The following is a 72,089-nucleotide window of genomic DNA, read 5'->3' as shown; positions in this document are numbered from 1 at the left end:
TGTTAATTTTGGCGTCACCTATACGTTGGCCTCTATACACGCTTCACAACGTAACATGTAATATTGCAGTAATGCGTGGTACAAACATACGTTGCTATTTGGTGTCAGAACATGCTTTTAAACCGTTGAACTTTTAAAGGCGAAGATTGGGGATTCCCCAACAGTTCTATATTCTAAGTGTTTACAGGTTTGTTAAACTGGCAGCTGCTGTCAGTACAGTGGACTTGCACATCTTTACTTCATCAACATATTCATCAGTGGACGGACGTACAAAAGCACGAATGCACGAACGTACAGACGGAAGCACGGGCAAACGGACAGACGGACGCACGGACGGTTGGACTCAAGGTTAAACGGACGGACGCTTCACCCGAGTCATCATTCACTCCGTGGATATGCAGTGAGAACCTCTAACACCCTATAGTTATAATATTCCCAAGGACATATACACACAACGGCGTCTATTGACCAAGTCATGAACTAGAGGTGGCTACATACTACATAAAAGAAAAGAAACGACCCCCGACCTAAGGAGCCTCGCCCCTCAAAGGAAAATATGCCACTTCGGGTGAGCTGTGCACAATGAAGACCAACGACAGAGACACCCCCCTTGCAGCGACCCGGCTGTTCTAATCTGATTTCATCGTTCTCCCTTCGCGCGAACTGCCCGCGTGCTGTCGCTTTTCGTCATCACACTCGCCCATGAGGACTCATGTGGGAAGTTCTGGTGGGCTGACGCTTCGGGTGGGCTGCACACAATGAAGACCACTTTATATAGTGGTCTTCATTGTGCGCACCTCATCCTAAGCGGCGTATTTTCGTTTTAGAGGCGAAGCTCCTTAGGTCGTGAAGATCGCAGTTTCGAATTCTACCAGCGTAGGTGGAAGCCCACACCACAGCGACAATTCTGGAATATATCCGTCCTCCATCATAAGAAGATACTTGTGCCAGTCACGTGTGCAAGTGGTGCTGTGATCGCTGAAAACGTAGTGCTGTGGACAGCATTTCGGTGCTCTCGGCTATAGGTAGAAAGGGGAAGGGAGGTGGCTATTCAACTATTCTCGTCCAAAAGTTTTCGATTTTCCATCAGTCGAAGAGAAAAGTAGAAGCCAGAAAAAGAATTGGCAGATCCCCCATACTGCGGTAATCTGTGATATGCGAAGCACGAATGAGGAAGGTTCATATGTCATTTTAAAATGAGCTCAATGTTACGAGGTGGAAGTAAATTATGCGCTACTTGACTTACGTGCCATGATCATAATGTTTGGATGCGTCAGTTACCTTCATCGTCTATTCACGTCATGTGATACCAAATTTGGCAAATGTGGAGCTAGCAAAACGCCTGCAAACACGCTATAATCTTAGCTTGTGGTCCTGTTTTACATGAGATGCCTATCAAAATTATCATGTTTGGACGTATTATTTACCTTCGTCATCTATTCACGTCCTGTGATACCAAATTTGATATAAGTGGAGCTAGCGAAATGCCTGCGAGCACGCTATGAGCGTAGCATTCAGTCATGTTTTACATAACACGCATATCGAGTGTCATCTTTGGACGTGTCATTTACCTTCATCGTCCATTCACGTCACGAAATACCAAAATTCGAATATGTGGAGCTAGCAAAATGGCCGCCAGCATGCTATAATCTTAGCCTGTAGTCCTGTTTTACATGAGCCGTCTATCAAGAGTATCATGTTATGACTTGTCATTTACCTTTTTGTGAATTCACATCATGTGATACCAAATTTTGTATATGTGGAGCTCGCAAAACGACCGCGAGCACGCCCTCAACTTAGCATTTTATCATATTTAACATGTCACGCATATCATGATTATTATGCTTATAAGTGTCATTTATCTTCGTAGTACATTCACGTCATATGATACCAAATGTGGTATATGTGGAGCTGGCGAAATGGTTGCGAGCGCGCTATGAGCGTAGCATGTAGTCATGTTTTACATGACAGGCATGTCATGATTCTCATGTTTGAACGTGTCATTTAACTTCGTCGTCCATTCACGTCTCGTAATACCAAATTTGCTATATATGAAGCTAGCGAAAGGGCCTCGAGCACATCATGAGCGTGGTATGTTTTCATGTTCTTACATGACACTCATGTCATTATTACCCTGTCTGCACCAGTCACGTACCTTCTTCATCCATTCACGTCCCGTAATACCAAATTCTGTATAAGTGAAGCTACAAAAACGACCGCGAGCGTACCATGAGCATGGCGTTTGTGAAAACCATGACATGCATGCCATGACTTCCACGTTAGGGTCTGTCACTTATGTTCACCATGCAGTCATGTCATACCATGCCACTTTTACAAAATACCGTGAGAACAAAACCACCGCAAGAGAAGCAAGACCATGAAATGTGAATCATGACATCCTTGAAATACATGTCATGATTTTCTTGTTATGACCAGTCAATTATGCTCGTCATACAGTCATGTTATGCCACACCAAGTTTGGTATTGATACCATTATCAAAACGGCCAAGAGAGCTAAAGTCGTGGGCGGATAGATAGATAGATAGATAGATAGATAGATAGATAGATAGATAGATAGATAGATAGATAGATAGATAGATAGATAGATAGATAGATAGATAGATAGATACCCTCAAGGTCGCCGAAGTTCGCTATGATGATACCATCGTGCTATGCCAGAAGAATATTCTTCAATACAGGTGTGGCGCGTGAGCTCAACGCAAACGTCAATGTTCTGTACATATGTTCCATTGTGTTCGACCGCTCTTGACTGAAAGTACAGCAACAGCGAATGTTCAAACCTGGAGACGCTGGTAACCACGGTGTCCTAAAAATGGACGAACACATGCTCTTTTATACCTTTCCTCACCATTCTTACGAGGTTTTCTTGTCGCATGAAATAAACTAGGTCTTTGATATCTTCTGAGAAGGCCTGCACCAACGAGGGAATATACCTGACCAGAAAATATGAGATCTCATTAGACCTGCGATTGATTAGCGGCTCTTTAGCATCAAGATACTTCATAGAGTTCTGTTGAATTGAGAGCTTTTTAAGGATATTTTTTCATGAAGCAGCCTCACAGGCAATTAGCCCCAATGGGTACCATGTTTGTTTAGAGAGGAGAAGAAAGCCTTCAGAGAGAAAGCTTTGGGGATTCCGAATTGATGCTTGGGTTTTTGTAAACCGGATACTTGGCTTCATTAACAGCCTTCTTCATAGTTGTGATGTGCGAAACCCCTCTGCAACTTTCAGTTCTGACTGAGGGCTCAGGCGGCCAGTTGTCGGTATTGGTGCGGGTGGACCGCAAGAAGGAAGTTTCTTCTTGCATTTTTATGGAATCTGTCAAAGATAGTGGAACGGACCATGGCTTGTAGCTCTTTGAGAAATAAACTAGTTAAATCCTGGGTCATTCGTTGCCAACTGTCCCAGACATTTTTGCTGCCATTGTCGTCGATCGAAAGACGATAGTCTTCCGTCCGGAGAGAGTGAGTAGGATAAAGCGTTTATTTGATGTCTCATGCGAGAAAATCGAGTACTGCAATTCTGGAGACATGAACGCTGTCTATCGGTAATCTGAGAAAACAAAACTTGGAGTCCATATTTTGTAGCTTTCAAAGTAGGTGGCAGCAACGTATCATTTTGGGAAAGCATGAGAAACTCCCTATTTCCTGCATAGCGGCGCATTGTAAGCGCAGCGTAATAAACGCTACTGTTTTTAACATTACTTATGTATTCATTTTTTAGTATAAAGAAACACACTGCAGAATATTGGTGCGTTGACAATGTGCCTCAAAGGGGCGCAATGTTTTCTTTTGAATAAAAAATTACACAAGTTTGAACTCAGAAACTTGGCCAACGTTAGTGGATGCTTTGCATGTGTTCGTACTTGAGCTGTTTCACTTGACAAACACAGACAGACAAAATTTTTTGTGTAGAAGCAAATCACGGGACGGCTTTTTGCTCTCCCATAGTAGAGGGCCAAGTGCTCTACATTGTTAAAACTTATCAACAACACGCTCTTGAAGTGTGAAGTCTATGGGAAGGCGTTAAGCTCTCCCGTGGTGGAGTACCTAGTACTCTAAATCGTTACCCACTTTTTCTAAACAGAAGCCTCCTAAAAAAGACTATCGTCATAGAGTAACAGAGTAAACAAGTTACTCTATGTTATCGTATTTAAAACCTCTTGCTCAGTTCTTCATCGAAATAACCTGATTATTCTGACGAAGGCCGGCGCATTATGGCTTAAACGAGAAAAAACCGTTTGATTTTTCGACGTGTGTGTTCTTTTTATTCGTTTTGTTTGCCGACGTCTAATATGTTCCCATCAAGCGGCTAAGCGTATTCACGCCTTCAAAAGTTCTGTTCGCGGCGAGGTCGAGCTATAGGTGGCAGCACCGTCCCGCGAAAGTGTTGATAGGTGGTCGGCGGCGCGTATACAATAACACGCAGCGGCGCTTCGTTGCGTGCGGTCTGAGCCGATTGTCGGCAAATAAAATGCGTCGACTAAGTTTACTGTTAATATCTACGCTCTTCTCTACGAAATCGGTGCACGATGCCTAAGCAACGTTAACACTACCCGAGATTAAAGCACATTCTGCCTTTTATATGGATGCGGATGACTCTCTTCACGCTTTCGCACTAAATTACGCCTTTGCTGTGTTGTTTGTACGTGGTTAGCTTGTGTTCCCCCTACTACGCTCTGCTGTATAGCGTGACTCAACTACTTATTTGCAACTTTGTCATCTGAACACTACAAAATAGAAAGAAAAAATATCGTAGAAAGCCGGCATATATGTGCGGTTCCTTCAGTACCAGGCACTGCGCCGTGCTCCCTACCGGGTTGCAGAAATTATGTGTCTTTCTCATCTTCTGGCCACTACCACCACCGCCTTCAGTGCCACCGTTCGCACCTTATACGCATATATTTTCCCTCATTCTGTTCAACATGAAATGTGGGACAGCCCATAGGTCTAGTCAGGAAGGCTTAGTGGTGGACGACGCTTTGCGCTATACTGCCTTTACTACGGATACGCACAGGTTCTTGCACCAGTAAAAATATGAAAATCTTATAGAAGAGTTCAGCAGAAAGCTTCCATCGATATATTACGTGCATGACAGTGCTACAACATGATATGTGGGGTTGAACGTTCCAAAAGTATGATGTGATTATGATAGAAGCCGTAGTGGAGGGCTCCGGAAATTTCGACCACCTGGTGTTCTTTAACGTGCACCCAAATTTGAGCACAAAGGCCTCACCCTTTTCACCTTCATAGAAATTGCAGCCGCCGCAGCCGCGATTTGATGCCGCGACTTGCGGAGGGTGCTACCATAGAGAAACATACTTACATAAAGAGCGGACACTCTCGCAGGGCCCGGCGGCCCAGCTACCGCGCTGCTTTCAGTGCCACGAGTGGTTGGTCAGACCCGTAATGTCTTCATCATAAATAAAACAAGAAAGTTTTCTTCTTTCCGACGATGGGATTTGAACACGCACTCTCATGCCCCGAAAGCGAGTGTCTTTTCTACAAGGCTACACACCCACGCTTCCGCGACGGGAATACATGTACAGTAGATCTAAACCACATGAATGTGCCACTTTGTGCAAAACAAATGCAAAAAGACAACACTTTCTAGTCATACTTTACAGTTTTCTGTTGTAAGGCATTGAAAGTCCTCAGCGAGACATGATGTAGAGTAGATAGGGGAACAAGGCACACACAAGAAATTTTTTCCTTTGCAAAATATTGATGCCAAACTAGGGTATTCATTGTACGCCTGATAAGGCTAATACATGTGATAATTAAGAAACAAAAGCGAGTATGGGTAAGCCATCTAGCGGTACGTCAATTCTGCTAAGGCCGGACCGCGAAAAGGCTCCAGTGGCCACTCTTTACATACTGTATGTCTCATGTTGCTACAGCAAAGGGCTCGTTAATAAGACAAGCATGTGTTTTAGGGGCGAAGCTCCTTAAAGCGGCACCCGTTCGTCTCCGCAGTAGTCGTAGTCGTAGTGTGTAACCAGTTTGACGTTTTGACCTGCAATTTGGTGCCGGTGGGAGATTTCTCCTGTGCGTTGTTGAACATTGAAAAATTTGCAGCGTGCGCGTTAACTAAAAGTCGAATTCTCCTGTCTCTCATTCCCCATTATCAGCCATTGGCATGTACATTGAGCCCTATCTGACAAGAAAGGGTTGCTACGTTTACTCACCGGGCGTAACCTCCTTGGTTTTAGAGAGGTTTAGCGAGCGTCGAGCCGTAGTGCCATGAATACAGTGAACTAGTATATACCATGAATTCGAGGTGGTTAAAGGGGGGAAGTAGATACGAAGCGCAAGCCGTAAGAAAGTAAAAAGCCGAATTCTCCTGTCTCTCACTTCCCTTAAGAAGCCATAGGCTTGCACATTGAGCACTATCTGACAAGAAAGGGTTGCTAAGTTATACTCGCTGGGCGTAACCTCCTTGGTTTTAGAAAGGTTTAGCGAGCTTTGGGCCACAGTGCCATGGACACAGTAAACTTGTATGTGCCATGAACTCGAGGTGGTTAAAGGTGGGAAGTAGACACGAAGCCCAAGCCGTAAGAAAGTGTGCGTGTGCCACCTCTCGTTTCATCCTTGGAATGTCCGCTGGATGGTGGTGCTTCTATACGGAGAATATATGATGAAAAGATGCCAGATGGTGGTACTTAGAGTGTTCAATAGAAGATGGACGAACGGACACACAGACAGATGCATGGACAGACGCACGAATGGTTGCATGGACGAATGGACGCATGAACGGAGGAACGCATGAACGGAGGAACGCGACAACGAGTGGATGGACGGATGCTTCGCCCCACTTTCCATCACTCACTCTGTGAATATGCTGCCTTTTTTTTCAGACAAAAATGATCACAGTCTTCCATCGATCACGTAAGTGCCACACAAAAGCTGAATACAATGTAAAAAAAGGTGAAATTTTCAGTGAAAATATACATTATATATTAGGCATGCTGTCTGAAGTAAATTTTCAGCGTATGGGCTATTTAAGGCGTTTTTGAATCTAATCACACGGTTGCACACAGCAACTCTTTTTAAATACAGTTTAAGTGCAATGTGCCACAGTTTATGTGATAGTATTATTTCTATGGAGTGATAACAAGGCCACATAAAAATATTGGCAGATCCCAAGTACAGGGGTAATCGATGATATGCGAAGCACAATCGAGAAATGTTGATATGTCACTCTAAAATCAGCACACCGTTACGAGGTGGAAGTAAATGATGCCGTACATGACTTCTGTGTCATGTTTATCATGTTTAGATTTATTGTTTACCTTTTGTCATCTATTCACGTCCCGTGGTACCAAATATAGTATATGTGGAGCTAGCGAAACGACCGCGAGCACGCTATGAGCGTAGTATGTTGTCATGTTCTTACAAGACTGGTGTGTCAGGATTATCATGTTTGCGCCAGTCATATATTTTGTCTTCTATTCACGTCACGTCACACCAATTTTGGTTATATGTAGAGCGAGCAAAACGGCCGCGAGCGCATCATGAAGGGCCCAACGTACTGCAATGTAGCATTGACGCGCACGCACGCTGGGCACAGCATCGCTACGTTAGCAAAACGCGAGCACTCTATTGTCTGACGCTATAGGCGCGACCAGCGTGCGTCGGTGCAGCCCGACGGCAACTGGCGCGAAATGCGACATGCTGCATTTCACGCCGGTGCGTTACCCAGACAATAATGCGTCTCCCTCTTTTCGTGATGAAGGGACGCCGGACGCGCTGTAACGCGCATGCGTCAAAGCAACGCAGCGCGGTGCTTGCCTGTGAGTATATGGCAGGACCGGCGCCTGGTGTGGCAACGACGGCGTGACGCGACGAAATGAACGCCAGCGAGCACGCGCACCGCGTCACGTCGAAATGTATTGGCGCCTTGACTGTGGCATGTAGTCATGTTCTCGCATGACACGCATCTCATGATTATCATGTTTGCACCAGTTCACATACCTTCGCCATCCATTGGCGTCGCGTAATATCAACTTTGGCACACGTGAAGCTAGCAAAATGGCCGCGAGCGCATCATGAGCGTAGCATGTAGTCATGTTGTTATAAGACACGCATCTCATTTTTATCGTGTTTGCACCAGTATCATACCTTCGTCATCCATTCACGTAATGTAATACCGAATTTCGTATATGTGATGCTTGCGAAACGGCCGTGAGCACATCATGAGCGTGGCATGTAGTCATGTTGTTACATGATAGGCATATAATAATTTTCATGTTAAGGTCTGTCGCTTGTGTTCGCAGTGGAATCATGCCATACCACACCTGTTTTGCAACATGCTATGTGAACGAATTCTTCTACAGAGCTGCAGGATTATGAAATATAATTCATTACATACATAACATACAAGTTATGATTTTCATGCTATGACTAGTCAAATATGTACTTCATGCAGTAATGTTATGCCATATCAAATTTCCCATTGATATTATTATCGAAAGGGCCAGGAGAGCTAAAAGTCATAGGCGGCTAGATAGATAGATAGATAGATAGATAGATAGATAGATAGATAGATAGATAGATAGATAGATAGATAGATAGATAGATAGATAGATAGATAGATAGATAGATAGATAGATAGATAGATAGATAGATAGATAGATACGCTCAAAGTCGCCGAAGTTCGCTAAGAAATGCTCCACTTGAACCTACACGGGTGATGCTTCGTAACTATAATTCGAACAATCTTGAACATAATATTTACAACTTTTCTTTTTATACTTTATATTATGCTACGCGGCATACCAAAGAGTTAAGGTTGGGAAGATGGATGTAATCCCGATGGTTCAGATTATCACGACGACCCGTTGAAGGACTGGACTGCTTGCTCACCTCCTGGCCACTTCTGTTTATTTACACAGTGACATTTATTTACAAACAAAGGCCGGTGTGGCCACTAAACCAACCGCACAGTAAGCACTGGGCTGTATTTATATTAACGTCGGCGTTACTTGTCCAGCCTTTCGTATACTCCACACTTCGACACCAACCTCTCAATGTAGTGTCAATTTTGGATCAGAGTCTGCGCTAAGCACGATCTCTGTCCCCGCTTCCACATCTCGTCCTTGAGCACCAAGCTCCCCTTCTCTCCATTTCCCGTCATTAAATACCTCCTGCCTCACCTGAGACCGCCACGTGGGACAAACCCCTACTGCGAATGCAGTAAACAACTCCCCTTTCCTCAGAGACGGGTCTCCGCCTCAGTGTTCCCACACTTTGCTATCCTCTGAGCATCGGCTCAGAAAAACTCTGTCATTTCAACGACGTACAGATTAAATTATACTTTCATGCGACAACTAGCCTGTCTAGACGGCCGGTCAGCTTTCTAGCGTTAGTAGACATGATTCTGCCTTATATCCGCACGTATTGTTACCGCATCGCGCCACTTTATCTTGTCGGGAGCTATGTCGCGACAACGCCCACTTATTTTTCGGTCTGGCCCATCGTGTGAGCGCTACCGCCGTGCGAGTGACTTCCCAGCACAAGGTGCGGTGAGCAAAGGCTCACGGGGTTCGACGACGAAGACGCGTTCCGAGGAGAACGGCATAGTCCGCGTCTGGACAGCCTCTTTTCATTAACTTCCCTTTTAATCGGGCACCGTGTACCGACAGGCCATTTTTCGCGTGCCCCAAACACAACTCGAAACAAAGTAAGCGTTCGTGGACTACATGCAAAAGCGTAGTAAGAAAGGGCGTGCTTAGGCTTCATAGCTTTGGCTGTGCTGCTACAGAAAGTGTTCGCCGAGTATAGTACACTCTACCTCAACAACAAAGAGACGCTCGTGCTAGCGCAAGCGTGAGGGTCTTTCATTTCACCTCAGTCAGAACCAGCGGTAAAGAAGTGTCCTGAACTCAGACCCTGACGAAGAAGAACAAGTAGCAACCACATTCCCAATGGCAAACGCCACCACCAATAAAATTTACCCAAATTCCCGAACCGCAGTCTATGCCTTCTATGTGGGTTTGGTCTGTACAGAAGTAGTACACGTGCTCTTGCGGGCCGCGTGGACTGCCACCAAGCATTCAATTTGGTTCCCGGATCATACGGGCTCTGAGGTCAACACCCTCATAGCAAACGCTAACGAGCTTGTCCACTCCGAGGCACAAGACCTTACACGCCACGTCAGGAGCGACGGTAGCCCACGGCCTGAGGGCGAGAAATGGTTCCGGAAACAGCTGCAGACTTATAACGAAATCTGTCATCACTATCGTCTCGAACGGCGAAAGTTTGCGTTACCACACCCTCGACTCAAACGACCACAAGCACTATCCATCCGTCTCTTACAGACAGGAGCATATCCCTCACCGGCTGTTTATGAGAGATTCATCAGTGAACTAAAGCCAGGACTCCCCCGATACGGCATCTTGCGATGCAACTTACAACATATGCTGTAGCATTGCTCTGAGTTGCACGTGGACGACGGGTCTGCAATCACAGAAAAGGACTAGAATACACTGCTCACAAGTCCCTACGACTGCGACCAACTTCAGGCCGTTCTGAAAGCTCATGATCTGGCCGTCAAGTTTTGAATACCAGTTCCATCTTAGACACGGCCTGCAGACGAGGCCCTTTAGGGGGGTGATCGCCTCCTCAGGACCAAATAATGTTAATCTCTCAGTCATCTTGTCAGGGGTATCCGTTCTTCACATCAAGGACTAGCGGGGATACACAATGAAACTAAAGTTCCTGAAAAAATATTGACCCCGCATCGCCTTGTTACACTGCAAACGTCGGCGAAAGACGATAGTGTTGCGTTTAGAGAGAGTGAACAAAACGTTTATTTTATGTTCTGCCCAAGAAAATTGGTATATTCTGCAGGCGCTGCGTTAGAGTGCCTCGAGCGTGCGGTAGAGGTAAACGAGCAAAAGTAACGTCACACGTGAGACATGAGCGCTATCTGGCAGTTATCTTTGAAAACGTAGTGCACGCGCCCTGCGCGCCCGTCTCGGAGGTGATAAGCTGTACAACGCAAGGCTACGGGTAGCAAAGCGTTGGAAACGCTTGCCTTTTCGTGCAAGCGTTGCATGGTCAGCGCCCCGTGATAAACGCTACGGTCCTTAGAATTACTTATGTATGCGTTTTCTAGTAAGAGGCACACATACAGAATTTGACGTGTTGTTATGGTGTCTCACATATGCGCAATTAATGCTTTTAATTGACAATCGCACAAGTATGAACGCTGAAACTGGAGCAATATTGATGGGTGCTGCGGATGAGGTCGGCTGTTAGGAATATCGTTTGGCCACTTTGGTGCCATTTAAGGTACCGTTAAGGGCGGACGAGCAGACACGTGTACAGACAGACAGGCAAAAATTTTTGCTTCGAAGGTGGGCGTCCCCAAGACATGGCAAAAGCTCACCGAAGCGCACAAGAACAGCCAGCTGTAGAGGCTCAAGCTGACGCCCACGGGGAAGTTGGTGCTCCGGTACCTCAACTACAGCGACACGTTCATTGCCAATGCAGAACGGAAAAAAGCTCATCCCGCTGCACATTAGAGAGTCGCTGTCCATCGCACCTATTCCACGCACCATGCGTCCTACTTTCCACAAAAGTAGAGAGAGAGAGAATAAACATTTATTAATAACAAATGGAAACTGAGCCTTCTTTGGGTGGGGCCCTCAGTCCAGAACTCCATTGCCTTGCGCGACCCTGCGAGCCCGCTGGACCAGCTGCTGCTGTTCCTGCCGGCGTAAGCTGAGCAGTGCAGACTGCCAAGAGGAAGGGGTGGGATTGGGAATGGGAGGCACGCCTTGTGGGGCAGAGCATTCCCACGTGTAGTGGTACACCGCCGGTACGGATCCACAGAAGGGGCAGTAGGAGGGGTAGAGAGTCGGATGAAAGCGATTTAGCATACAAAGGCAAGGAAATGAATTGGTGTGTAGTTGCCGCTAAGCGACAGCATCTGCTCTGTTAAGTGAAGGATGAGGGGGAGGATACGTATAACAGCTCTGTCGATAGTACTGCAGCGTAGCGTTGTAGTTTAGTGGTTCTGTCGATGCGTCGTCTGGATTGGACAGCTCTTCCAATGGAGCCCGGCCGGTCAGCTCTCGGGCAACCGCATGGACGCGTTCATTACCATGGAGAGAGGCGTGTCCAGGAGTCCAGACGATACGCACAGGACGTAATGCGGACGGTGAGACAGAAGAGAGGATATTGTGTGTATGTGCAGCCACAAGTCCTTGAGCGAAAGCACGGCAAGCAGCTTGTGAATCTGTTACAATAGTGACAAGGGAGTCATGTGACAGTGTCGTAGCGTAAACAATTGCCAGAGCGAGAGCTCCCTCCTCTGCCAGACCACTGTCTGTAGTGCGAAGTGTGGCAGACGCCACAAGGGCGTCTGTGTCATCTGTCACGGCTAAACACATGGCTGACTTCTCTGGGTAGCGTGCTGCATCAGTGTAAAGTACTTGTAAGTCTGATGTACCATCACCAAAGACGCGTGTCATAGCCTAAACTCGGGCACGTCGACGACCGGCGTGGCGGGAGGGATTCATATTGCGTGGAATCGGAGGCACTTTGATGAGTGCGCGGACAGTAGAAGCAAGTTTATATCGCGGTACTTGTGCGGGTTTTTGAGGAATCGGGTAGCCAAGGCGAGACAGGATGGCGCAGCCCTGACGGGTCTGCCTGAGCCATTGGAACTGACTATTGTGCTGGGCCTCAATGAGTTCGGTCACGGTGTTGTGGACTCCTAATTGAAGGAGGCGTTGTGTAGATGCGTGTGGAGGCAAGCCGATAGCCACCTTCACAGCTGTCCGTAGAAGGATGTCCATCTTTTTTATTTGAGCTAGAGTGAGATTGTGAAATGGAAGATAATAGGTGAGCCGACTAACTATGAGTGCTTGTACTAAGCGGAGGACATCCTTCTCACAGAGGCCTCTCCTGCGATTGGTGATGCGTTGGATCATGTGTGTAATTTGAGTTATCTGCTGAGCCAGAAGGTGTGTAGTGTACGAGGCCTTGCCGTCGGACCTAAGGTAGAGGCCTAAAATGCGAATTCGTGGTACCAGAGGGATAGGATGGCCATCTAGAAACAGTGAAATGTCAGGAGAATCAGCGGTTTTGCGGCGCCGCTTGTATACTAATAACAACTCCGACTTATCCACTGAGCACGTAAGGCTGCCGGCAGCAGCATAGTCTTGTACCACAGACACAGCTTCCTGTAGGGCGTCCTGAATGGTTCCGTCTGATTCTTTGGTCGCCCAAATTGTAATGTCATCTGCATAGATGGCATGCTGGATGTTGGGAACCTGTTGTAATAGGGAAGGGAGTTTAGCCATAGCCACGTTGAACAAAGTGGGTGAGAGAACCGAGCCCTGTGGTGTTCCTCTGCCTGCGAGACGAATGACGTCCGAACGGAGGTCTCCAATTCCAATAGTGGCCGTGCGGTCAGAAAGAAAGGACCTGACGTAATTGTAGATACGTGAGCCACACTGAGATGAAGCGAGATTGTCAAGAATAAGGTCGTGGGAGACGTTGCCAAAAGCACCCTTCAGATCCAGGGCCAGAATAGCTCGGACCTGGTTTGAAGTGGGGCTATCCAACACGTCCTGCTTAAGCTGTAATAATACGTCCTGTGTAGAGATACCAGGACGGTAGCCGAATAGTGTATCAGGAAAAAAGTGATTGTCTTCGAGAAATGGTTGTAGTCGAGAGAGAACAACGCGTTCAAAGAGTTTAGCGACACATGAAGTTAAGGATATAGGGCGAAGATTCTGGAGGGATAGCGGCTTGCCAGGCTTTGGAATAAGTATGATTTCTGCGTGTCGCCACTCCTGTGGTAGCGTGCCGTTTTTCCAATGTTCGTAAAAAGCGGTTAAATATTCGATGGACTGGTCATCTAAATTACGCAGAAGTGTGTACGTAATCCCGTCTGTACCGGATGCTGTGTTGCGCCTAATGCTTTGCAAAGCTGCCCTAACCTCTGCTTCTGTAATGTCCTCATCTAGAGGCGTATCGTGTACGTGTGGATAATCACGGTAGGCGGGACGGGGGCCCGTGGACTGCTGCCCCATGTGTTGATCAAGTGGCCGTGCCTCGGATAAGCTCAAAAGGTATGCCGGTGGCGTCTGTTCGTGGAGCGCGTTCTCACTAAACTGGACACTTATTATGGCGTTTGCGATACCTTCCCAAAAGCGAGTGGGTCATGCTACGCATAGCACCGCCGAGTTTACAAAGGCAGCAGTAGCGCTGCCATCGAGAGCGTCACCACTGAGCACGTCAGCACGCAAACGGTAGGCTATCACGTCGAGTATTGCGTGCTTGCGGTGATGTTTTTTGCCACTGCATGCCACTTGCTTATATACACGTCACATCATCGTATTTAACGTTACTTTTTATATTGTTTTCTTTCTCATTCACTCTATTGGTGCATCGCCTAGAGCTGCAGCGCCCAAACGAGCTCTAACGGAAAGATGAGCACACGCCCATCTTTGCGGCAACGAGCCATACAGCCCCTCAGATAGCGTCGTTTACTATCTGCTATGCACGTGAGGAAAAAGGAGCCTGCACATTGACACGAATGGCGCTACCTAATTTTTTTTTCAGGGACTTTTAAGGAAACTAGTTCGACTTTGCCAGTAAAGCTTCCGCTTTAAATTAAATTGAATGCCTTCCATAAAATGCACGATAAAAACCAACCATGTTCTCTTTTTTTTCGCATTGTAGTCATGGCAGCCGATATTATCTAGGAGCACAAGAGACGTGTCCACAGCCATTGGTCTCCTACAGTTTATTCGTTCTGGCTACAACCAAAAAACTACATGCAAGATCCCCAGACATTCTCAACGGGATCGAATTGCCACCGATCCGGATGCCCGATGTGACTGTCGTTGAAACCACTCGTGCTCCACTCGAACGCTGGCACTTGGAACCCAGTAGGTCCGCTAATTGCGATGAACTGCAGCCTTTTAAACTTGTCGTACGTGGTTAACTGAAACATAAACAGAGTAATGGGTTAAGTACATATTGCAAGCACCTATTCAACATTTCTTGCGGTGAAGTGAATGATCGCCAACGCAAGTGTAACGGTGTTTGAATGAAAAAAAAATAATCTTGCAATAGTGTTCTTGTGTGCCTAGCAAGTGCGCCTTCACTTAGTGCAAAAAAGGCTGATAGGGTGCGAATAGATCATTTTATCATTAGCATTCTCGCGTCGGGAAACTAAGTTTTAATCGCGTACCACATGATACTTGTTCCCAGCCATGGACTGACCAAATTGGAGTGCTTTTTCAGCACATCTACTCCGTATTACGTCTTATTTAGGAAGATATTTTTATTGAGTCCGTTGGCATGGCAGCGAACAGGCACAGCCAGGCCCACAGTGTGAACAGGCATTGATTATCATAGCCAATGACTTCAACTAGAAGAGGTAGGTTAGACTGTTGGGCTAGTTGGCTATTCATAAACAACTGGAAGAGTAAGCGCTAAACTGGGGACCACAAGGGAAAGAGTGGACACAAGGCTGGCGCTACCAACTAATTATCATAGTCATCACACCCGCTGAATTTAAAAAGACTTATTTATAGCGATGTGCATGCGTGATATCGCACTCTAGAGTGAAAAGCAAGTGTGACAAACAATGCAAATATGCGATGCACCTGCAAAATAACAACGTACGGGTCACAACTTCACATGTCAATAGTAGCCCTGCAGAAATTTGTATTCGGAAGCGTGCTAAGTAACGAAGGCCTAGGTCATACATGAATGAAAGTCATTTTTTTTAAATGAAATCCGCCTCTAAAGTGCACCGAAACGAAATGTGTCGGTTTATGCACGGAATCGTAGTGCTTTGCCGAATCAGTTGAGACCCAAATACAGGAATGTGTGCGCCAAGATGCGCATACTTGTTTCTTTCTTTTTGGCACTTAGTGCCCGCTTCCTAAGTCGGTAATTGGCACATCTTTCGGACTGTCTAAAGCACAGTTTCCCAAATAACATGCGATTAGAGTAAATAATCTGAACAGAACATTAAAGGAAAAGGTTCGCATGCCTACTGCGTCATCCTTGTATGCTTTCAATACACATTCCGAGGCAAGCTATTTGCAGCTTGTTGTAGGCAGGAAAAGACCAGGGGCACTTGAAGTCTCTTTGCAACTTTCTTGAGAACGTGCGACAGGGTGTTCACGTATGGCATGATCATTCGTGTCCCAGGCGAACCCTGATACCGAGCGCGTACCGTGTTTGACTCCTTGCAGGAGCGACTCGCCAACTGCTGCGATGACCTTCCTTCGAAGGGTAGCCTGCCACCAAAAGGCAGGTCTCTTGCCAATAAAAGTTTTATTATGTTCGGTTTGCATTCTGTTTCCAAAGATACGTTACGCATGAGCAACACACACACACACACACACGCACACACACATCTTGGCACACTTGCGCCACAGGACACCTGAGCAGGATATTTGGATATTTTCGAAAGAGAGTTTAAAGCAGCTGTGGTGCTAAAATGCTTCGCAGACGTCCTGGTTTCAATTAGAATTTTGATCGGGATATTTTTTACCACAAATGTGTTTTTGCCGGAGTCCATGTAGACTTAACAGACGTGCTTCCGTCACAGATATAACGTCATTAAAACCTACATGAGCAGAATGCAAAGACATGAACTAGAACAAAAAAATATTTGTAATTTCGGAGAAGCGGGATTCGAGCTCATGACCTAGGGAGGAGCGATTGAAGGAAAGCGCGCGCTCAGCTGACAGAGCTATCGTTTTTTTTTCTTCTTTTTGGCCAACTGAGCTATTGTGCCCATGCCCGACAGTGTTCAGACGCGCATCATATATCTGACATTCCTTCGCTGTGACATTGCTTTGTGCTATGTCAACTGAAGCAAATAGATAATTCAGGTAGGCGACAAGTGATCTAATATTTCCGATACGCAGCACGTTAATAGGACCATTCAATTCCTTTCAAATTCTACGATAACAAAGAGAATACAACAACGTATCAGCAACACCTACATAGTCCGTGGGACATCTTTATTGGGACGAAAACTTTGCGATGGTGTTCAGTCAGAACCATTAAAATAATTAAAATACAAAGTGAGACTTGATTAATTGCTATGTATGTGGAAAAGAGCCGTGATTACCTTCATATCGATGCCACCGACAGGTCGCCGGTACATTCTGGGAACGTCGTACTCTCCTTTCGGGTCAAGCAGGTCGTAGCGCGATGATATGGCGTAGACAGGGTTGTACGGCGGAGTGCAGTTGCACCGTGACAGGGGGTCGTTGGTGTAATCATTGTACCTTGATGAGGAGAAGAACGCATAAGCAAGTCTTCATACACTTTCGTGGATCAAATTCTGACGAAATCTTTCCGCACTAGATCATCTTCTCAATTCACAATTAAAAATGTTGAACCGCAAAAAAAATTCCTTTAAAATTTTTTAAAGTCACTCAATAGTGAGAAAATTATTCTCTTTATTACAATCGATGAATGAGTTAGTTCGTTGTGGTTGTTGCACATACTGAACATAGCTCAAGTGTGTCACAGATACCGGAATGTGTGTGCTTCTTGTAGCAGAGGAGCTATTTATGCTCGTGGAAACCACATTAGTCGCGTACAAATCTCATAGTGTCATCCACTGGCAGATGCGGAGCACTTCTGCGTCATAGGTGTGATCTGCACTCCCAATGCGCATGCTCTCTCTTCGCGTCTCGTGCCGCATGCTCGCGTATCATTCCAACTGCCGCTTCCCTCCCCCCCCCTTCTCGACTTCCAAGGCTGAAACAGTCAGCGTCTGCTAGTAAAAACCAAAGTGGTTAAATAACCTCCTTGTAAAAAAATCACAGCATATCCATGGGGTGAATGATGATGAGTGGGCGAAGCTCCTGAGGGGAAATCATCGGTAAAACTATGACTCTTCAGTGAAAGTTCGCAAACTACATCACCAAGAAAGACGCGAGAAACACTGTTAGTATATATATACTCGTGCTGCAGCACGGCGATGGCATTGGCGTGAGCCTGGTTGTTCTTGATGGAAGATATTGTGACTAGACTGTTTGAGAACCACAATCTGTCGCACACCCTGCAAGTGCGTCCGAACGTAACGTCTAGAAAGACTCGCTTAAACCGCGCGTCGGCACCTTGGGGCTGAGCTCGCCTGATGCGTTTTGCAGACACCTCACGAACTCTCACTGCATCGGGGTCTGCTTGCCGATACGCACGCTTTCTCGCCGCTTCCCGTTCTCTGACGTTTTGGAGATCCTCTTCGCGCCGTAGCCGTGCCGCTTCGCGTACGGCAGCGTCCTCGCGCCGTTGCCGTGACGCTTGGGCCTCTCGTTCTCGAACGCTGGGATCTTGGAGGCGGACCATGAAACCATGAAACAACTAACCAACTAACCATGACTACTAACTACAAACTAACCATGAAACAGTTCTCTCAGCACTAACAAACCCAATCTCAGCGCTAGAAACAGTCCAAATCGAACCCTCATCGGGCGCCGTACCCGATGACGCCGCCAAAATCAAACATGAAATTGAAACGCTAAAAGCTGCTAACACCGACGCTAGTAATCGACTGCGCCGCAATAACCTTCTCTTTTTAGGTATTGAGGACTCTGTTAAAGAAACTTGGGAAGAATCAGAGCTTAACGTCATAAACTTTTGTTCCGCCCAACTAGATATTACGCTCGAACCAAGAGCCATAGAACGTGCTCATCGGATCGGAAAATTTGCCCCAGACAAGAATAGGCCAATCATGATAAAGCTCGCTCACTTTAAAACAAAAGAAAAGATTTTGAGCTGCGGAATTAAGCTCAAAGATACGACCTTCGCCGTAAGAGAAGACTTTGCAGCAGCCACTCGCCTTGCACGCTCTAAATTACTCAAATTCATTCGGCCACAAAAGTGTGCATTTAAGCTGAGGGTTGACAAACTTATTGTTGGAAATAAACCATACTTCTATGACGCGAAAACTGATAAAGTCACAGAACTTCGGAACTCACCCGTCATTACATTTGAAAACAGCGCATCATCGGAAGCCACCTCTGTTGGCAGAACATGACGGGTTTGCAATCATTCCGCCTCGTGTAACACGTGTATCCGTCCTATGGCATTTCTAAACATAAACATTGCATTTACTAACATACGAAGCATAATTCCTAAACGCGACGAACTTTGCAGTTTCATAAATGATATCAGTGCTGACATGGTGATACTAACTGAAACATGGTTGCATGATGACGTCACAGATACGGAAGTGTTTCCATCCAATTTAAATTTTACAATTTTTCGCCGGGATCGCAAAAGTAAGAAAGGAGGTGGCGTGCTCATAGCTATTAAAAACACTCTAGCATCCTCACTTATTTTCCATGACGATAAAATAGAATTAATCTGGGTTCTTGTCTCCAACGGAGCCTCGAAATTTGTTTTTGGCGTCTGCTATAGGCCGCCAGACAGCCACCCCGACTTCTGCGACCTACTTCATCAATCCCTCCACACCATTACAAATAAACATTCTAATGCACCTATATTTTTGTTTGGGGACTTCAATTATCCTTCAATCAGTTGGTCGTTGCTTTCAGCGTCGAATGGGACATCATCTAAAGAGCAACAATTTTTAAACACTGCCCTTGATTTTAACCTTCACCAGGCTATTACGTGCCCTACCAGGGGCAATAACATACTAGACCTCCTGCTAACTTCGAGCCCTGACGACATAAAAACCATTAATACGCTCCCTGGTCTTAGTGACCACAACCTAATCCATATTTGCATCGCCTCCCCGCTTAAAAAGAAATCACCCACACGGAAGGTAATCACGGATTACAAGAGAGCAAATTTTGATGCGATTAATCACGAACTCGCCAACTTCTTAGAAAACTTTAGGAATACGCACCTAAAACGAAGTGTCAACTGTAACTGGGAACTTTTTAAGACTACAATGCTTAACCTCAAAAACAAATACATTCCTTCTACCCTCATTAAATCAGATTCAAACTGCCAATGGTTTAACAAACAGCTAAAATTACTCTGTAACCGAAAAAAACGCTTGTACAGAACGGCCCGCCTAAGCCAAAGTTCAACTGCGTGGGAGCGCTACCGCGCGTGCGCTAATCAGTACTTAACCGAACTAAAAGCTGCAAAAATCAAATTCTTTTCCCATGACCTACTATCAATTCTTCAATCAAATCCCAGCAAATTTTGGCGCATGCTGTCCCCCAAGTCACAATCTAATCGAATAAGCCTCACTAACGCTGACGGAGAACCAATACACGCTGACCAGTGCGCTTCTGCTTTAAATGACCACTTTACGTCTGTGTTTTCCTCTGCCAACACCACTGATACCGTAACACTGCCCGAATCTGCAGCTGTAGCGATGCCAGAAATTGAAATTACCCCAGAAGGAATATTCCTACTCATTAACAATCTTAAAGTTTCATCCTCGGCGGGCTGCGACAGTATTAACAGTAAATTACTAAAAAATACCGTTTCTGTCTCAAGCCAAATACTTTGCCTAATCTTCACACAATCATTACAAACAGGAAACGTCCCAGACGATTGGAAGAAAGCTCAGGTTATTCCCATCTTTAAATCAGGCAACCGCGCAATCCCAGCTAACTACCGACCTATTTCCTTAACCAGCATCCCATCTAAAATGCTCGAACATATTATAGCTTCAAACCTAATGACATATCTGGAATCCATCAAATTTTTCTTCGATCACCAACATGGTTTCCGGAAACAACTATCATGCGAAACACAACTGGCCGAATTCACACATGATATTCTTCACTTCATGGATGAAAATCTTCAAACTGACGCCATATTTTTAGATTTCTCTAAAGCATTCGACCGTGTTCCTCATAACCTCTTACTCTCTAAACTATGCAACCTTGGAATCCCTCCCAACATAATTTTCTGGATAGAAAATTTTCTAAAAAACCGTAAGCAGTTCACCAGCGCTAATGACCACGACTCACCTCTTTCCGACGTAACGTCCGGCGTCCCCCAAGGTGCCTGTCTCTCCCCGCTCCTTTTTCTAATATACATAAATGACTTACCCACCAATGTGCTAACCAAATTAGGACTTTTTGCCGATGACTGCGTTTTATACTCTCCAATCTGTACACCAGACGACAGCATTAAACTTCAACATGATTTAAATTTAATTGTAACTTGGTGTGATAAGTCACTAATGCCGTTAAACCTAACTAAGTGTAAAATTATGTCATTCACCCGCAAAAAGAGCCCAGAAAAATTTACCTATAGCATAAAGTCTGTTCCCATTAGCCCTACCCTATCATACAAATACCTCGGAGTGCATCTGTCATCGTCGCTATCCTGGTCAACCCATATTCAAATAATCTGTTCAGAAGCTTCACGCACTCTCGGATACCTGCGCCGCAACCTAAAATTAGCCTCACCAGACATTAAAAAATTAGCTTATGAAACGTACGTCCGACCGAAACTAGAATATGCTTGCTCAATTTGGCAACCCTCACAAACATATCTAACTAACGATTTAGAAAGGATTCAGAACCGCGCTGCCCGTTTTATTTACTCCCAATACTCTAACGATATCAGCGTTACTGCACTAAAAGAATCATTGAAACTGCCGTCCCTCGAATCTCGTCGTATCATTTCTCGATTGTGTCTGATGCATGCTTTCTATTATCACCCTCAATCACGGCACGTCCTCCTTCAACCATCACACAGAACTTCATCCCGCATAAACCACAGTCACCCTATCGCACCAATAAATGGACACACTTCTGCAATGATTACTTCCTTCTTTCCCAATGGGATAACACTGTGGAATAAACTACCTGATAATATAGTCACGTGTAATAACCGCCAAATTTTCCGCAGTAAGCTAAAATGTCACATGTCGCAATCTAACTGAATGTGCTGTTTTCCCTGCCAATGTTTAAATACTTTTTTTTAACTAATGTATAAACTGTCGTCACTTTTCTCTGGAAGCTTACCTTTGTACCATTACTTTTTTATTTGCATTTGGTAATATTGGCGTTTTACTTTGCATATTGTACCTTTTTTTTTTTCATTGTTCTTTGAATGTTTACGTTTTGGAACCCTTCGAGTTTTGTTGAGTTGTTCGACATACCTTGTACGCCGCCCCCCCTTATGTAATGCCTCCGGGCCTTTAAGGTGGAATAAATGAAAAATAAATGAATGAAATGAATCCCGTATTCAGACGACACGTTTCGGCCTCCCGCTCTCGTACAGCAGGATCTTGGCGGTGGCGTAGCGCAGCTTCACGAAGCGCTTCTGCCTCATGGGCTCGAACATCGGGATTCTGTCTGCGAGTACGCACTGCGGCCGCCTTGCGTGCTCGCCGCTCTGCGGCCTTAACCATTGGGCAACTCCGAGTGCGCGCCAACAGGGAACGGATTCTATTACAAACTAGAGGTGGCTACATACATACGCCGAGGATTGATAGAACCATGCCTTAAGGAGCTTCGCCCCTAAAAACCGACTGCTTGCGCTGCACAGCCGTTCCTGGATCGCGCGTTTGGAATTGAGGCGTCTTTAATTGGCTTTTGCTTGACGAACACCTCCTAGAGGAGGTGCTGGCTGGACGTTGAAGGTTGAGTTACTGTATATGCTATCTGTAGGTACAAGAGTTGCGCATAGGTCCGCCATCTTGCCGGCTGAAATGTTCATGTCATACAGGAAAGCCACCCCTTCTGTCAGCAGCCCTCGCGTTCACACGGCCGAGAGAGGGAGAGAAACGTCTTTATTCATAAAGGCATAGAGAAGGAGGGCATAGGAGTAACCCCTAGTCCGGAGTCCCTAGAACGACTCCGGCGACGAGTCGAGCGCGCTGTATCATAGCTTGGAGGACCTGAGGAGGTCCATCACGGAAAGCATCGTCCCACAGCTCCTCGTTGCGTAAAGGGTGGAGGAAAGCAGGTAATTGAAGAAAGATGTTCTCAGTGCACTCGATCGAAACATGAAAGGTCGTGGGCGAGTTTACAAAGCTGGGGCAACGGTCTGAATATCCCTGCGAGTAGAATTTATGAAGAGATAGCAGATTAGCGAATGTTTTAGTCTGTAGCTGACGTAACTTTACTGCCTTCTCTCACGAGGAAGATGGCAGTGGGGCGTACTGAGTGCAAAGGACGTTCTTTTAGTGGCAGACAATGTCGTTGTAAGTGAGACGAAAAATGCCAGCTCACCGGCAGCATCTCGGCCTCCGTACAAGAAACACCACACGAGCCCAGAGCACGTCCGCTCACTCTACTGCTATGCGACGTTGATCCACGAGCATTAAAAGGCACAAAAGTGAGCTCGTGAGCCGGGAACGTGTAGCAACGCATCGCCAGAGAGGGGAGAGCGAGCCCATACACGAGTGGCGGCGGACGCATCCGAGCGAGCTCCTGCACCGAACCGCGTTTCCTTCAACATGTAGCGACTGCGGATTCACTTGTAACTTGGATATAATATAGTTTACTTTTTTTTTTGAAATCAAGCCCTGCCTCAACCAATCATTTCAGACATCGCTGACGCCTTCCGAATGTAGGAGCCGACGCAGCTCAGCGGCTCCCTGCTTTTTTTATCTCGTTCATAACCTGTGGTTGTCGCAATGACTTTCACTTCGAAGAAAAAAAAATGGAGAGCTCTAATAAATAAATGTGTTAGATATTAGTAGTACTATAGCTGGTTCGATCGAAGTCACCATTGGGAGATATTTTTGTATGAAATAGCAAACAAGAAAGCCATAAATTGTCGAGAATCGTATACACGATTTGCGATAACTTAAGTTCCGCAAATAGCTGTTTTCACGCATTGTGTCTTCACTTTAAACGATTAAGCAGGTGGCTTGATAAAACGATTGCTAAAGCTGTCCTTCCGTGTTTTACAAATAGCACAAGCAAACGAGAATGTGGAGCATATTGATACGTAGTTGTGGCATCCTATGATCGTGGAAACTATGCAGCACTGAGCCACGGCGCTGCACAGACACCTCTAACACTGACGTCCACTACAAAATGACAAAACAAGACCCAATTGCAACACCAACGAAGTTGTACTCAGCGGGATCTCCTCGCCAGACTGGCGTGGCGGTCGCCAGAACCTGTGTGGCCGTAAAGTTGGCTTTCCCTAAATTCGGCGCTTCTGCGCACGTGACTGCATGGGCGAATGGGGGTGCGACCGGCGAGTCAATGGCGCAACTCTACTACCTAAAGGTAGCATATAGTTGCATATATAGCATATAGCATGTACTCTATAGTTGAAGGCAATGCCTCTCCTTCATTCAATAATAATAATAATAATAATAATAATAATAATAATAATAATAATAATAATAATAATAATAATAATAATAATAATAATAATAATAATAATAATAATAATATTAATAATAATAATAATAATAATAATAATAATAATAATAATAATAATAATGCAAAAACTCAATTGGCATTCTGAAACCATACTGATTTAGGCAATATTCACGTGACACCCGCACCGCTCTACAACGACACACACCTGTTCTTCCCGTGAGAATTTGCAGGTGGCTTTTTTTTTCTGCTCCATGTGGAGCAAGTCCATACCAGTGGCAGAGCATGGGTGCTCCAAGTATCTTCCATTAGCATATCCAGAGCAGCTTCCTCAAGACATCCCCTCCACGGGGCAGCACTTTCTACTTCGCGAAAAGCGGCAGATTCCACCGGAAGTCGCAAGTGCCCGCGCCCTGAAACGATCCAGCTATAGGTGCGCTAAAGAACGCCGGTCACGTCGGTTGTGCCTCGCATCGAAGTTAGCGGTTCGCCAGCGTAGCGTCACTATGGCCAGCGCGTCCACTCGTGCAAGAATAAAAAATTGGCAGCATATCCATGGAGTAAATAATGAAGAGTGGGGTGAAGCATTTGTTCTTGCTTCCGTCCGTCCATGCGTCCATCCGCCCATCCGTGCGTGCGTCTGTTCGTGCGTCCATTCCTGCGTTCGTCCATGCTTCCGCCCCTGCGTCCGTTGATGCGTCCATCCATGCATCTGTCTGTGTGTCCGTTCGTCCATCTATCTAACACTCCAAGTACCACCATCTCGCATCTTTCATCATATATTCCCCATATAGAAGCACCGCCATCCAGCGGACATTCCAAGGACTAAACGAGAGGTGGCACACGCACACTTTCTTACGGCTTGCGCTTCTGGTCTACTTCCCACTTTTAACCACCTAGAGTTCATGGTATATACCAGTTCATTGTATTCATGGCACTGCGGCCCAACGCTCGCTAAACCTTTCTAAAACAAAGGAGGTTAGCCCAGCGAGTATAATGTAGCACCCTTTTCCTCTCAGATAGTGCTCAATGTACATGCCAATGGCTGCTAATGGGAAATGAGAGACAGGACAATTCGGCTTTTACTTTCTTACGGCTTGCGCTTCGTGTCTACATCCCACCTTTTACCAACTCGAGTTCATGGTATATAGTAGTTCACTGTATTCATGGCACTGCAGCCCAACGCTCGCTAAACCTTTCTAAAACCTATAAGGTTAGGCCCAGTGAGTATAACGTAGCAACCATTTCTTGTCTTCTGTACATTGTTGAACAATAAAAAATTCGCCGCGTGCGTGTTAACTAAAAGCCGAATTTTCCTGTCTTTCATTCCCCCTTAGCAGCCATTGGCATGTACATTGAGCACTATCTTTTATTGTTCAACAACGCACAGAAGAAATCTCTCACCAGCACCACCTTTTAGTCAAAATGTTATACTTGGTACACACTACAACGGCTACGAGGGAGGAACAGGTGCCGCTATAAAGAGCTTCGCCCCTAGAAAGACGCACGCATCAAGTTTCCTTCTGGCCCTGCCATTCGCTCCAGGGGGAGCGTGTGTGTTCCATTCCTAGAATCCCTTCTTTTGTCGTCAACCAGATTGGACTGCTCTGGCACAGTTTGTCGGGCACTACGAATTCTTGACTGGATGATGCGATCATTCATTGCGAACTGCATGCGCTCTCGTCGTTCACTTATGTTCACTGATTTGTACAGCGTGGGATGTAATGATTCGGAAGGGCGAGAGAACATGTCCTCTTGCCCTTCCGAGTTAGAGAGGAATATAAATGAAGAAAAAAAAACAAGAAGAGAAAGGTGGGAATTGTTGAGAGATAGAAAAAGAATTACGTAGACGCAGATAGAAAGATAAAAATAGTTACGAATAATATTAGAGAAAGCAAACAAATAGAGCGAAAAGAGCAAAACACAAAGAGAAAGAACGAGAAATAGAGACAATTCAGAAAAATAGCACACAGAAATCTTGATAGATTTATATTTGTGTTTTAACGTCCCAAAACCACCATATGGTCATGAGAGATGCGGTAGTGAAGGGCCCTGGAAATTCCGCCTCCATCGGAAATGCAGCCGCCGCCGCCGCCGGGATTTAAACCCGCGACTTGTGGGTTAGCTGCCGAGTATCTTAGCTACTAGACCACTGCGGCAGGGCTCCAGATAGATAGACAAGGAGGATAGATAGAAAGAGGACGAGAGTGAAAGCGAATACACTGTTGTCACAAATAGTATAGTGTATCAAGGTTGTGGGAAAGAGAAGTGAGGGGGGAGATTAGGCATAAGAGGAAGAGCGTGAAGCCTATAACAGCCATATAGTTAGTAAATTCAGAGGAAAATAGTCAAAATGAAGAGTGATTTGAAGGTGATGATGAAGGGTAGGGGAGTAGCACAGCCATTCATTGTACAGTACATTTGCGCAACGGGTGGGTAAACAGAAGGAAGAGTGAATAATAAAAACAAGAGGGGAGCACCACCAGCTTCATTTTTTGAGTCCTAACACGAATACTACGTAGCATCCCCCTTTTCCCCCCCTTTTTACACTGTGAACACAAAACAAAAATACTGGTCGAAGGCTTTCACATTACCTCATAAGCCACGTCATGGAGCCTAGGTCCGTCACATTGACGTGGTCTCTTCGGAAGATATTCGCCCGGGCCGTTTTGTCATAACTGTAGTAGTCTCCGTACTTTTCCACTAGTGCTGTTTGTCCACTTATCACGAAGATGTCATCGAAGTAGCTGAAAAATTAGTGGAAGACGTGCCGGTGGTAGAGAGCTTCAGTACGTATTTTTATGGGAGCGAATTAAAAATGCAACCTCTTCGGCCGATTTACGGCTCCATAGTGAACTTTTCTCTCATTAGCCATGTCTCAGCCACCATGGGCTCAGCAAATTCATCAAATCAAGCTGTAAGGTAAACAGCATGAACATAAAAGTAAACGGATAGAAAGTACTGTAGAGATGACAGCGAGAACTGATTTTTTTTTTGTTTCAGAAAGCTACTGATGATTGCAGGGCTTCCTGCGCTTCTAATTTTCTGTCGCAGTGAGGTCCTATCGCCAGAGGAGACCTTCAACAAATGGATGTTATGTGCAACTTTCTCGGGCGCTCCTGTAATGTTTAGCAAGGGTGTAAGCAGAAATATATCGGTGTGCGGGCCACTAACCACCACAGTGATCTACAGTGGGATCCGGGTAGGCAGATGTGTTCGAGTGTTCTCTGTGTGTCATGGCAAAAGAAATTTATGGGGGAGGGGGGCATGGTTTTAGTGTGTCATTTCCAGGCTACGTCACCGCTATTGAGGGGACAAAAAAGAGTATTGCTATTTTCAACTACATAACGGTAGATATTAGCCGGCCATTACCTATTTTAATGACATCAGTCAATAGGACTTTTATGGCTTTTATGATAGCTTGGGACGGCATGAAAATTACAGTGCACAGTAAAAAGGAGGGCACACGATGAATTTTTTTGCGCAACACCAAGTTATCATGAATGAACACTAAGTTTACTGACTTTTTTCGGGGGTTTTAAGTGTGAAAAACTACGATGTCATCAAGAGAAACGTCGTAAGAGAGCACTCCACGTTGTTTTATACGCTTAGTAAAGCGTGCATTGCTTTAGGACTCTCAGTATGTTTATTGAGGAATAGTTATTCATGTGCAATTAGAGCTCATGAATAATGAACAGCGTACAGAAAGAAATATCACGGTAAGCAGATTTCTAGAAGGTCAGCTCTAACGAAAGGAGACTATTGCTGCCGGATTCAATCCCGCTTCTTTCAAGTGAGCGGCCGAGCACTGTAACCAGTTTGCTTCTTGTGGCTCACGTGAGGTGTTTGGAACTGCGTGTATATTATTCTCTAATAAAACTAAGTATTTCTGAAGGATGCCTAAAAGCTCACATTAGTTTAGCTTGAGTCAACAGCGCCGATACGAGAGTGCGGCCTCAGAGTATTAAACTTTCAAAATGCCCTGTGTGCTGCGGTGACGTCGGGTCAGCCGGCTTTTCGATAGCTCTTTGGGGACGTTAAAGGCCAACTCTGACGATTCGGACGTCAAAGCCTCCGACTGTCCCGATAAGCTCGTGCACTTGGCCCGGTAATTCACAAACATGGCGGTGCTGTTGCAGCGTGTTCACCTTTTCTCTACTGTTCTCGCGTCTTTCGCACCTTTTATAGTTCGTATTGCGCCGACCAGCACGCTCCGAAGATTTTCGGTTTCCCCCATTTTCGCAAAGACTGTACTGACCAGCAGGGTTTTAATTCTGGTGTTGGGCATTTTGCATATTAAAAACTGCTTTTCAATAAGCGGAACATTTTGACAATCAAGCCCGTGACAGGAGTGCCTCAGAAACACATAATCCTTAATATTTTAGGGTGGTCAAAAAAATTATTCAGTGCTACAAGTGCACTCACTGATTTCGCCTTCACCAAACATTGGAGATTCTTTCGCTGACGCGATCAGGTTTATTTAGACTGAATATACATACAGTAAAGCCCCTTGTTAGTTTTTTTTTTTGACGCAGCGCGTGTAATTCACGTGTAAATGTGTAATCACCTACTTCACGAAAAATGATTTGCTACTAAAGCGACTGTTCTGGAGTTTACAGAACATGTATAATAACTTGCTTTCGCTCTAGGGGGGTGTTTTTACGGACGGGATGTCCATCACTACAACTTCTAGTTTCTCACAAAGCGTGCGCTCACCAGACCTTTTGTTTGTTTTAAGTGTTTGGTGCACAACACGACCAGACTATAGAGAACTACTGGGCACTTCGCCAATGAATAGTCAGCTAAAAACGTTTTTTCTGCTCATCGTGGTCAACTCCCGAGACTGACAGATGCCCTTCTAGCTCAAATACACTGCATGAGCGAGCCAGCTTTGCAGTCATTCTGTTAGAACCACAGGTATTTGTCTCGCGCATGATATGCAGTTCTTCCTTCATTATATCAGGTTACTTTCGCTCTATTGGGTAGGCCTTATGTGGTTAAAACACGATGTTTAAGTGCTTTATAGTTATTTTATATCAGGTCACGGCATGATAAGTTTCCTCGATGGACCTTGTAAATCACCCATATTCTTCGTGAAATAACAAGCTTTTAGTAGTGTTCGCCTCCATCAGTTTTCCTTTTCTAGGTATAAATTTGTCAAGCTAATTTTTGGAGATAACGCAGCTTATGGAGATTAGTGGCAGTACGAGGCACCAAACATACAACGTACTCACGCAACATTATAGCTTGGCCAGTAGCTTTGCTTACGAAGAACGTCACTGACGTCACGCTGTCGCGTTATGCCACTGGAATGAAAAGGAACATGTTAGTGCATGTCACAATATACAAAGTGGGCTCGTACTCACGGCATTTGTTCGAGGATCCACAAGGTGTCGTTCACAATGGCAGTTCCAGGCTTGAACAACTTATAGTCGACAATCATCCACTGGTTGTTGTACCTACAAAATTCATAATGAATGGCACACATTTACTTCGACCAGATAAAAAAATCTCACAGAGAAAAACTTCTTAGACACACAAACCAATAAAATCAAATATAGTTCGTGTTTTAAGGCCCAAAACTACGAGACGCTCAAGAAGCACGACGCAATGGAGGGATCCGGAAATTTCTACAGCCTGGGGCTCTTTAACTTACACCTAAATCTGCTACATGGGCCCGAAGCGTTCTCGCCTCTGGCGAAATCCGGCTGCCGAAGCTCGGTTTCAATGTCGCGACCTTCGGTTGAGCAGTTGAGCGCCATAACCGTTAGACGACGCCGGCTGGTCTACTAGGCCGGCGGTTAGGTCGAATGTAGCAAATCGGAAGTCGTTGCTTTCTGCGAACAGTTCCTTGCCACAGGGAGAAGTCCAGAAAGCGGCAACTTGAAATATTTGCGAAGCAGTGAAATCCGGACAGTGTCACCGGCGAAACTAGAACACTTCTACTTTGCGGAGACGTTTATGCAGCTCGAGCGAAGATCTTAACAGGTCATCAATGCACATTGTTTCTCGGGTGTGTGGGCTGCCCTTGGTAAGATGGCAGTTGTGTAAGCAGGTCTGGTATCGAATATAGATGAACGACCGAATCGAAATACGACGAAACCTCGTCTGGTCGGGAACAATCATGGTCAGCCCCGCCGCTGTGGTCTAGTGGCTAAGGTACTCAGCTGCTGACCCGCACGCAGGTCGTGGGATCTAATCCCGGCGGCGGCGGCTGCATTTCCGATGGAGGCGAAAATGTTGTAGGCTCGTGTGCTCAGATTTGGGTGCAAGTTAAAGAACCACAGGTGGTAGACAATTCCGGAGCCCTCCTCTACGGCGTCTCTCATAATCATATGGTGGTTTTGTGACGTTGAACCCCACATAAGAATCAATCATCAACAATTATAGTTAAAAGGTAAAAGGACGATGGCTACCAAAAGCACAAAAGATATAAACAAACATGTCACGTACCGGAGTCTTGTTCACAAATGAAGCAATGAAAGAGCAAATAAAAGGCGCCAACCAAAAACACCTAAAAACATCCAGTGACCCTTAAGCTTTGGCTTTAAGAGCTGAATGCGTAAGCAATAATCTGTCTCTAATGCGTACTTCAAGCGCTCAGTGAACACTTTTTGTTCTATTATGTTACTAGAGAAGTTCGAATTGTGGACTATTAAAATGTAACTGATAAAGTTGAAGGTGGCTTTTGTTGGTGAGGCTCTGGCTTATGGCTGTGTTGTGTGTAATGAGTAGTGTGCTTTGAACCATGAGCAATTGCGTGTGTTACATATTTTCAAACTTGCTATAAACGTACTACGTGGTATTAAGGAAGTACGCGCAGCAACGTTTCTGCTTTTTTTTTGCAATGGGTGGCCGGCTTTAAATCTTGAAGTTGTTATAATAATACCGTGTTCTGACACACGATGCCAACCTAAGCTTTTACCACCTAATACTTCTGTGATAGTACACGTTCTATTGTGAAACCTGTGGTAAGAGCGCTTGTTTTGTAAAATATGGAAGTTACTTCGAGTGCGTTTTGAAAAAAAAGATAAGTAATTTTTACTGTACTTGCAAGCGAATGTCATTTTGCGTTCATTATGATACGCTTTATAAGAAACATCATTCAAATAAATACGAAAAAGACGCGTGGCTGTGTGTTAGAGCACCTGCTTGCCACGCATACGGCCTGGGTTCGATCCTTACTCAAATCCAGAAGTCTTTAATAGTTATTGTATTTACGTCTTCTTTGGTTATTTGGTCACGCACAATTTGACCATTTCTAGCTCACAGCCAGTGCTGCCAACGCCAGAATCCTATAAGCTGAGCTTTTTAACGCTATCGTTTCAAAAACAAAACGAAAAACAAGGAATAGTGGGGGGCGCACACGTTTCGCTGAAAAAAGTTTGTCAGAAAGCCGCACCACTCAACAGTGCATGATAGGCTGCCAAATCCTAGAAGACGCAGGAAGCATATTGGTTTCCGTTGTGTGGTCAAAAGCCCCTTCTGAAATGTTTGTACCTACCAGCTGAAGCGTACTAAACTTGTGAAAGAACAAGTTATGATTCTGCATATTTTCTCTCTCTTGAAGACCGGAAATTCGAAGAGCGTAAAGCTTGAGGTCGTCGAAATTGTGACATGCTACATTAGAACGTCATGCCACTGCTGCATGTAATTTAGTTCGTTTTCTTACTCTTTATATATGCATAGTTTATATGCCAAGTTTTGTATTGGTTTCCTTCTTCGTTCCATACTTACAATGTTGTTTCCCTCGTGTTAATATAATTTGTATTTCCCATGCCCCTCCTGGTTGGGCCCTTACCTGAGTCTGTAGTATGTCTCATACAAATAAAAAAATCACTTGGCATTATCCGTGCGATGCCCTATAGATTTAACTGAAACAGGCTGCCCAGCTTCACCAATGTACCATTTGCCAGAATATGAACATTCAAACATCTGAACTAGTGCAGGTGTAAATCAGTAAATAACCTATATTAAATAAAGTCCGGCAGTTTCCTACGGGTAGGTAACACTAGATTTTATGTGAGGCAAGTTATCACTTCCTGCTATTTAACCATACTCTAATTTTGAAAGTGTTTGCAAGTCTTACGTCTTCGAAGAGAACAAGGAGTTATGTGTACAGTAGAATGAGGGTTTACTTTCGCATGTACTTATACGCTTTTCTTTACAATTCCTGTCACGGTGATACGTGACTTTTCGCAGTTTGACAAACTTATCTAAGGTCCCAGTTGCTGCTGAATCATATATAGGCCTAATACTTGAGGATAATATTATTTGTTTAGAAGCGCATTTCAGTGTTCGGTTGTAAATGCTAGCGAGTGTTTCAGCTCTGCCACGGGTGTTCTTTTAGCGTGAGCTGGTTTCCTATATATCTTACGTGTTGCGTAATAGACCTTGTGTAGAATTCTGTGCGGGTAATTTCTTTCAACTAATGCGCTCTTAGATAACCGAAAGGCCACTTGTGCTGCTGTACTCACGTGCCGCTGTTATTCCTCGCGAACAGGTCAACCCACTCCCGCCCTGATGTGGCCAGCCTTGTTGCCACCATGGTACGCACCCATGTCAGGGGCGCCACCTCTGGATCAAGCAGTAGGTACAGGTCGGGGTTGCTGTTATCAATCGATGTCTCTGTGACAGCCTGCCGGAAAGAAAAATACTTGTAACTTGTATAATTGAGCGTCGCATCGGCTTTACCGAAAGCGTCATTCACGGGTATAGTTGCGGATGAAATCGGAGAATAAATTCAAAATGGCAGATGTTGAACGGCCGTGTCAGAGGGGCCTAACTAACCATTCCAAAGCGTTCGAAACATCAATGCCTAATGATAGCAGTGAGAATGACCCTTGAGGCTAACACACAAAATGTTTAAGAGGTCATGTGAATGTTCCAAGGGTAGCAGTATTACTGTTTAAGCAAGACCTATGAATGCGACTAAAGGTTGGGAGGTATGTGCTCCTCGAAAAAGCAACGTCAAGTACTCTACTTCCAGTGCACAGGAACCAACTCGCAGCGCTGATCTGTGACAACATAGGCAAAATTTTGCAAAGAACCTATATGCCCCTGTATTGCCCTAGACTAAAGGAAATGGCCGGGTGGTAGAGAATGTGTTGCTTTTGTGTTCATTATTTACATCCCACAAAAGCGCCGTTTCTAGAAAACTAAATTATTACTGTCAAAGATAATTACTCATACCGCCTTCTACATCAACTGTATTTTGCTGACGAAAAAACTGCCAACTTTTCAAGAATTTTTCAGCCCTTGTAGAGCGACCCAGCACCCGCGTAACACAGGCACCCGAAGGATGCTTCGTAAATTACCTTTGAACAAACTATTACACTTAAATCCTGAGCTACAATGTACCCAAGAAGTTACAACAGTTACAGAAGTCTGTAAATACGGAAACGTCGTTATCACGCACGCACCTGCTTGATGTCTTTTGCTATGATAAATTTGAAATTTATTTCTAAGGCTTCCAAATTTATCTTGTATGTATGATTTTTACAATGTATTCGTCGCATGCATGATCTTTTTCTTTTCTTTTTCATTTTTTTACTGCTGCCTTTCTTCTTATTCATTTTTAAATTGTAACAGAACAAGACTCTCTTGGCAGTCACATTATTCACACGTATTTTAACCTGTTCACAGTGTGGACGCACGAATTTATATGTACTTATTACCAATGAAGAACGTGTTGCATTATTAAGCTACAACAACGAAAATCGTTCTATGTACTACACATGCGTGCAGTGGTGCTATGGCCTGGTTGCGACACCCTTGCCTCGTCAAGCTGTATGCTTACAGCTTTCTTGCAGGGGTGGCCTTGAACACTGTACTTCCTGCATGCTGTAAATAATGAAGACTTGAATCGGCTTGACAGCAGAATGCTACATTTTTTTTTCTGGTATTCTGGTTCCTGACACTTTGGTAAGTCGAAAAGAACTGCCGGTGCCTCACGAAACTTAGTACAGGCCCGCCAATGAAAAAAAAAGAACATGCCATGGGAACGACCTATTCGAAAGAGACTGAAAAAAACAAAAACACCAACGAAGCACTATATGCAAATCTTTAACCAGCGAAAGTTTAAACGCGTGGACCTGATGTTTAGCAGTACGTTCAAAGCGACCGTGCAATGAACCCTTTGACAATTATTTGTTGCACGCTCGGGCTTCTTAATGAGGCTAGACACACGTTTTACAATGGTTTACCCCAGTGCTTATTTCCATGCCACGCATTGTGCCTCGCATGACCACTGTCATGGAGGAGTGTGATGAGGGAGTTTAATGCGTTTGGCAATGCGGTAATCACAGTGTTTATTTTCGAACCACAGGCTGTCACAGATGTCGCAGCCGAATCCAATGTGCCGCTGGAAAAACTCCCCCCCCCCCCCCCCCCCCGAAAGCGGGCATTCGCCCCGGCGAATTACCACGTTGACGCTATGGTGCACGGCGTTGTTACCAGAGTTCGACATCGCGCGCTAAGTCGGCGGCTTGCTTTGCCAGATCCGCCTGCCACCGGCGCCGGCTTTCCCATTCGAGATTCAGCACAGCTTGGAAAGATACCGGATCATCGGTACGCAGTTGCTGCCGGCGCTCGGCCTCCCCGGTCTGTCTTTGTGCCCGGACTGCGCCATCAGCGGTCAGCCTGGCGAATTCAAGCTCTCCCTCCACTGTTAGCGCTCTTCTAGAGTTGGCCACGAACATGATGGCGAGTGGTGTAGCCCAAAACACAAGCTCATACAGACGGACCTTGCTTGATAAGAGAGTTACGCCTTATGAGCCTCGTCATTTGTCTTTTTGCCTCACCTAACGTTATGATGCGTCGGCCTTCATCAATTATTATGTCGCCTGTGGCCTCGAAAATTGAAGTAGGCGAATTGGAAGTGGTGAGACAGCTGAGAGTGCTATTATCTGCCTACGACACTTTGCGCTTAAGTTCCGTTATGCTAATGATTGTTCAAACAAAAAAGCAATCGCCGAAAAATAAAAGCTCACGACAACCGTTTTACAGATTTTCTGCGCTCTTAATTCTGGTGCCAAGAATGTACATTCCATTAAAAAATCATAGCATATCCATGGAGTGAATGATGATGAGTGGGGCAAAGAGCTGGAGGGTTTCATCGCTAAACTGTGAATCATCCATGAATATCACCCGCTATATTATCAAAGGCGTGACAAACACTGCATATATTTATACAAGAAATTTTATTATTGGTAAGTGGTAGCTATACGTCGCTTCCATTTCCCCTTCATTATAACGGCTTTATGCTCGGTGAAGTGATGGATCGGTGATTGGGCGTAGCGGAATGTTTGCGAGGACGAAGTAGTGGGCAGTGTGCTAAGGTGGAACTATAGGGGGTCACGTAGAAACAAGGGATGTCACAGTGGGAAAATCTATGGTTCATTAACGTGCACTTCGATACAAGTACACGACTGTCTTGCATTTCATATTGGCTACTTCTCAATAGTATTGGGTTTATGGTCGCTGAAGTTGTGAGTCAGTAATGAAGTGTAGTGTGATGTTTGCAAGGTGGCTACGTACACCAACGGAGGAAGGACAGAACCACACTTAAAGGAGCTTCTTCCCTAAAAAGAACCACTTGAGAATGCCTAAAGGTGCACACACATGGCAGCACCTGGATACAAGTACATGACCATCTTGCATTTCATATTGGCTACTTCTCAACAGTATTCGCTTTATGGTCACAGAAGTGGTGGATCGTAAGTGGGGTGTAGTGGGGTTTTTGTGAGGTGGTCAAATGCACCAACGGAGGAAGGACAGACCCACACCCCAAGAAGCTTCGCCCCTAAAACTTTCAGTGAATAAGCAGATGTTGTAACTAATTTATAAGTGGCTGTTCTCAACAAGACAACTTGTAGTCACGTCAAGCACACGTCTGAAAATAGGTCCATTTGAATTCTCGTTTTTGATGTGTTTGCGAATTTTTTTAGGTTGCACTAAACTGCATCCAACGGCGATACAAAGCAATTATATTTTTATTATTCATGCAGTAAATTGCAGTAGCGCAAGTAGGTCTACTAGCCCTGTCACACTGTAGGTATGAATGTATTTAGGTTCAAATGTCATTGTATGCTACGAATGCCAGTCAATATGTTGTGGTGCTACGCAGAAAAAAATAGTGTTATTCGTTCACGTTAAAATTCAGAAAAAATGTGTCCGCAAAAGCTGGCGAAGGTAAATACAAAGTGTAGAAAATGTGAAGTTTCTCACCATAAAAGGCATGTAATTCTGGGCTAGCACCCAGCAGACCAGGGTTCCAGTCTTACTTTGTCATTGATACTTGTTTTTTTTTTTTAATTTCGAGGCGATATGGTGACGGACACCGGCGATAGCGACGGCGGCGGACAACTATATGTGGCACCGGGCGTGACCCGAGTTTTGATCTCATGACAGCTCTCGCTGTAAAAGCAAATCTACCTATGGTAGCCTTTGTGGACTGCATTAGCGCTTCGCGTAGCTCGGTGCAGCAGTGGTTGGTACGAAAATGGTGGCGCACAGACAACTACGCGAATTTAGTAGAAGCTGGAAGCAGTGTGCTCCATTACGCTCTGATTTTCGTTTTGTTTTTTGAAGACACTTATTAGGAAGCTTGAACCCTAAAACGGCTAATCATGTGGCTCCCTACTACTCTTGGGCCAAAGGCACCAGTGCGCGGTGTGTTAAGGCGTTGAGAAAATCGCAGTTTTCCTATTCAAAACACCCCGAATTGGACGGATACTTTGGAACACGCGTTGAAGGTGCTAACAACGCAGTCAACAGTGACGATGAATGAAATTGCATTGCCGCTCCCAGTGGATGACACCACACCACCTACCAAGACCACTGTAGACCGTGGTGCCTGTTAAAGAACGAGTTTTAGGTGGACGTTAGAGTTTCCATGTTTCAATTAGGATTCCAGTCAAAAAGGACGCGTTCATCCAGAAACTGTTTTGGATTACGATCGCCGAGACCACTGGCAGTAGACGGCGCTGCAACAGCGGGTCAGCATGCCCCAGCGTGTCTAACTTTTCTGCACAGCTGGCTGGATCCGCTGCCGCCACTGCGTTCGATTGTGTCGTTTCTGCTGGCATATTTCCCAAAACAACGCTTGAAAACGTGCGAGCTGTTTGTTTTCTGCACTTTGCGTTAATAACTAAAGATAATTACCAAATTTAGTGCTCAGAAAGCCGGCGAAATTGAATGGGCTCTCAATGTAGCGGTGGCAGTAGCATTTCTAAGGGGTTGTAGTACGAATGAAAATATTTCAGTGCATATTGTGGTGTTTTTTTATTTTTTTTGCTGCTCTGGCATTTTTACTTTCGCTTCATTTGTAAATCTACACACTATCAAAGGACGACAGACTAGGTGGTACTATTAAGAGCTGTGACACTGTTTAGAAAACGTTCATTTATACTATGTACACAGAACACTGAGCAGCGTAGGCACTGCATCGTCTACAGAGCCCAACCATGAATGCACTCTGGAAGTACGTCCTAATTTGTAGCCTCTGTAGTTTCTCTGGAACGCTGGCAGAATTTTCTGTGCATGTGTAATAAACTCTTAAGAAATCAGATTCTACGCATACCCTGACGAATATGTTCGCAATGCATTCATGCCTTTTATTGCAAAATGTGCGAAAGCGTGCACAAAATATGTTGAAAACACCGCTCTAAAATTTTGATTGTGACGTAGTTATCAAGAAATTATAGCGCAATATCTAAGTTGTGCTTTCTTGGTACAGAACAAACGTATTGAACTTTCACTTTACGGAAGACAACGGTTCTCAGCTGCTGTTTTGGATGTGTTAAGGAAGGAATTGTCGATAAATAGCATGAGTATTAAACTGGCATCAAACATTGTTATTTCATCGCGTTCAAAAAATCTACGATGAAGTCAATTTTATCCCCTCTATTTTAACACAAAGGTGTTTCATGCAGCGCTCCACCATGGCTCCGTTGATAAACGCCAGGCCTTTGTGGAAGGCGCAGCACAGTCACAGCGAAAGCTAGAAGAGTGGCCTTTCAGAGCTTTTTTTAAACCTAACACCAATGACACAGTGGTGCTCGAGCCCGGGTCTAGGTCCGCTGTGTAACAGCCCAGTATTCCACCACTGAGCCACACCGGTGCTTGAGACTTGTAGGCAAACTTTCCCTAGACAGGCTTTATATCGGGAAACAATCGCGTTAATACGACTTACAAAGTATTTTAAAACAGTGAAAGAACAACCAGTCGTCGCAGAATGCGAACAAGTGGCCCGTCCAAAGCTCCAACCCATTACAAAAGCTTGTTGTTGTTCAGCTATTAACTGTGGTGCATACCCACTTCAGGCATAATTCCTTATCGTCGTGAGCCACTGCATGAACAATTGGCACAAGATTTCTTGCAAGTGTTTAGAGGATAACACGCTTCTTAGAAAAATGACGTAAAATTGCATCGCGAACGTCGGCATACTACTTTAAAATTCTTATTATTATTGCCGAAGTGGGTATCAAGAAAGTGTGCTTGCACCAGTTATGCAATGAGTGTTTAGGAAAGGCTCTAAAATACCACTCCTTCTAGCTTTTGCTGTGACTGTGCTGCGCCTTGTATGCAAGCCTGGCTTTTTTTTTTTTAATTTCGTGCTATGTGGTTACGTACACCGGCGGCGGCAGCGCATAAATACGGCGCCACACGTGACCCAAGCTTCGATCTCATAACAGCTTCCGCTGTAAAACCCAGAGCGTTTTGTGTTTGTTCGCTTCAAACCATGGTATCGCGCACGTCCATGCAGCTTGCAACGGAATAGTCGTAGCTTTATGAGAACAAGCGTCTCCGCCGGGCCCCTTGCATTAGTACAGCTGATGCCATTCCTACGAATAGACACATACCCATGCACAATGGTATCTTCCTGTTTACACTATGGCCGACAGCGCCGGCGGTCAGACGCCACTGAGGTGGATAGTAAAGATGTTTCGCAACATAGTTCCGTACTCCTGCCCTAGTTAAAATGACAGATTCCCTCAAGAAGCATAATTATTAGCGTGTTTTTTGTGAATGCGAGTCAAGTCGAGGAGGCCAAATGCCATTTTTTAGGTAGTCTCTAGGATAGAAGGTATACATAAATTCCGTTCGACTGTGATGGCGATTGTGTTTCGAGATAACTTCATTGCCTGAGTGGTTAAATTCCAAGGACATCATATATCTGTGTAGCAGGCATAATGTCATTAGAGGCGAATGTCATTTCATTCAAATGACATTGAAGTGTCCTAGGTGAAAATGTCGAATTTGGAGTCGCTGGGCAAGATGTAAGCTAGTTTTAATGCAAGCACAGCTGTGAAAAAAGGTTCACTTTAACTCTAATGTATAATTGCAGGGTATATATGGTTATGATTTCGAACTGGTTTTAAAAGCATGCCTTTCAAAAATATCGTATGAGCACTTACCCTTCACTACGTACTACCCTACGTTAAATTACATGGCATTTTAGTCTGTGAAGGCATTGTATGTTCCACCATATAGAGCCCAAAAAGCTTTGAACTAATACGTGTGGCATTGAAAAAAAATTAATTACCAGTCCAGCTGATGTCAAGTAGAAATCGTCCAACGAGACCAGCTTTCCGGCATAAGAGGACATAGTTATCGTGTGACCAGGAATGATACCTTCTGCAATGTAAACACACCGTTTATGTTTTTTTTACGAAAGGTGGTGGAATGTGTTGTCGTACTAAACATAGGTTATAAGTGCACAAATTTACGTACAGTTGGCGTGTACTGCAAAGGCACATGGACAATACGATTCTTCAAGTAATGCCGTAACTTTTTTGCAAGACAAAACTAATAATACCTAATAATGCCCATGGTGACAGTCTATGTGAACATGAACTAAGTAGGTCCAAGAAAGCTGCTACAGCCGAACTTTCGTCGTTATTTACCGCTCATGCTACAATTCCAGAAAAGTGACTGATATCGCAACTCCAGTTCAATTCCTGTTGCCCACTGCTTGCGAATCAAACTAGGACCTTGAGTACTACTCAAGGTGTTTTACTATGCTACAGATTGATGACGTCTCACCAACTCATACGACACGCTGTCAAACTCACGGCAGAAAAATATTTGCCTAGGTATTAGCGCAAAGCACAACTCACGGCTTTTTCTCGCGCAGCATATGGCAGGGCCCACCATGTTAAACAAAGAACACACGCAAAGGAATGACACAAAAGCTAAACATCCACTGATTTTCCGTAATAAAACTCTGTTGAAGTTCAGCGCTTGTGTCGTCTCTTTGTATGCTTGCTCTTTGTGTAACCTGCTGTGTGCAGCAATATGCTGCAATGTATTACCAACTAGCCCGCCAAAACACTTTGTTGGCCAGAATGATAAGAAGGAAGCAGCTGCAGCGGTTACGACCTGTACAGAGTAGCCTATCACAAAGCCCGCATTTCCAGTGCTATTTGCAATTTATTGCTTCCGTAATCAGTGTCTTCGGCCTTTTTTTTTCTTTCGCAGCAACAGTACGTTGAAACATGTAATCATTTCATAAAGAAAGTCCTTTTCACTTTGTTGGAGCATCAACGTAAACATTTTCGATGGCCGCCTGCGTGGTAGGTATAGAAGTCAGACTTTCGGGTTTTGCAGACACGTAGCGACACCTATCTACGCAGTTTTGGGTAGTGCAAAGCCCGACTCCCTTGCCTAGTTCACTGCGCAACCATGTGTAACTAGCGCGGGCGAAACAATGATTGAGATAAATATGAGGTGTGTTTACCAATTGAACACTGTAAGAAAACAGAGCTACGAATTTCTTCACGCTAGTCGAACGCGTCAGCGAACCGCCATGACGTGCATGCTGTTTCTACCCCAAGAAAGAAGGCGGCAACAAGCACATGCAACACCCCTGCGCTCCCTGAAGAAAGGCCTCAGTCGACACTACTGTTGCTTAGAAGTGTGGCAGCTTGGGCTAGTTGGTATGGCATAACGATAGTTATAGCGCGAGAACAAAACGACGACACAAAGACAAGAAGGAGACGCCAGTCCTTCGTCTCCTTCTTGTCTCTGTGTCGTCGTTTTGTTCTCGCGCTATAACTATCGTCATGCTACTGTTGCGTTTTGAATTGTCACGGACGTAAAGGACTTCAGTTTTACGGATCGCCGTAGCTGTCGCAAGGCAGAACGGTGATATTGCCCAACAACTTCTTCCTCGTTTCTTCTCCTCGATGCGGGCTCGTGCTCGCCGCAGTTCATGGCCAGGTGGCAATATCACTGGGTACGGGTCGTTGCGATTGTGTTGCTTAAGCGAATTACGCGCGTACTGCACGGCCGGTCACATGAGAACGTTTGACAATGAATGGCTCCTGTTATTCTTTTGAGTACGGTGAACCGTAGTAACGGTGCACCGTAGTAACTTTATGAACTTCAACAACGCTTCCGACAATACATTGCTAGTGCATGCACTTGTTAGCTTTGGCAACATGCGCATACCCAAATATGCGTATTTAGGCGTTAGTGAAGGCACTTTGAAGTGCTTCCCTTGAACCAGTAGGTGGCAGACGAGGCCCGTGCGCCCACCCCCCTTCGAAATTTTTTCTGCCATGGCATAGAGAGCGAAAAATGCCCACTTCAAGGAGGTGCCTCTCCAGAAATCACGGAGTGCCCCCCGTGAAAAAAATTACTGGCCCCGCGCCCGCCTCGAACTCGATGTCATGTCGTGCTATAGCATGCACTCAATTCACGAGTTGCGTTTCATTTCTGGCTTGGGAATACCATTTATAGCAGGAAATGAAATTCCCAGCCTTACGAGCCATTTCCTGCTGGAAACCCAGCTGGAAACTCCATTTCCAGCAGAAAACTCGCAACCCTTTTTCATGTGCGGCTGAACGCTGAAAGAACTGAAACATCTTTTCTGTTGTACTCGCACTTTGCTTTGATGAGCTTCTTACTTTCTGAAGCGAAGCTGAATGGACGGATGAAGCTTACCAAGTCCATGATTTTTGGAAAACCACGCCTCATTGGGGGGGGGGGGACCTAGGAACGTTTGCTTGCGGACGGCTCTCTTTGCTTTCCAGGTATGGCGTGTGCGGCGTTGAGAGTGCTGGTGGTGGCGTTTCTCGCAGCGCCGCCTGGGCAGTCTGACGTCTATGGAGACATCCAGCATGCCCTGTGGCACTACGCACCTGTCGCTTCCCCTTACATCCAAGAGCAAATAAAGAAGCTCAATAATGACCAGGACCACATCTTTCAAACCCTGGCCGTTAAAGAGGTCCCGCGCGAGGGCCGTCCTGTTCAACCTGATGGTCCCCTAGTCGGTCTAGAAGGGTGACGTTGAAAGTACTGGCGTTTTCTGTGGCCCAACTAAAGCAATTTCACTCACTCACGCACTCCCTCTCTGCCACCTAAAATCGAGTGCCAATGCGCGTTCAAATTTTATTATAGTGGTTCCTTAGGGATGACTTTCTGGTACAAAAATGATGCTTGTTTAGGACCGCTCTGTGAATGAGGCGTCAACGGCCTGTAGACATGCCTGTTAGTTTTCTAAAACGAGACAGAATCGGATCATTGGTGCAGCGAAAATTTTCCGTCAATCATGTGATGTCAATTATGTGACTGCGCTTGACCGATTGCGTGAAGTTACGGAACCTAATGGGATGGAAGTGCACTCTCATATACCGCTGGGCACAGAAGTGAGCACTGGGGTTCTGTGTGATGTCGTCGAATCCATTACCAACTTGCACCTACCAGTCCTAATTAGGCCGGCTTCGTAAGATGTCATTATTGCAAGTATATGTCATATCGGAATATCACGATGCATATGAATTACATTTAAGGCGAACAACATCCATCACACGTAAAAGTGGGCTACTTCCGACACGCAGTTTGCCCATTTCTACCGAAATCACTTCAGCGCTGGAAGTGCATGAAGTTAGGTCACGTAAGTGCTGTGTGCACAAACTCTACCAACTGTTTTCTATGCACTGGCCACCACAACAAGGACACGGGCCAGGCCACGACACAGAAGGGCCACATTATGCCTCCTCGAAGGACTTTTACTCGAAGGGAGCTAAAAATACTGAAGAAAGGGGCTAGACATGACATATTACACTGAGAAGCATCTGCATCCATCAGACGACGACGGCCCCGTCACCGGCGCTGATTCAAAGCCTCCAAAGCCTCGTCGCCTCGCAAAGCACGTCCAAAACCACCTCCACCTCTCCCGCTTGGGCCAAGCGCTGTCGGTTCTAAGAACAAAGGTGCTTCTGCGAGGTGTAGAGCTGGCTCTTTATCCTCACTACCTCGTCCGATTGAAGCCGTCTGAAAGGACAGTGATGCCTCAACCAGCGATGCAGGTGAAGCTTGGCCCAGACTCCCACAGATCTATGGACCTGATTAGAGGCGTGGCACTTCGACATTGAGGGACACTTCAACGGTACCTCATAACTTGACGGACAAAAAAGGACAAGTTATCGGCATAGTCAGTGCTACACGCGTGCTGCTGAGCAAGATGCAGACACCGACAGCTTCAAGCGTCTTCCGACTGCTTGACACCATCACTCCAGTTCCCGCAAGCCTTCAGACGTCTGTTGCTTGAAAACGCAAGCAGCCCCATCATGGCTTCAACATCCGAAAGATTATGGGTGCCATGGGACCACGCATACAAGTTACGTACTGCAACGAGTGTACTCATTTGATTAGGACACGCGTGTCTCACAGTCTGTGATCATAAGCACATAACTGTCATTTTGTCGACGGCATGAGTGACTTTTCTCTCCTTCTCTCTCGCTCTAACATTTATTCTTCTTACTCCCTCCCCAGTGCAAGGCAGCCTACCAGGCTCAGCCAGGGTCAACCTTCCTGCCTTTTTTTCATCCTTATTGTCTCTCTCTCTTTTCTTTCCAAGTTGCCCAATCAAGGCAAGGAGAAAACAATGCTTTTATTGCTTTCAATTATGACATCTACGATGTTCTTTTGTGAGAGGAAGTGTCAATAAAAATGAGAACTATCGTACTCTATGTGAGAAAGTGCCTGGGAAAGAGAGGGTGAAGTGGCTTGCATAAAGAAAAAAATTATAATGAGTAATTTACGACAGTGTAAATTTTTACACGTTTCATGAGCCACACATTTACGACCCATTTATAAAGGGAAACAAGCTGCGAAATACAATTCCCTTATATAATTTTGCTCCTGTCCTTTGGTGCACTAGAGGAACTACTGAAACAGCAATGTATATTAGAAGTTTTCTAGTAGTGAGGTGTAGTATCTGTCTCGGTACTGTAGCACTTAGAGATAAACAATATTTATTAAAAAGCGAAAATGGTATTGGTTTTGGAGATGTTTACATTGCAAATTTATCTGGAATAATTGCTTGGACAGTAGAACAATTCAAAATCGCGCTCCCTAGATGTTTGAAGGTCGATAATTTGCATGTTCAAGTAGATGTCCTCAAATTGTAGAGAACGCTGCACCACTAATGGAAGCCTCATCAAAGCGGAGAGCAATACATATGCTTTCATTCACTTTGCGTTTTTCAGCATGGTAATAATTTATGTAAAAATTTGAAGGTGAAAGCCGCGATGTTCACCTGGGAAAACAAGTTGTACGAAAACCCACATGAAGAAGAAAGGTCACGCCAGAAAAAAATCACCACAGTTTAAAAATTTGCAGCCACAACCACCAAACGAATTCTACAACGATTTCAAGAAATGAGCATTCATAGGAAAGAAACATATTCTATTACAAGTTTCGAGCCTTAGACCAATGCCTTTCGACGTTGTCGTAAGCGATTGGAGATCACAAGGATATCTCTTGTACAGGATACTCTTTCCCGAAGAATTCGTTTGTAGAAGAAAACACTACATGTCTGATACAATACTCACCTAGTCCCGTATTGTCTGACAGATAGTGCCAGGGAAATGTGTACTTCTTTTGAATTCTCAGCATGCTTTTATACAGAAACCAAGCATCGTGGCCCACGTAGAGATCTTCGTTGTTACCGACCACTTTGATCAGTGCCGAACAAGCCGGCACCAGGCTCAGAGAGTACAAGTCCTCGGGGCGCTTCAATGCTGCTTCGAGGTCAATGAAATCTCCCACAAGACTGAAGAGCCTGCAAGATAGGGTCAAGGGTCAGTTTATTCAAATTACTATTCATTTTCATCGAAGGAAACAAAGATCGGGAGATCAAATATCTGGTAGTAGTACCAGGCAACAAAAAATGTGGTTGTAAATATGAAACCGTTTATGTGGCACTACCAGTAATATAATATGTCTTTAGTTGTTTGCGTCATGCTTTCTGTTATCGTTTTTGTGCTATATTCATTTGGCGAATTTTCAGAGACTGATGTAATTGCGAAATACGGTGTTTACGAGTATAGGTGTAACATTTTACAGATAATATTTTGTCCATAGAATAACGCAGTAAAAACCATTTATGAGTTAGAGCTCAGCTATCTTCGGTAATCCCATATTGTAAGGCACACGTGAAGCCCCTATCAGGCTAACGGCATGTTGAGGACGGCAAGAAGTGCCACTGTTTCTGTTGCCAAGCGACAGATCGTGGTCGGTGCTTGAGTTAATCCAAGTGACAAAGCGTGATCTGGTCGTCCGCTATTTTTATTTATTGTTTTTTACTTCAGTTGCAGTACGGCGATCCTACTTCGTGCCATTGTTCTAGTATTATCTGTTCAATCACCCGCAACCAGGTTTACGTGATTTTAAAGCGATAATTATCATTTAGAGCGAAAAATCCTGATATGTATTAAGAAACGCGAAAAATGACCGCCAGCGTCGGCGTCCCGCAGCATAACAAGTAACAGGAGTGATGTAAAAACTAAACATGGCGTATGACATCACAAATAACATTACGTCACAGATCGCCACAATGTGACATAATGCCGCTGATATGATTATGTTAGTAGGGTGTAATCACATGACACTATTGGTTCAATATAGGCAGGTCGGTATCAGATCCTGGCGACTGTGCATCTGATTCTGGTGACTGTGGAACCACGCAAAGCGTCTGCTCAAGTTTTTGTTTTGGAGTCGCCTTAGTGAAATGAATAAGGGGACTTGCGAGTTTTCCTCGTTCCACGGCAGACGTTAACAACATAATAAAAGACATATATGCATACTTCGTTCCTACTAAATAGATTTGCTAAACACAATGTCTGAAATGCTTACAAAGCTCTGGAGACATTCGTAAGTTCCTGCGACGTGTCAAGAGTGGCGTTCTCGAAGGCGTCACTGAGGCCATGAAGCTGCCGCATCTGGAGATGCACCTGTCGATCGAATAAAGTACGAACAGTCACCATTCGAATTGGCAATTTTCATAAATGTAAGGTAAGGCTTGCGTTTTTACAATGCAGTTTGCCCACCTAGTGACTGCTATTCACTTACTACAAACACTATGTCTGAGCGTAGTATATATATATATATAATATATATATATATATATATATTTATTTATTTATTTATTTATTTATTTATTTATGGCGCCGGAAGCGTATACTCGAATTACATGATAATAACGTGCATATTAGAGAAGCCCCAGCGTGTGCAACTAGAACCTCATCTCCACTTGAAGGCCGCCAGTTGCAGCCAGCATTGTTGGGTTGAATATGTGGAGCAGAGAAGCGCACTTGGGGATTATTCTGTGGCTTATTTGGAGAAACAAGTGAGTTTGAACACTAGAAATATACGACTGTTCAACGCAGTCCTAGTATTGTGAGGACAAGCTGGAGTATTAAGGAAACTATGTAAGCGTTGAAGGATGAAGCACTGCGAGAAAACTACAAACAACTAAAAAAAGGTGCTCCACAAAGGTTCAAACCTGACAGACTTCGACATCAATTCTTTCGATACCAGACAACTAAACATGTCTCGTAACAGCGAGCGCATCAAAATAAGGGAGCTAGCGGCCAATCTTTACGGCACCTCCTTGCTCTAGTCAAGCAAAAAAGTCACCACTCAGAGCATCCATTTTCGGAAGCCCTAAGCGCGAGCTGGCACGCTGCAGTTTTCTGGGCATGCGTCGCCGCTTGCCCTGGTTTCAATAATTACTCCAAAGGCAGTGCCACTTCTCGCATCAAGTCCTTTTACATCGTAATAGTCTTTGAAAAATGCAGGGTCCCTAATATTATACAAAGAAATTTCAAGCCCAGTGCAACTGAGCTGCACTGCATCTAGTACTCCGCAATTCGAACTCATTCACGCGACACTTGCCCTCAGGCGACGCTGTACGCGTCGGCTCTTGTGGCTTCGCGGCGCATTTTGCAAAGTAAACAAAACAGAATGTACAATAGCACAGGTTGCACTGTAAGATTATTAGGTTGTTAGAACAGCGTCAATTAAGTGGGCAACAATGAGTAAATTTTAGGTTTCCCAGTGGTTTGGGCATGCTTCACGCTTTTGGAGCCTTTCAAGACATAATGTAAACAATAACTTCACACAATTACGTATATTTTTTGTGGTCTCAAGTCATTCATTAAAAATTCTGTTCATGCGATAGACAAACACTCTAATATGAGACTCAGGCCCACTAAAAGGGTGCTCAAGTAGTGATAATTTCTATAGTGAGTCAAATAGCGTTGTATTGCCTTCTGTGCATGAATATAATAGTGCATATTGGGAGTGCCGAATGTGTTACGAATAAATAGCACCAACAAACAATTCTCAAAGGTGCGAGATGTTAGAACAGCAAAGAACGCCTTTCTTGTTTTCATCTTCAAATTTTCCATATGCATGTAGCCCACGTCCATACGAGACAATCAACGAAATATCAAAAATAGTGTGAAAGCCTTGCGTAGAGCACCACTGAGGCCGAAACAGCATCGCCACTAATCTACTTTCTTCAACACTCCATTCACGATTACCTCAACTCAGGAAAATGGTGAAAAATTCATCTATTATTTTTATTTCGAAGCTGCTGTCAAAAAGCTACATGTAATATTGTGGATATTGTTATATCTCAGCCCGCTAATTCAATTGCTCTAGCTTCTGCTTGTTGCGTAAGGTTTTGCCTCAGTTGATGATTTTGTGGTATTTCTGTCTTAACAAAAATTGTCTTTTTTTGTTAAGGGTCAGAATGTTTAATTCATATAACACTTTGTAGAAGTATTCAGCTGTTCTGCAAATTATTGTTTTCAGATTCAAAGTGCTTCGAAAATCACTGCCTCATGATTCGAAAATCATTCGAAGAGCAATCGATTCGCAAGCGTATTCACTTTGGTCTCAATAATCTTCGATTTGTATTCAATTATTTTCTAAGTTCACTGTTCACGCAGCCTTACTGCCAACCATACGGAGAACGTGCGAAGCACAGGGTGACCAGCAAGTGCTACGCGGTGCGCGGTTTGATAAAACTACATAAAAACTCAGCCAATATTGACAAACAATATAGATTAGAAAATATCACTGCACAAATACCGTGTACGTTCTTTCTTTGCCCGTGAATTGGCGAACACTTTTCAACTAGTCGCAATTCACCTGATAACCGACGATCTAACTCCAGTGAGCTCGCTTCACGGTAACTCTCACTTGCAGCTTTGAACAGTAAAGCCATTTAGGTGTAACTTCTGCTCAATGTGAAAAACTCGACCGATGGGGGGTGTTCCGCAGCAACTGGAGAAGGTCCACTACCAAGTGAGCAGGTTTGAGCGTTTAGCAAGAACTCTGTTGTGTGAAATCAAGCACGTAAAAAAGACAGACAAAAAGACAGAAACAGAAAGCGAAAAACAGGAGAGAAAAATAAAAAAGAAAGAGAAAAAGAAAGCCGTATAATGGAAGATAAAAGAAAGATAGACGGAAGTAAAGGTGGAGTGAAGCCTGCGAAGCACTTGTAACACACTGAGGAAGGAAGAAATGGAACGAAAGAGAGAAAAAGAGACGGAAAGAAAAGTCGATAATAAGTAGGAACAAATAGGACAAAAAAACATAAAAAGTAGACAGTGAAACGCGAACAATATAAAAAAACGAGAAAGAAAGAAACAGACATAAAAAGAGACAAAAAGAAACACAGCAAGGCATAAAGAGAAGAGAAGAGAGAAATAGAGAGAAACAAGGAAACAAGGAGAAAAAAAGCTGGGAGATATAATTGATTGATTGATTTGTGAGGTTTAACGTCCCAAAACCACCATATGATTATGAGAGGCGCCGTAGTGGAGGGCTCCGCTACGGCGCCTGGGGTTCTTTGACCACCTGGGGTTCTTTAACGTGCACCCAAATCTGAGCACACGGGCCTACGACATTTCCGCCTCCATCGGAAATGCAGCCGCCGAAGCCGGGATTTGAACCCGCGACCTGCGGGTGCAGGGAGATATAAATACATAGAACTAAGGACAAAGCAATAAATATAGAGCTAGAGAGAGAGACATCAAAAATGAAAAATGAGAAAGAAAAATAAGAGGGGGACCAGGAAATTGAATGAAGCAACACATTAGCAAGACTATAGAAATGAAGCAACGCTGTAGCTTGTCCTAACGCTCCATCTGTAGCATAGTGTGTTAACGCTAAGGAGAAGAAGTCATGTAGATATTATTGTGCATTAATGACGGTCGCTTAACATCATCAGTAAAAAAGATCGACTCGTTTGCTTGGCGTAACAGCGGAAGAACCCCGCTTAAAACAGAAGAAAACAGAAAGCAAGCGCGTAATGATAATAAAGAACTAAAAAATGGAAAGAACAGAAAGAACACTAAAGAGAGAGAAATAGATAAAGAGGGAGGAATGGAACACGTATTTGCACTTAGCGATATAAAGAAAGGCAAGAAGGAAAAGGCAGAAATAAATGAGGAAAGAAAAGAAAATGGAATGAATACAGGAAAACTTGCGAAGCTGCGCACTGCCTTCAAACTTGGCAACCCTAACGCAAAGCTTCCCTCTTTTTTTTTCTGTTGCTGCTATTCAAGGTGCTGAATGAATTCCCAGTTTACAGAAAGAAAGGATACATCTCTTAGCAAATTAGAATGGCCATTCTCTTTCGCGCAAAATGAAAGAATCAACGGCTCCAAATTTTGTCATTTCTTGACTTTGCCTGAAGTAAAGTTTTTTTCATTCCATTCCATTCCATTGACTTTGCCTGCCTCTGTGCCATTAGAGCATGCAAACTGTGATTTCTGAGCCTACTTGCTGCATGCCTCATCCAGCTCAATGGCTGACCGTGTAAACGCGAACTGGTATGGCTATCGCAAATTTCACTTTCACGTGCCAGTGGAGCTTTCCTGCTCCAGGCTGGTATGTTGACCGAAAAGTGGGGTGTCTCAGTCATTGTTATTGAAGCGCAAGATTTAGTATCTTCCTGAAATGCGAACATTGACTGTCGGCGCACCACGCCGTCAGCGTCAACACCAGTGATGCGAAAAAAACATCGTAACGTGAACACGTGACTTTACGACATCATCGAGAAGTCACAGATCTCTCTAAAAAAATGGTAACGCTGTTAGGCTACCATAGTGAGGCCACATATGACATCACCCAGCTTATCCTACTTACGTTACGCCACAGGGGGACGTCATGACATGACACCGCTACTGCGTCAAAGATGGGCTGATCACAGAGGCCGTGCAAAGGCCCGCACCGGGTAGAAACCTTAAAATGCCTCCGATCTTCGAGGCAGTGGGAAACCACGTCAGGAGCAAAATATCGCTCAAAGGGGTGTGAAAAATTGACACATCTTCTGAGAAGAGAGAATTGTTCAACACAAGAATTCAGGCTAGTTGGTGGGTGAAGAACTATTGCATCGTAGCAAGCGCAGGGGAACAAATACAAGATAAAGAGACACGGAAAAGGAATGGATGCGAGACATCAGCTGATAATGTACTGACATAAGAATGACGAATATCTACATACATGCGCAGAACCTCCTAACAGATGCGGGCCGGGCTACTAACGCTTATATATGAAATTCATTGGTGGGGGTGGGCATTTCGCAGGTTACTGCCCAAGGTGTGCACGCTTGACTTTAAGGGCACCCGTATCTTGCGTATCTTTGCTGCTCAGCGAGCTTGCGGAAGTTGCGAAGCCTACTGTTTATCAGTATAATCATCACCATATCAGCCTCACTACGCTCATTGATTGATTTGTGGGGTTTAACGTCCCAAAACCACGATATGATTATGAGAGACGCCGTAGTGGAGGGCTCCGGAAATTTCGACCACCTGGGGTTCTTTAACGTGCACCCAAATCTGAGCACACGGGCCTACAACATTTCCGCCTCCATCGGAAATGCAGCCGCCGCAGCCGGGATTCGATCCCGCGCCCTGCGGGTCAGCAGCCGAGTACCTTAGCCACTAGACCACCGCGGCGGGGCTCACTACGCTCATTGCATGCAGGAAAAGGGCTTTTCCTATTTTCCGCCCCTCAACTCTGTCCCGTGCTTTTTCCTGCCACTTTTTACCTGCAAACTTCCTGATCTCATTTGCCACCTGAACTCTCTGTCTCCCCCTAACCCGCTTGCCTTCCCTTATAATCCAGTCTGTGATCCTTAATGACCAGTGGTTATCTTGCCATGGCACTACTTTCTCTGCCCAGGGCAATTTTTTCATCACTTCCACTATGACGTCTTTAACACCTTTTTGTTTCCTGATACACTTATACTCTCTTTCTTCTCTTGATATGATTGGTGTAACGCTCGGGGTACACCTATAATTATCCTTTCCATCGCTCACGGCGTTGTGCTCTGCTTAAGTTCAATAGTTTTTGTAATCCTCCAGGTTTCTGCTCCGTAAGTAAGTACTGGTAAGATGCCGATACCTTCCTCTTGAGCGATAGGGGCAATCTGCCATTCAAGATTTGAGAATGCTTGCTGATTATGCTCCACGCCATTCTTATTCGTTAAGTTACTGCGATCTCGTATATCAATACAGAGACTGATAAATGCGTGAGTAAGCCTTCACTGACTTTGCACGCGAAAGAAAACAGCGTATGTGAAGCGTAATTGCAGGTAGCAGCGTGAGTAGCACCATTTGCATCTCTTCGGGGGTTTTACGCATGTGTATGTATTTTTTTGCTAGTTTATTGCAACAAGTTTTCAGATGACGGCTATTGCCCGTCCTACTTACGTGTCTCTTTCTTTGGTGCTTGTCTCGTTGCACTTACAAAGATGCACAAAATGAAAGAAGGAGATGAAATTCGCATTCAAGGGGTCTTAGGTGAATGCATCAGAAACGCATTCAGAATTTTGTTTAACGCGAGTTTTTCTATCTGTTCAAATGGCCTGGGTTACTCACCATGTTCCAGTATGGATCAGTGGCTCTCAGCCGTTTCTCGATCAGTCGCGAGTAATCGAGGTTTTTCTGCAGGAAGTCATACAGTTTCAGGCAGAACTCCTTCTGGCTGTCACAGTAGTGGGCGAACATGTTCTCCCACTGAGCCTCCATAAGATAGCGCGTCAAATACGCTTCCAGTGCACCAGCGGCGTACGCCTGTACTTCATCAGTTGCGTTTGGGCTCGATTCAACCTCAAGGTAGGCCCACCTGAGGGAAAAGGTGCAGCGCATAAATTCTCGTTAAGTGGGGAAGGATAGCAATGACCGGTGTACTATTACTACCACCCATCACTTTGTTATTTTTCAAGCAAACCTGAAACCATTTTGTGGTTGCTTGAATAGAAATTTTACTAAGTGGTTTGTCAATTTGGCAAGAATATATCAAGCTATTCTAAAAGTAATTTGAGTAAAATTTCATAATTTTTCCTATTTGTATTTGAAGGAACATTTGTGAAAAAAATTTGGCATGTAAAACGATGAAACTTTCTTTTGGTATTACATGTGCCCAGGGTATTCTTCTGAACCAAAATAATTAATATAGGCTGACCATTCTCTTGTTAAATATTTAGATGCTTGATGACGTTGGAATTTTATGGCTTTATTGTGAAGGAACACTTTTGTTAAGAATACAATTCTTGAGGCAACACCATTCTTTTGCTTCAGTAACGACGCATGTTATTCAGAAAGAACCCAGAAAAGTTCGCAATTTAAAGATATAGTCGTTCCTGACAACATGTTCATTTTCGGGCGAAAAGTGGTGTTTGAAGGAAATGCCATTTTAAAAAGTTCGAGTTTACGAAATGCAGTTAACGGATGAGGCGCGTTTGGGGCCATTTTGAAATGTTTTCCACTCGGCATAACAATGCGACACTTCGTAGAAGTACTTGTCAGTATTGCTCCAATATTGTGCTATGAAAATTGAAAACTTGCATTTTCTGCAGATTTTGCCCTCAATCCCCCACCGCCCCGTTAAGCGGTGGTCACGGTTGCAACAAACGAGAAAACTGAGTTTGTTTGCAACAGGACAGAGCAAGGCCTGCGTGAAACATATGCGCGAAGAACAAGAACACAACGGCACAGTTCATACGATATAGTGCATATACAAGATTTGTTTCTAGTTCTGTAAATAAAAAAGAGTGCATGCGTCAACTGGTATTTCTCATCCTTATGTTACTGCCCCCCTGCTGGCACATCAGCCCAATGTACTTAGTTTTATGCCTTGGGCTGCATCGTTGCAAAGTCACCGTAGTAATTTTGGTGTCCCGATTGGACTGATATTGTCGGTACTTTAGCTTTGTTATTGCTGGAAATTGAACGTATAGAATATATCTTACCAATAAACTAAGCAGATGAAGTTATCGGGTTTTCACATAGCTACATTTATGTTAGACTGGAATAATTCTATGAACGAGTTTTGCAGCTTCTCACTGATATGTGTGCTTAACCGCAACAATAATAGGGGCCCTATAGTTAGTGTAAAGCTCCGCGAAATTCAGACAGGCAACAATTATGCACATCACATATACTGTTGCCTAAATATGCAAGAGCTCGTATTTGATGTGGTTACATTATCTAGTTCAAGTAGAAGAACGTTTAAATATAACATTTGTGAATATTTTACACAAGTTTTATGCCGAAAAAAAGTTTCTGTTGACTCTGCTTTAAGGAGTATACTTAAGATGACATATATAGTTCCTGTGCTTACGGAACTTATCACTAAATGACTAACTTTGTGCTCACATTGTGGGTTATGCACTAATACTTAACAATGTTACATTTGTCCATAGGGAAGCGAAGCCATTATGGGGTGCCTCATACAATTGTATAAAGTAATTTTTTGTTCAGTTGTGAATCGATCAGTGGGGCGATGTCTTACGTTCCTAGTGTTCGTAATGGTCGCAGTCAGGCCGGTTTTGTAAGAGGTATGGTGTTTTGAGAGAGCTTGTCGCTGTTCGAGGCACTATGTATAGGCAGTCAATTGGGAAGCGTCACTGCGACGCTGATGAATGGGCTGGTTGTAAGAGCGCTGCGAGATGGTGGCATTGCTTCGAACCTCGAGGACGGAGCACGAATGACCAATGGTGACAGGCGTATCATACTGAACAAAAACAATTGCCCTGTATGTGCATGTTACACTGCAAATGTCGTCGAAAGACGGTAGTCTTGCATGTGGAGAGAGTGAACAAAACGTTCACTTGATGTTCTGCGCAAGAAAATTGGTTAATGGTATTCTGGAGGCGCTCTAGCGTGCAGCGGAGGTTAATGGTATTCTGGAGTGTCTCTAGCGTCAGCGGAGGTGAACGAGCGCATCAAGTCACGTCACACGTGAGACATGAGCGCTATCTGGCAGTTATCATGGAAAACAGAACACGTGGCGTGCGCGACCGTCTCTGAGGTGATAAGGTGTAGAACCCAAGGCGATGGGTAGGAGCCACCACCGTGTCATCTTAGCAAAGCATTGGAAACACTTGCCTTTTCGTGCAAACGTTGCATCGTCAGCGCAGCGTGATAAATTATATGGTCCTTAGAATTACTTAGAGGCACTATAGAGAGAAACACTATAGAGAGAAACTGATGTGTACGCTTTCTCCTGTTTAAACACCCTCTTCTTTGCTTGCGCAGTTAAAAAACCTGCTGCGAGAAAACATTTTTCATCCTCATCTCCAGCACTGGAAAATATGTGCAGAGGATGTACATGACTAGTAAATTGTAGCGCTACGCGGGACTCACCCGCTGATCTGTATGTCGTCCCGGAAGTTCGCCCATGCCACAGGAGCCAGTAACGGTGCGCCGTCAATGTGGGTGGCTGCTGGTGGTTTGCCGTCGTTGATCAGCAGGCGACTTGTTCCCAGCTCGGGAACTGCGTAAGCCCATCGGCACTCATTCGCCTCACCCGCGACGAAAATCCCGGTGACGAAGCAGAGTAGAAGTGAGCTGCCGGCGAATGCGGGCGGATGCCTCATTTTGTGTTTGTGGGTCGCAATGGAAGTCCTGCAAGAAACTAAAGAAAAAGAATTATGCTGTGCAAATAACGCGTGTCCTCAGTTGCTTTTAAAGTTTGTGTGGTGCGCAGTTGAAGAACGTGGTTTTAATAAGAGTGGCTACAAATCACAATGCAAGCAAAGCCCCCATTGGGGCCAATTGGTACAAGTGCATGGCTCGTTCGTGCTGCCACGAACCACACGAAGTGATCGATCACAGAAAAACACACATACAAGATTATGAGCATCACCTGGTAAACGTTTTTATTTGTGCTCACTTTAATGAGTTCCTGGCAGCACGGACAAGCCATTCATCTATTTCACCCCGGCGGCCTCGTCTTTTGCTCCACGCTAGCGTTCACACTTGCCTCCTCCTTTTTGTTTGCTTGGATTGGAGAAAACAGCACAAACGATAGACACGCAAGCGCAGAGAAAATTAGTTTCAGCCTTGAAGAAAAGGCCACCTGTCGAAATATCGGCGAGCCCCTGTTTACAAATTTTAACTACATTGTGCAGCGGTTATTGAGACTTTGCACACCTGCTAGAATAATGCTTTTTTTTTTGGAACGGCAATAGAGCACGCAACTCACACTGGTGGTCTGTTCGTTCCTCTTCTGCCGTCCGAATAATTTCAATTGTTTTGTAGATAAAGCGAATAAATAAATAAATAAATAAATAAATAAATGTGTTCACCGCTTGTGTGTCTGGCATGCGTATCGCCGCTTGACAGAAACGTTTCCCGCTAGTACGACATCATGGGTATGACATCATGGACATCAAGCGCAGAAATTCACCTTCATAGAGAATTTAGAGTGAGATTTGTGTGCACACTTTGCGGAGCACCTTAAATTAAAGAACAGTTTTTTCTGTAGTTTTTATAGTAGACATGTTATTTTTCGTTGTCCAGTACCTGACCTGACAGTCGAATGTTAACGGCGAAAAATAAAGCCGAGTGCGGCAACCAGGGGTTCATGCCGATGGCGATGCCGCAGATGCGCAGAGCTGTGCCACCGAGGCCATTGTTTTTTACTGAAAATTATATTGTATTGTATAACATACTGTGACTAAGACTAGTTTTAAAAAATTCGGCAGATCCCACGTACCTGGGAATTGACTTTATGCGAAGCATGCGGAAGGAAGTTTGCAGTGTTGCAATTTTTTTAATTGGGCGACCCATCAAGAAATGATGCAAAGTATATGTACAAATGTTGCACGCACAGAACTATGTTGAAGAGTTGCTGATGTTTGTATAACGAGTTGTTTGCACTAGCGCAACGGTGCCAACAGGAACATGCGTATTACCAACATCAGAAGCTGATATGAAGCGCTCATTCTCACGAGGATGCTGGCCCTGGACACTGCTACATAAATCAACTTCAGCGCATGAAAACTAAGCACGACTGACGTTAATCCGACGTGACGGCGGTATCAAAGGAGTACATATGTAATGTTTATAAAGTTGGCTAGACAGCACTGCAACCACTATTGACGTTTCATGAAGATTAGCCTCTATTGGAGAAGGGGTTCCGAGACCTGGCGTAACTCTGCAGTAGAATGCTTCGTTGCCATGCAGAATGCTTAGATTTAATTCCAGCTGGAACCCTGAGCTTTATTCTGTGTTTTCGTTGGGTTGACGCTACCGATGTCTGGTATTGCCTAATGCTCACGCGTTAAAATTGCCCATGTGTTCTCGTCGTTCCAGGGTACATACTAAGTGTCAATTACCTGTGGCACGTACCCACATACCAGTGGCACATAACCGCCCGTGTGTATGTGCCACTGTCTGGCGGGAAGTGTTTGACGACGTACGCGACAGGGTTGTGTGATATTCATGTCTTGACCAGCCCGTCACAATCGTTAAATCATATTACCCTCCCTTGCTATTATTGACTCACGCCAAGTTAAGCAGGTGGCCATAATAGCGCCCGAACGTAAGCGGATAGATAGATAGATAGATAGATAGATAGATAGATAGATAGATAGATAGATAGATAGATAGATAGATAGATAGATAGATAGATAGATAGATAGATAGATAGATAGATAGATAGATAGATAGATACTCTCAAAGTCGCCGAAGTTCGCTAAGAAATGCTTCGTATAAGAGATGCTTCGCAATAAAAACTGTAGAAGCAGTGAAAGGTGGGCTAGTTTGTACATAACTGGAAAGCTAAAAAAGCAGGCGAACATTGGACGAAGAAAGGGGACATGAGGCCAGACGCTGCCTACCTACTTAAAGTTTTATTACATATAATAAATGTTATGGTTTACCGTCCCAAAACCACGATATCATTAGACAGACACCAGGTTGGAGTGCTCTGAAATTTTTGACTAGTTGGAATTCCTTATAACGTGCACCTCAACCTATGCACACGGGCCTCAAGCATTTGACCACCGTGGCCGGAATTCGACCCCGCGACAAGCGGGTCGGTAGCCGAGTGCTTTAGCCCTTAGGCCACCATGATGGGACACAGATTTACTGCAGAAACAAAGTACGCTTAAATACACAAAATAATAAAAAATATACATTAGGCTACAATTTCGAGCACGTGCTTGACGTCCAAAAGCTGAATTCTTTTTCCAACTGATAAAGTGACAGAACACTCACGCATCACTTACGCACTTATGCATCGGTAGGTAGCAAAGGCCTCGACACTCTCCCACGCGTGCCTTTGATGGTAGGGTTTTAGGTGTGTGATATCGGACTGTCTGAGGGTGCTTCCACGTTTGGTAAAATGTATGAATAGACCGCTACTGACACCAGTGTTTATAGAACTAGCGAGTTCCCGAAGCCCATAGTTGATGCGCCATCCCGTCTTACCCACGTACACCCTGCGTGTGACTAACATTCTAGCCTAAACTTTTCTCATTCATTCATGTTTATTATATACTTAGCTGCGTTAACAAAACTTTCAATTTGCAGTCCTCATAATTGACTTCTTCAATAAAACTTTCAGTTGGCAGTCCTCGTTTCAGATTCCTTCGTGCTGTGCGTGCACTGTTTTTTTTTCATCTTTTGAGTAATGTAGATAGCTCTGCTTTTTATGCGCCAAATAAATCTTCCAAAACAAATACCCGCGCGCTCTGGGCGCATCGGAAATCTGATATTATATACTATTTCAAAATAGTTTGTAATAATACCTGTGCGAAGTTTCCCTAGAGCACATTAATCGAAACTGTGAATTTATCTGTGAGCGTGAGCGTGTGAGCATGATAAGCTTAGTCCCCCCCCCCCCTCTTCTCAGTACGCTAAATTTTACTTATAAAACAAACGAATCAACAGATTATTCCACCTGTTAAGAAGATGCATCTTTGGCAAGCAGCATCGTTCTGTGTAGTACAAACTGACTTGCACACAAAAGATTCTTTTGAAATTTTAAACGAAGTGTTTTTATACAAAGGACTAGTTAATATAATAATGTTTTCTCTAACTTTTGCTACTATTAAAATGACAATTTTTCCCATCAGTGATTTAAAGTCGTTTTTTTTTTCATTTGCCCCGCCGCGGTGGTCTATTGGCTAAGGTACTCGGCTGCTGACCCGCAGGTCACGACATCGAATCCAGGCTGCGGCTGCTGCCTTTTCGGTTGAGGCGAAAATACAGTATAGGCCCGTAGGCTGAGATTTGGTTGCACGTTAAAGAACCCCAGGTGATCGAAATTTCCGGAGCCCTTCACTACGACGTCTTTAATACTCATATGGTGGTTCTAAGACGTTAAATTCCACATATCAATCAATCTTTTTATATTTGGCACTTTGAGTTTGTTTGCAATAGAAAACATTACTAGCTCTCTGAAAGCTTACATCCTTCTCTGATTAGGGTGGTCCACAGATTTTTTTTTTTTGGGGGGGGGAAGGGGGGGTGCACTGCACAGAAGAACCATGCCCGCAAATTTCAGTGATATCGCTTAAGCTCAACAGAAAAGGTTTTAAACACACCGACTTATGTGGTGCATCAAGTTCGGCCGTAAAATTGGAAAATGTTCCAGCAAACCTTCATCGGACGACTGCACAGCAGCGACAAGGTACATTATTTAGCAGCGAGAAAGTTTCTTGGGTGCCAATTTTCGAATGCGCTTAACTTTGATGTGAAAACATAACAATATAAAAACAGACAAACATATCAAACAGGCCCGCATCTGCCGCCTCTGTTCGATTACCCACCTTTTAGTAGATTCATCTTCCTTACATAATGTTTTTATGTATATGCATGCATGCATACATGTTTTAATCACGTAATGTTTTGACGGCAAGTGGTGACTACAAAACATTTTTTTCTGGGTGCAATTGAAATGCTGAAAAGAGCATTTAGTATCACGTTTTGGTTGAAGACTGGATTTTTTGTTTAGTAAACTTCCCCTTCACGATTGTTATCCGAGCTATGTCGTCTCACAGCAGTGGCTGTGTGATATATCGGTGACTGCCCTTGTTGGTACGGACGGTGGAGGATGCGGTCGATAGAGAACTCGATGTTTGTGATAAGCTACTTCAAGATATGGAGTGAAGATGCACCTAGTGTAAGCGGCGCACGCGAATAGCACCGATATATGTCGCGTCGATACTCCCATGAGTCGCCCCCCCAACAACAATATTTAGGAAAGTATTTGGGTGACTCCTCTATTAGTTGCTGCATTCTAGAAGCGCCACACATAGTGGTTCACTTGTTAAGCTCGCCCTAAAGGTAAGGAGTAGTCACAACGATACTTTTTAGGCGTGACGTTGCTCTCACATCGTTTCCCTCTGGCTCTGCCCTGGTAACAACTGCGGCCAAACAAAACAAATGCACAATTACATCGAATATGCCTAGTGACTTCGCAAATGACCGATGAACTTGCGCTAAAGCAATTATTAAGCTGCTGACTTTCCCAATGGGCTTGCAATGTCATTGAGAGTAAGCTGGCTAAGTAAAACAAAAGACACGCCAAAAATATTTTAGAGTCAAATAAATGTAAACCAATAGCATATCACACAGGAGGCAGTTTCAAACCACGAGTTTGAATTTGGAAGGAATAACACGAGAATGGGGATTGCCGACACAAAGCCATTCTGAGAAAGCTTGCACGGGGACGTACAGATAGCTTTCACATAAGCCGACTCGACTGCTGGGCGAAACAGAGCGTCGATTTCTTATGAAATTCAACGTGGCGTCGACGCGACGCTTTCACGTTACGTAGATAAAGAAACGCCTGTTTGAGAGAGCCTGGTTACAGCTTACAACTGGAGACAATTGAGCTTACCAGTTCATGCAGACGCCAGCGTCCGTCTGTGTTCGTCGCTGTATACGTACTGGACAGCCGTCTTATCACAAAGGCACGGCCTCACTAGTGGGCGCTGCGGGCGTCGTTGGAAACACTTGAACGGTGCTTCTTCCGGGCAAAGGGCACAGTGCGAAATCTCTTCGAAGCGCGATCACTCTATACCCTTTTTCCGATGGTATTACACAACATCAAAGTGTAAACAAAAAAGTGCGAATGCAGAAACACGGGTAAGAGTCTCACCTTTTTGCTTACGGTGCTTGCTCACAGTTCACGCGCTAAGACACGTGTACGTAAATCAGTCAGAGTCGTTTTTTTTAACGTAATCATCCAATAACGGCACTCTATTTGACGGGAACGGCAGCGACGGCTCGTAAGCGTAACCAGAGCCAACGCCGCCAGAGAAATAACGAAGTGCGGAAGACACACAAAGTCAAGCTTGCTCATGCAGATTTGTGGCAGAGCTAATGCATCGCTTTCGGTCTTGCCCTTCAGCTTCGGCGTTGTGAGCACGCGCGTAATCATTCCCACTCAGCAATTGCGTTAGAATTACTTAGAAGAAAGCCGTTGCTCCTGTACGCTGGTATAAGCACAGCGCGCTTTGCTCGTCTTTACTTAAGGTCACTTTAAAGTGACAGTTTCTCGTACAGAATCAAACAGACACAAAGAGAGAAGCAACTTTTTTGGAAAAAAAAAAGACAGACCGTTACAGATTGACCACGTGCAAATTTTTGCCTCTACTTCCCCCCTTCCCCAGAAAAAAAAAAGAATAATGACTCCATATCCACGAAGTGAATGATGACGAAAGAGCTTGCTCTGGAGGGTAAATCTGGTAAACCGCGAATCTTCTGCACATCCACTCGACCATCATACAAAGACGTACCCTAAATAGGGCACGTCTTTGTCGTAAGGCGATCAAGTTTATAAGACGTCAGGTCCCAAGAATTGCTAAAATAAATAATAATAATAATAATAATAATAATAATAATAATAATAATAATAATATAAAATAATAATAATTCTTATTATTATTATTATTATTATTATTATTATTATTATTATTATTATTATTATTATTATTATTATTATTATTATTATTATTATTATTATTATTATTATTATTATTATTATTATTATTATTATTATTATTATTATTATTATTTTTATTACGAAGGTTCGGTGCAGCGCCTTCCACCTACGCAAATTGGCGGGTTCGATCGGAAGTCGCAACCGCCGCGTGCCTTGGAACGGTGGCAACTACGGGCGTGCCAACGGACGCTTGACACATCGGTGGCTTTTCACGTCGGAGCTCGCGTTTTGCTCGCGTAGCGTCGCGTGCCCAGCGTGCCCTCTCATGCAAGAAGAGATACGCGCGCATAGCGTTCTATTCTGACCCTGTCAGTTCTTCCAGAGGGAAAAGAGCATTTCGTACGTCGCGTCCTGCCCGGCGTCTATCCTGCCCAGTGTCTATCCTGCCCGGCGTCTATCGGCCGCGTTTTAGATGCGAAGAAGCTCTTAGGCTAGCCTGTGTAAAGGCTGCTGCACACTGGCGACTAGCAGCGGTCGCGCGACCATTTGCGACTGGTCGCAAACAGTCGCGAATGGTCGCAAACGGTCGCAAAGTGACTGCTTTGGCTAGTCGCTTCCTGACCAATTTTTCAGTCGCTCGACTGCAGTCACAAAGCTACTGAAACCAATGAGAGATGCTCAATTTTCATTATTTTGTTGCTTTTTTCTTTGCGCTGGCCTCTTGCCGCCAGATACAAACGATTGCGTTCCTCTGGGTCTGTGGCACCATGGCCACCACGGAATACTTGGCTTGGCGATGGCGGGGCGCAGTAGCTTGAGCAAAGTGTCGAATTTACGTGGCGGCATTCGCAAGAAGCCAAACACCGTCAAAATAAAGAGATAACATATTGTGCAATATCTTTCACCAGTATTCAGAATCGTTTTGTCTTGAACTTGACTTGTCACTGCCTTCCATGCAGCACGTTTGGAACGAGTTTGTGCTTCATGCCTTGGCAACGACTTAAAGAGCCAGTAAACAGCCCTGAGGTCCAAAAATTTTTTTAAGGAGATATTTGTGCAGACGTTTTTTTTTTTTTGCGAGCATGCTCCCACAGGAATTTCGCGAATACGTGCTATATTAAGGAAGTTACAGGGGTTAGAACATCGGTCTAAGCTGGTTTCAAATTTTCACGAAGCCTCGCCCCCCTTCTCTCTTTCATGAAGGGGAAGGCGTAGCCCATCGTCTTGACTCCGCCCACTTCGGCAACGTGACACCACGTCAGCGATTTACGTCATCGGCAAACTCGATCAGCCGAAACGCACTTCCACTTGCTGCGAAGCGTGGTTGTTTGTTTACCGTTTGCCGCACCAGCCGCGGGTCAACCGTCTAAGCGTCAGGCGCGGAGTGTCGACCACAAACGATCAGGTCCCCGACGTACGTCGCTGGATGGCTGATCCGCTTCAGCCATGCAGCACGCAGGGCCCCATCGTGAGGTACCCGGTGCCGATGCTTCTCCGCTGCCCAGTCGCTCGATTTGCAGCCGACAACAGAGCAGCGCTTTTTAACCGCGTTGCTCATGTCAAGGGCGAAGTAGGTTCGTATGTGCGCACAGGCGCTGTAGTTGAGCGAGGAGTGTGCACGTGCACGCGACAACTGCGAGGCTCGTTATTTCACCGCAGTGCCAAGAAACAAGGGGCAATTTCGTAGCTGTGGGTGGGAACCGCTACTGACCTTGACTTCACTACTGTTTTTCATACCTGATTTAGATTAATCGGTGAGTTGCGCGCTACGTCACGTCACCGATCGCCGACTTGACGTCACTGCGCGTGCAAAGGTGTCGGTCAGGTGTAGGAAAAATGCGCGGGAATGGTTTTTCTAAATACAGGCTCTGCGCGGGGCGCAGCGCTTTAATATTCAGAAAACGTGATTGCTGCGGTCTAATCTACGAATTGCGGAGCTTGTATGGGGCGTGTAAAAAAACGTTGGAGCCTGTTTACTGGCCTTTTGAAACACCACGTTCGAGACGCGTTTGTGCTGCATTAGAGGCTGTGGCAAGTCAAGATCAATTCAAGAGCGTTTATGCATACGTACGACTCTCGGAAATACTCCTCGTCGTTTCAGAGCAGCTCGGGAGGCAGGTGGCTTGCATGGCCAGCCATCACTCACGATCGAAGAGACGGTCACACCCACCATCACCTTATTTTCTTTGGAGGCATCTGTGATGCCAGCGCTGACACCATGACACAGCACACCAGCACCGTGCCGATTTCTTGTCCTTCGCTTGAATTGAACTCCTTGACGCTGCTTGGATTGCTGTGCCAGAACAGACGAAAACAATAAATGCGGCACGCTTGGTTCACTCCACTCACTCAGCTAGCGGCGATTAGCTCATCGGCGCTGGTCTCCAGAGTTCTCGCTGATAACGAGATCCAGATGTTACTCTCCGTGTTTGCGATTTCCGGTCACTCGCAAGCAGCCTTTGCCGGTGTGAACATCAGTCGCTTCTTGGTCGCCAGTCGCAAATGGTCGCGCGACCACTGCTAGTCGCCGTTGTGCATCAGCCTTAATGCTGTTCGCCCGTGTTTCCGTACACCACGCTTCCCCCGCCGCGTTGGTTGGAACCATAGAGTTTCCCACAATACTTATTAGACGGAACTCTGGCGCTAGTGTCTATGGGAGTTGCAACACACGACGCTTCAGCGACCATGGGAATGATGGTTAGTACACACATTTGTCTAATTTTCGCACTTCTGGCCTGCTTCTGGCTCCGTGTGTGTTCGTGTGGCCTAGAGCTGTTTTTTCACGAAAACATAAATTAGCAAATGTTCACCGTTTGCACTTCACAACCTTATTCATTTAAGCTTACTATTTCGAAACAAGTTCCCAAGTTAGAAAAGGGTTCGTTCTTTCTTTCAAACCAAAATCATAACCAGTAATAAACAAAGCCGCAAGTACGTATCGCCGCTTGCAAGTACGAAGACTAGGCATGTGTGCTACCCATCATTCCCATGGTCACTGAACGATCGCAGCACCAGAGTGCCCTCTAGTCAATTTTGGGAAACTCTATGGTTGGAACAATGCCTAGTAGGTCAAGTTGCAGCTGCACATTAACGTCACTCTCTCCTTCACCCGCCGCAGCTGCCAGCGTCTCTCAGCACACCCAGGTAGTTTTGCTTCTCCGCCTGCTCGCAAGGCACTTTTTTCCACTGACATCCATTGAAATGTGCATTTACTCGCTTCACCCTCTCTACTGGGTGCTTTTGCTCGCTTCACTCTCTCCAAGGCCATGCGAAGTGGTGCGCATGGCGTTGATCCGGTTTAGAAGGGCGTCGACGCTGGTGCTGGAAAAACGGTTTTAACCAAAACTCACCATAGCAATTACGCGCGTAAAGGACGTTGCCACTCGCGGACGCCCTTGGCTTTGTTAATACTCGCAACACCAGCGACGGCTGGGTTTGGCGTAATTACTTCGGCTGATGTATCGGTGGGCGAAGGAGCATCTTCTTCCGGCGTTCTCTCCATTACAAATAAACAAGCTGAAAGAGTGTTACCACTCGTTGAGAGTCGTGGAGAGGGCGAATCGAGCGAGAGGGGACACGCAGAGACATGTTTCGACACGCACGTTAGGCACACGTCAGGTTTATTGCGCGTGAACCGATGAGTCAGTGGTGTCGCCCCTGGCGTGTGGCGGTCGCGTAGTGGAGCGAGCGCGTGGCAAACGAGGGGGAGAGGGACGTCACTTGTACGGAGGGACAGTGTTACACAGGCTCGTTGATTGATATGTGTGAAAAAGGGTTTATTGGCAACTGTTGCGACGGTGGTCCTACGACGAAACACGATCGGACAAGAGCAACGGTCAAGCAGATGCCGGTGATGATCAGCACGAGCCGAGCGAGCGAAGCCCAGCACCCAGTACCCAAGCGGTGGCGATGTTGCTTGCCAACAATGCGTTTTCTTGTTCACAATTTGCCCCCGCCAAAAAGGAGCCATCCTGGCGACCTAAGAGTCTGGAGGCAGAGGGCTATGATATGGCTTAAGGCGGGCGACGTGGACGATGTCACGTCCACGCCAGCGCATGTCGTCAGATGGGGAAAGTGGCTCGATGAGAAAATTCACCGGCGAGGTTTGCTCCAAAACGCGGTATGGGCCCTCGTACTTTGGAACGAGTTTTGAGGAAATGCCGGGGGTTTGGTAAGGAACAGCCAGCCATACAAGTGATTCCGGGGAATAGCTGGGGCTTTGTGAAGAGTCGGCGTTGTTTTCTTTCTGGCGCTGTTGTTCTTGTGACGTAAAGGTGCGTGCGAGTTCACGGCACTCTTCCGCATTTCGGGCAGCTTCGGACACAGATGGGCATTCGGATGCGTCAGGACGGTATGGAAGGAGAGTGTCGATGGTGTGAGATGGTTCGCGTCCATAAAGAAGAAAGAAAGGTGAAAATCCAGTGGTAGACTGTGTCGTGGTGTTATATGCGAACGTGATGAATGGAAGAATGCGATCCCAGTTAGTATGATCGGATGTCACATACATGGCGAGCATATCGCCAAGGGTGCGGTTAAATCTTTCCGTGAGCCCATTAGTCTGCGGGTGGTATGCCGTGGTCTTGCGATGAACAACATGGCATTCAGAAAGCAGAGACGTGACGACTTCTGATAGGAAGGCTCGACCTCGGTCGCTTAGTAGTTCTCGAGGTGCACCATGTCGTAGTATGAAGCGATGAAGGATGAAGGATGCTACGTCCCGCGCAGTGGCACTTGGAAGGGCGGCGGTCTCAGCGTAGCGTGTTAAATGGTTCACAGCGACTATGATCCACTGATTTTCATCTGATGTTGTCGGTAGAGGGCCATAGAGATCGATTCCGATCCGATCGAAAGGTTTGGCAGGGCACGGAAGCGGTTGAAGCGCACCGGACGAGTGGAAAGGCGGTGATTTGCGGCGTTGACAGTCAGGGCAGCTCATAACGAATTTTCGAACAAAATTATACATTCCGCGCCAGTAGAAGCGATGGCGAATGCGTTCGTAAGTTTTGAAAACTCCGACATGACCACATTGGGGATCGTCGTGAAAGGAGGCGCAGATTTGTGATCGCAAGCTGCGCGGGACAACAAAGAGCCACTTGCGACCTTCGGGGGCGTAGTTGCGTCGGTGTAGCAGCCGATCACGAATGGCGAAATGTGCAGCTTGACGTCGGAGAGATCGCAGTACCGCAGTGGTTGACGATCCAGAGAGACAGTTAAAAAGGAAAGCGATTCACGGGTCCTTGTGTTGTTCACTGGTAAAGGAGTCGAGGTCGAGAGATGCGACGGAGTTGGTACCAGTGGTTCCGCAGGCCGAGTCGGGAGGTAAAGGCGAACGCGACAGGGCGTCGGCGTCAGAATGCTTGCGTCCGCTGCGATAGACGACACGAATGTCGTACTCCTGGATTTGCAGTGCCCACCGAGCTAGGTGGCCAGAAGGATCTTTCAATGTGGCGAGCCAACAAAGTGCATGGTGGTCCGTTACCAAGTCGAATGGGCGACCGTACAAATAAGGGCGGAACTTGCGAAGCGCCCACACTAGCGCCAAGCACTCTTTTTCAGTGACGCTGTAATTGGCCTCAGCTTTAGTAAGTGTGCGACTCGCATAAGCGACGACGTATTCGGAGTAGCCCGGCTTGCGTTGGGCGAGGACGGCGCCTAGACCAACCCCACTAGCGTCTGTGTGAACTTCCGTTGCAGCTGTTGGGTCGAAATGCCGAAGAATTTGGAGGAGATGTTAGCAGACTACGGAGCGTGGCAAACGCGACGTCGCAGTCAGACCAGGATGAAAGGTCTGCATCACCGCGTAGGAGGTCGGTCAGTGGTGACATGATCGACGCAAAATTTCGCACGAAGCGCCGGAAGTACGAGCATAGTCCGACAAAACTGCTGAATTCTTTCAGTGTAGTAGGTTTCGGGAACTCAGCGACTGCTCGCAATTTTGCAGGGTCGGGTCGAACACCATGCTTGGACACGATGTGCCCTAAGATGGACAGCTCTCGTGCGGCGAAGCGGCACTTTTTAAGGTTCAGTTGGAGCCCAGCGTTGGTTAAACACGTCAGAACCAGTTGGAGCCGACGCAGATGTGTAGGAAAATCGGGAGAGAAAACGACAATATCGTCGAGGTAGCATAGACAGACAGACCACTTCAGTCCACGCAGTGTGTTGTCCATGAGTCGTTCAAACGTGGCAGGAGCATTACAAAGACCAAATGGCATTACGTTAAATTCGTACAGGCCATCTGGTGTAATAAATGCAGTTTTCTGGCGATCAGCTTCTGCCATAGGAACCTGCCAGTATCCAGATCGTAAGTCTAAGGAGGAGAAGAATTCGGCTCCTTGGAGGCTGTCAAGGGCGTCGTCGATGCGCGGTAGTTGATAGACGTCTTTCCGCGTCACCTTGTTTAATCGCCGGTAGTCGACGCAAAATCGAATCGATCCATCCTTCTTTCGAACTAGAACGACAGGAGATGTCCAAGGACTGTGCGATGGTTGAATAACGCGACGGCGTAGCATCTCTTTGACCTGGTCGTTGATGACGTGACGTTCTGCAGCAGAGACATGGTACGGTCTTTGACGCAATGGCTGGTGTGAACCGGTGTCAATGTAGTGGTGCACTGCGGAAGTCCGACCCAATTGCGGCTGAGAAACGTCGAATGAATTCGCGAAGTGCTGGAGGAGATTAAGAAGCTCGGCGCGTTCATGGGCACTTAAGGTGTCGGCGTTGGAACTCGAGAAGGTGTCACTCGATGAGCTCGGTGGGCATTCCAGTGGGGAAAGGGCATGAAGTTCGGTCGAGGCGCTACTGCACGATTCGTCTGGCATGTTAAGGAATAAAAAGGAATCGAGGTACTCCACTCGACCGAGACATTCGCCGGCAAGTAGCGTAAGCGGTGCAGAAAGGGGGTTGTGGACGAAAATATTGCTTCGGCCCGCAGTGACGTCGAGTGTAGCGAAAGGCAAGGAAACGGCTCTGCGGCTCATGAAAATGTCGGAAGGTGTAAACATTACTGTAGCGTCGTTATGGTCATCGCAGCAAACAGGGACAACGGCAAGAGAGGCTGGCGGAATTTCAGTGTCTTCACGTACGACGAGTTTTGGGGACCGCTCAAGAGTTTCGTGCAAAGGTTCATCACACAGGTGCGAAAATTGAACTTCAGCGCGTGCGCAGTCGATGACGGCATGATGATGTGACAGGAAGTCCCACCCGAGGATAACGTCATGCGAGCACACCGAAAGGACGATGAACTCGACAACGTACATAGAGCCTTGGATGAAAATGCGGGCTGTACAGGTACCGAGAGGTCGAACTGGTTGTGCGCTAGCCGTACGAAGCGATAGTCCAGAGAGTGGCATGGTCACTTTGCGTAGGGAGCGGCAGAGCTGGGCGGCTATAACAGAAACGGCAGCACCTGTGTCGATGAGGGCAAAGGTAGAAACACCATCGACAGATATGGCGACGACGTTAGCAGGTGAAGTGCGAGGACTTGGGCATTTCGATGACGGCGCAGTTCTTGCCTCTGGAAGTGCGGCGTTCAGTTTTCCCGGTTGGAGGAAACGGGTCGGGGACGCATTGGGGACAGAGATCGCCTGCGAGGAGACGGCGAGTGGGGAGAGTCGGAGCTGGGGGCCGGGGTGACTGAGACTCGGGAAGATTAGTGTAGCCATACTGCGGTGAAGGATAGGGAGCAGGTAGGTGCGTGGGCTGCGGGTCATACGGTAACGGCCAAGTAGTGTTGTGTTGCGATTGGAAGCGACGACGACAATATCGTGCCACGTGTCCTGGAGTACCGCAGGCGTAGCAGATCGGTCGATTGTCAGCAGTGCGCCAGGAATTGCTGACTCGCGGTGCGGCCCAAGGTGTCGAAAGAGGGGTAGAGTGGGGAGCAACTGCAGGCATGGGTGGCAAAAGCTGCTGGCGAGGTCTGCTGCGTACCACCTGGGCATAAGTAAGAGGCGCGGCCACGGGCTGCATAGCCGGCGCATGGGGAACAGGCATGGCCACAGGCTGCTGGTGGGCAGCGACGGGAACAGCCTGAGCTATCTCTTCAGCAATAACGTCGCGGAGTGGGGAGGGCAGACGAGAGGAAGGCAGCTGCTGCGTGAAGGAAATCAACGACAGCTGCCGAGCTACTTCTTCACGCACAAAGTCTTTGATCTCTTGCAGGGTTGTTGAGTAATCAGGAACAGAAGTAACACCTGATAGTGAGTCAGCGTGTGAGGAAAATGGCCGAGTCAGGGCGCGCTGCTTCCTCAACTCGTCGAAGCTTTGACATAACGTCACAAGTTCCGCAACAGTGGCAGGGTTGCGCGCCAGGAATATCTGAAATGCGCCGTCATTTATCCCTTTGAGGATGTGTTGAATCTTCTCCGACTCGGGCATGGCGTTGTTCACGCGGTTGCAAAGACCAATAATGTCTTCGATATAACTGGTGAACGATTCAGATGGCTTCTGTGCGCGAGTCCGCAAGCGTTGTTCGGCTGTGGACTTGCGGACAGCGGGTCGGCCGAAAACGTCAGCGAACGACGTTTTGAAGATGGACCACGTCGTAATGTCGTTTTTGTGGTTGTTATACCACATTTCGGCCACGTCAGTGAGATAAAAGATGACGTTAGTCAGTTTGTCCGCGTCATCCCACTTGTTGTTTGCGCTCACCAGTTCGTAGTTAGCGAACCAGTCTTCCACGTCGGTCTCATCAGCTCCGCTAAAGACTTTGGGCTCTCGCAAACGAAGAACGCCGGGGTTGCTGGGGGATGGAGTGGAAGAGCCCGGTTGGGCGTTGTTGGTAGCCATGATGGGAGGTAGCGTTCGGTTGCGCAGCTCCAGGTTTAGGCCACGGCAAATGGCAGCACTCAGGTTCAGGCGACGGGGAATGTCAGCACCCTCCACTAATTGAAAAAGGGTTTATTGGCGACTGTTGCGACGGTGGTCCTACGACGAAACACGATCGGACAAGAGCAATGGTCAAGCAGATGCCGGCGATGATCAGCACGAGCCGAGCGAGCGAAGCCCAGCACCCAGTACCCAAGCGGTGGCGATGTTGCTTGCCAACAATGCGTTTTCTTCTTCACATGTTGGGTTTAACATCCCGAAACCACAATATGGATATGAGACACGCCGTAGCGGAAGGCTCCGGAAACGTTGACCATCCGGATTTTGTTAACGTGCACCAAAATCTGAGCACACGGGCCTACAGCATTTTCGCCTCCATCGAAAATGCAACCGATGCAGCCAGGATTCAATACCGCGACTTGCGGGTCAGCAGCCGAGTTCCTTAGCGACTAGGCCACCACGGCAGGGCGTTACGCAGGCTAGTCAAAGAGCTGCTTCGCATCTAATATTAAGTGCTGCTACTTTCAAGTAACGGGGTTCTTTCGTAATTTAAACGTACTGTCAGAGAATGATGCCTTCGGGATCCACTCTATACATCTGCCAGACTTCAGCTGCATCTCAGAATATCGGCCATGCGTGGTTCTGAAACGTAATCAAAACTGCAGTACACACAAAAAATCCGAGATGCATAGGAAATCGGAAGGTTCGGTAGCCCATGCGTGAGCACAACTTCAGTCGCTGTGACGGGTAAGGAAATTCATTATTTGTCAGATGATTGTATATGCATTATGTAGAGTTAAAAATTATGATGCTGATGGTTTGTTTTGTTGTCATAGTTTATTATTGGCTATGTCATTACTTACCATTGTTCAGTCTGTCTTCCGCTTGGGGCTTCAACAACATATAAATTTGTGTGGTGTTAACGAATAAACGGTGTTATAGGTCAACGCTGTATTTTGTGTCTTCTTTTTTCACGTGCTCCATGTTTCGTGCCGCTTTTGTTTCTACCATTCGCTTCCAACAAAGTTGATGAAACTTCAATGTAATAGCCCCATATGGCTTTGCTACAAAACCTAAACGAGACACGAAGCCCTAGTACTGGTGCAAGATCAACTAACCTATTTTACCAAGCAGCGTTGTGACTAATACAAAGTGGGGCAATCAAGTGAAACAATGCCCTCTGCTACAAAGCTCTAAGCTTGCTTTCACACAATATTTATGAAGTAAATGTGTTACTGTTGGTTAGTCAAGTACTAATTTCGTGCTTGCCGACTTGAGTTTTCGTAGTTTCAAGATAAGAGAGGCCTCCACTCTTCCACGCCCTTTGTTGGTCATGCATTTCCCTGTAGCAAATGCACGGAAAAACCTGTAAGATACTATCTCGTAAATGCTTAAAGAATGTGAATACACGACAAATCACTTCCCTACCCACATCCGTTCAATGATCACGTCCCTAAAGAAGCGGCAAAG

General features: G+C 45.5%; 1 protein-coding gene across 1 annotated transcript; it reads right to left on the bottom strand.

The window, feature by feature from the left end:
- Positions 1-14,770: 14,770 nt before the first annotated feature.
- On the bottom strand, positions 14,771-60,776 carry LOC119163194 (putative phospholipase B-like 2). Its single transcript, XM_075873913.1, has 12 exons — positions 60,747-60,776; positions 55,259-55,529; positions 52,490-52,736; positions 46,446-46,543; positions 45,143-45,372; positions 39,847-39,938; positions 32,777-32,937; positions 29,666-29,758; positions 29,534-29,605; positions 26,894-27,046; positions 17,138-17,297; positions 14,771-14,986 (listed from the first exon to the last, which is right to left on the bottom strand). The coding sequence occupies exons 2-12, from the start codon at positions 55,489-55,491 to the stop codon at positions 14,813-14,815; spliced, it is 1,713 nt and encodes a 570-aa protein (XP_075730028.1). The 5' UTR covers positions 55,492-55,529; positions 60,747-60,776; the 3' UTR covers positions 14,771-14,812.
- Between the last annotated feature and the right edge of the window lie 11,313 nt (positions 60,777-72,089).

This window comes from Rhipicephalus microplus, chromosome 9, assembly GCF_043290135.1.
Source record: "Rhipicephalus microplus isolate Deutch F79 chromosome 9, USDA_Rmic, whole genome shotgun sequence".
Lineage (NCBI taxonomy): Eukaryota > Metazoa > Arthropoda > Arachnida > Ixodida > Ixodidae > Rhipicephalus > Rhipicephalus microplus.
Note: the sequence above shows the minus strand (reverse complement) of the source record. Positions and strands in the feature narration are given on the sequence as shown.

Bases quoted from the DNA above. Each gene is read 5' to 3' on its own strand.
- LOC119163194 (XM_075873913.1), bottom strand. From the start codon at position 55,491: ATGAGGCATCCGCCCGCATTCGCCGGCAGCTCACTTCTACTCTGCTTC. The intron at 45,373-46,445 runs GTAAGCATTTCA...CCTATCTTGCAG, and splicing joins ACGAATGTCTCCAGAGCTTT to GCTCTTCAGTCTTGTGGGAG. The intron at 29,759-32,776 runs GTGAGTACAGCA...TGAATTTTGTAG, and splicing joins GCGAGGAATAACAGCGGCAC to GTACAACAACCAGTGGATGA.